Here is a 72089-nt window from a genome sequence, read left to right on the forward strand (position 1 = left end):
CATTCCATGATGTAGCTGTTTTCCTACCTCTAGATGTGCTGTTTGTTCTCTCAGACTTCAGATCAATTTCTTGGCCATTCAATATGGTTTGATATTTATCTGGCTGTATTCACAGGATGAAGCATGCATAGGGTTCCACTACTCCTCTACCATATTAACTCCTCTAATCTAAAAATTTTTGCAAAGTATACATACAGATGGATACAGACACATGAAAAGATGCTCAATGTCACTGATTATCAGGGAAATACAAATGAAAATCACAGTGAGATAACCACCTCATACCTCTCAGATTGGTTACAATTAATAACACAGAAAACAGCACATGTTGGCAAGGGTGTGGAAAAAGGGTAACCATCTTCCATTGTTGGTGTGAATACAAACTAGTGCAGCAACTTTGGAACACAGTATGGAGGTTCCTCAAAAACTTAAAAATAGAAGTACCTTACAACCCACTGATTGCACTACCAGGTATTTTCCCAAAGGATGCAAAAACACAGATTCAAAGGGGCACATGCACCCCAATGTTTATAGCAGCACTAACAATAACCAAAGTATGGAAAACGCGCAAATGTCCATTGACTGATGAATGGATGAAGATGTGTGTGTGTGTGTGTGTGTGTATTTATAATGCTAAATGAAGTAATTCAGTCAGAGAAGGGCAAATGCCATATGATTTCAGTCATGTGGAATTTAAGAAATGAAACAGATGAACTTAAGGAAAGAGAAAACAAGATGGAGACAAACAATAAGAGACTCTTTGTTTATTTGAAAGAGAGAGAGAGAGAGTGGGGGAGAAGGAGAGAGAGACAATCCTAAGCAGATTCCATGCCCAGCGTGAAGCCTGATGTGGGGCTTGATCCCAAGACTCTGGGGTCATGACCTGAGATGAAATCAAGAGTCAATGCTCAATCAAATGAGCCATCCAGGTGTCCTGACTCAATTATGTAGAATAAACTGAGGGTTGCTGGAAGGGAGGTGGGTGGGGGATGGTCTAAATGGGTGATAAGTACTAAAGAGGGCTTTTGTTGAGATGAGCAGTGCGTATTATATGTAAGGGATGAAACACTAAATTCGATTCCTGAAACCAATATTACACTATATGCTCACTAACTACAACTTAAATAAAAACTTTTAAAAAAGAAAAAAAATGAAAAATAAATAAAGCTACGTTTCATTGTCACTAAAAAAATAAGAAAGAAAAATAAAAAAAATCAAACTAGAGTCATCACAATTCCAGACTTCAAGTCTTTTTTAGAAAGCTGCAGTGATCAAAACAGTATGGTACTGGCCTAAAAATATACGTGTAGATCAATGGAACAGAATAGAAAACGTAGAAATAAATCCATAAATATATTGTCAATTAATCTTTGACAAAGCTGTAAAGAATATCCAATGGGAAAAAGGCAGTCTCTTCAACAAATTGTATTGGGAAACTGGGACAGCTACATGTGAAAGAATAAAACTGGACCACTTTTTTGTATCATACACAAAAATAAATTCATAATTGATGAACAATCAAAATGTGAGATCTGAAACTAGAAAAATCCTAGAAGAGAACACAGACATTAACTTCTTTGACATCAGCCCTAGCAACTTGTTTCTAGATACATCTTCTGAGGTACAGGAAACAAAGGGGAAAATGAACTATTTGGATTTCATTCAAGATAAAAATCTTCTGCATAACAAAGGGAAGGCTCAACAAAACCAAAAGCCAACAATCAGAATGAGAGAAGTTATTTGTAAATAATATATCTGATAAAAGGTTAGTATCCAAAATATATAAAGAACTTATGAAACTCACTCAAAAAGCAAATGACCCAATTAACAAATGGATCAAAAGACATGAACAGACGTTTTTCCAAAGAAGACATCCAGATGGCCAATGGACACGTGGAAAGATGCTCCACATCACTCATCATCAGGGAAATACAAATCAAAACCACAATGAAATACCACCTCACAACCTGTTAGTATGGCTAAAATTACAACATAAGGAACAACAGGTGTTGGTGAGGATGTGGAGAGAGGGGAACCCTCTTTCACTTTTGTAGGGAATGCAAACTGGTTTGGCCACTACTGAAAATAGTATGCAGGTTCTTCAATAAGTTAAAAACAGAAGTGTATGACAGATCATAGAAGCTCTATGATCCAGCATGTACACCACTATGTATTTACTCAAAGAATACAAAAATACTATTTCAAAGGGATACATGCACACAGAAATTTATAGCAGCATTATCTACAATAGTCAAATTATGGAAACAGCCCATATGCCCATTGACTTTTGAATGGAGAAAGAGGATATGTTATACTTATTTATATTTATATATAATGGAATATTACTCAGTTGTAGAAGGAATGAAGTCTTGCCATTTGCAATGACATGAATGGAGCTAGAGATCATTATACTAGGTGAAATAATTCAGTCAGAGAAAGTCACATACCATATGATTTTACTCCTATGTGGAATTTAAGAAACAAAACAAATTAACAAAGTGAATAAAGAAAGGGAGAAGCAAGCCAAGAAAAAAGACTCTTAACTAAAGATAACAAACTTTTGGTTACCAGAAGGGAGGCAAGTGGGGAGTGGGTTAAATAGGTTATTGGGATAAAGGAGAGCACTTGTGATGAGCACTGGATATTGTATGGTAGTGTTAAATTGCTATATTGTAAACCTGAAACAAATACTATACTGTATGTTAACTAGCTGGAATTTAACCAAAACTTAAAAAAAAACTTATGTGTAGAAAAAAAGAAACATATATAAGTGTTGGTAAATGTTATCATAGTCATTGTTGTCACATGATTAACTTAGTAAAATATGGCACAAAACTTGTTTAAGAGAAGAAAGGAATAGAGTAAAATTTTAACCAAGGCTATAAAAATCTCCATTTGAAGTAAAAATAAGCTACAAAACTGACTTAAACCATTATAAAACAGGATAACTAAAACCCCAATATGCTATGCCCTAAACTAAAATGATAGAACCATTTACTTTTATTTATTTATTTTTGGCCAGAATAGTAGGAGCAATACTTTAAAACTCAGAGGGAGAGTAACAGTGTATGTTTTTATAATAGAAAAGGAGAGAACATACAAAGAAACAGTCAGAAAGCCATGTGAAGACAAAGGTATAGATTGGCATAATGTACCAGAAGCCAAGGAAGGTAAGGACATCCATTACTGGTTAGGCCCCATCCTAATCTAGGATGATCTCATCTCAAGATCTTTTTTAAATAACATCTGTGAAGACACTCCAAATAATGTCAAATGTTGAGGTTCTGAGTGGATGTATGTTTTGAGGGAGCACCATGAATCACACTAAGTGATGATTAAGACATTCAATACTGTGAGCAAAGCAAGAGTCTTTATATTAAAAAGAAAATTTCTCAATGCACTCTAAGGAGACATCTCAGAAAAGGAGATAAGACCTGATCTACTAAATGGGTTAACCATCTGGAACCCACCACTCTATCATTCCCCTCTTCCCTCTCTTTACCTCAGTCCATCTTTCCATGACTATTTTTTCTCTCTCATTTTGATTTAAACCCATTTCTCCCTTTATCCTAGGATACCCCTACTCCATATCTCTATAATCCTTAGTAGACAACAGTAGGGATATGATGTTTCTGGTGGTTGGTAAGCTGATTTATTCTGGAAAAGTATTAGCCTGTCATTTTTTTCTTCTTCCATTCCCCATTTGAGCTCATTCATAAATGGAGTCACAGTCTCTAGGACATGTATTGCCATATGAATAATAAAGTTCTTCCTTATGCCCTTTCTATTATCTGAGGAGAGAGGTAGGAAACCAGGGTGAAGGGAGAGGTCTTTGTGTAATACCTCCCCAGGTTAAATTCTGACTTAGCTAGAGGTTATGAATATTTCCATTTCCTGATTCTGAGTAGAACAATCTTGTCAACCAAGGAGGGTCTCAGATTTTCAACTGAACACTTACACAGGAGAAAATGGCTTAGCTAGAGATCCTACCTGTTAATTTGGAGAAAGGTTGGTTATGAACTAGATAGGTATTTATCTCTTAGAAAAGATAAGTCAGTCACCTACACTAACTTGCTAAGCAAGATATCTAATATGTCTAACACCAAAGTCCTGACCTCACATGAAACCCGTTCTTCTGTCATCCCTCCTTTCTCAGTTTATGTCAACACTGTTGTCCCGTGAAAGCCAACACTTTGAGTCTTCCTTGACTCCTTTCTCTTATCTTCTACATTGAATCTAGAAGGAAATCCTTTTGTCTCTACTTTGAAAGAATGTCCAGAGTAACCCTAATTCTCTCCCTCTTTATCATAAGCACCCTAGTCCATTGGCCTGTCCATTATGACTGATATGAACAAGTGTAGTAGCATCCCATCTGGCTTCTTGCTCTGCTTCACCTCATAGGGCACTTCTAAAATCTACATTAGACTGCATTCTTCCTCCACTTTAACATTGAGTGAACACTGAAGCTGGCAATGGCCTATAAGACCCCACACATCAGGCACATTATTTATTACCCCTCTGACTTCATTTCTTTTTTTTTAAATTTCCTTTTTTTCTCACTATAATTCTTAATTTTAATTTTTAAAAATTTGCATCCAAATTTCTTAGCATATAGTGAAACAATGATTTCAGGAGTAGATTTCTTAGTGCCCCTTACCCATTTAGCCCATCCCCCCTCCCACAACCCTTCCAGTAACCCTGTTTGTTCTCCATATTTATGAGTCTCTTATGTTTTGTCCCCTTCCCTGTTTTTATATTATTTTTGTTTCCCTTCCCTTATGTTCATCTGCTTTTTCTCTTAAAGTCCTCATATGAGTGAAGTCATATATTTGTCTTTCTCTGACTAATTTCACTCAACATAATACCCTCCAGTTCCATCCATATACTTGTAAATGACAAGATTTCATTCTTTTTGATTGCCGAGTAATACTCCATTGTATCTATATACCACATCTTCTCTAGCCATTCACACATCGATGGACATTTGGGCTCTTTCCATACTTTGACTATTGTTGATACTGCTGCTATAAACATTGGGGTGCGGACTTTCAGGGAAGATGGCGGTGTAGGAGGACGCTGGGCTCACTGTGCGTCCTGCTGATCACTTAGATTCCACCTACACCTGCCTAACTAACCCAGAAAACCACCAGAAGACTACCAGAACGGAGTATCTGGAGCCCAGCGCAGACAAGAGGCCCACGGAAGAGGGTAGGAAGGGTGGAGAGACGGTGCGCACTGCACGGACTGGCAGGAGGGAGCTGGGATGGAAGGGCAGCCTGCCAGCCAAGCAGAGCCCCCAAGTCTGGCTTGCAAAATCAGAGGGGACTGATGGAGTGTGTTCTGACAGCAAGCGCGACTTAGCATCTGGGAGATCATAAGTGAACAGCTCTGCTCAGAAATCCGGGAGGCTGGAGGACGAAGGGAGGGAGAGTTGCTGAGCTCCAAGACTACAGAGCTCAGTTTGGCGGGGAACAAAGGTGCTCGCCAGCGCCATCTCCCTCGCCCATCCCCCAGCCAAAATCCCAAAGGGAACCAGTTCCTGCCAGGGAACTTGCTCGCTCTGCAAAAACACCCAACGCTGTGCTTCTGAGGAGCCACCCCTGGGGCAGCAGGTCTGACTCCATCCCGCTGCCACAGGGCCCCTCCTGAAGTGAATCACCTAAGGAGAAGTGAGCTAAGCCTGCCCCTCCTGCCCCCGTGGACCTTGCCGACACACCCCAGTTAATACACCAGATCCCCAGCACCACAAGCCTGGCAGTGTGCAAGTAGCCCAGACGGGCCACGCCACCCCACAGTGAATCCCGCCCCTAGGAGAGGGGAAGAGAAGGCACACACCAGTCTGACTATGGCCCCAGCGGTGGGCTGGGGGCAGACATCAGGTCTGACTGCGGCTCCGCCCACCAGCTCCAGTTATACACCACAGCATAGGGGAAGTGCCCTGCAGGTCCGCACCACTCCAGGGACTATCCAAAATGACCAAACGGAAGAATTCCCCTCAGAAGAATCTCCAGGAAATAACAACAGCTAATGAATTGATCAAAAAGGATTTAAATATTATAACAGAAAGTGAATTTAGAATAATAGTCATAAAATTAATCGCTGGGCTTGAAAACAGTATAGAGGACAGCAGAGAATCTCTTGCTAAAGAGATCAAGGGACTAAGGAGCAGTCACGAGGAGCTGAAAAACGCTTTAACGAAATGCAAAACAAAATGGAAACCACGACGGCTCGGATTGAAGAGGCAGAGGAGAGAATAGGTGAAATAGAAGATAAGGTTATGGAAAAAGAGGAAGCTGAGAAAAAGATAAAAAAATCCAGGAGTATGAGGGGAAAATTAGAGAACTAAGTGATACACTAAAAAGAAATAATATACGCATAATTGGTATCCCAGAGGAGGAAGAGAGAGGGAAAGGTGCTGAAGGGGTACTTGAAGAAATAATAGCTGAGAACTTCCCTGAACTGGGGAAGGAAAAAGGCATTGAAATCCAAGAAGCACAGAGAACTCCCTTCAGATGTAACTTGAATCGATCTTCTGCATGACATATCATAGTGAAACTGGCAAAATACAAGGATAAAGAGAAAATTCTGAAAGCAGCAAGGGGTAAACGTGCCCTCACATATAAAGGGAGACCTATAAGACTCGTGGCTGATCTCTCTTTTAAAACTTGGCAGGCCAGAAAGGATTGGCACGAGATCTTTAATTTGCAGAACAGGAAAAATATGCAGCTGACAATCCTTTATCCAGCAAGTCTGTCACTTAGAATAGAAGGAGAGATAAAGGTCTTCCCAAACAAACAAAAACTGAAGGAATTTGTCACCACTAAACCAGCCCTACAAGAGATCCTAAGGGGGATCCTGTGAGACAAAGTACCAGAGACATCACTACAAGCATAAATCATACAGACATCCCAATGACTCTAAACCCGTATCTTTCTATAATAACACTGGATGTAAATGGATTAAATGCACCAACCAAAACACATAGGGTATCAGAATGGATAAAAAAAACAAGACCCATCTATTTGCTGTCCACAAGAGACATGTTTTAGATCTGAAGACACCTTTAGATTGAGAACTATTTATCATGCTACTGGAAGCCAAAAGAAAGCTGGAGTAGCCCTACTTATATCAGACAAACTAGACTTTAAATTAAAGGCTGTAACAAGAGATGAAGAAGGGCATTATATAATAATTACAGAGTCTATCCACCAGGAAGAGCTAACAATTATAAATGTCTATGCACCGAATACCGGAGCCCCCAAATATATAAAACAATTACTCATAAACATAAGCAACCTTATTGATAAGAATGTGGTAATTGCAGGGGACTTTAACACTCCACTTACAGAAATGGATAGATCATCTAGACACATGGTCAATAAAGAAACAAGGGCCCTGAATGACACATTGGATCAGATGGACTTGACAGATATATTTAGAACTCTGCATCCCAAAGCAACAGAATATACTTTCTTCTCGAGTGCACATGGAACATTCTCCAAGATAGATCATATACTGGGTCACAAAACAGCCCTTCATAAGTATACAAGAATTGAAATTATATCATGCATACTTTCAGACCACAATGCTATGAAGCTTGAAATCAACCACAGGAAAAAGTCTGGAAAACCTCCAAAAGCGTGGAGGTTAAAGAACACCCTACTAAAGAATGAGTCCATCAACCAGGCAATTAGAGAAGAAATTTAAAAATATATGGAAACAAACGAAAATGAAAATACAACAATCCAAATGCTTTGGGATGCAGCGAAGGCAGTCCTGAGAGGAAAATACATCGCAATCCAGGCCTATCTCAAGAAACAAGAAAAATCCCAAATACAAAATCTAACAGGACACCTAAAGGAAATAGAAGCAGAACAGCAAAGACAGCCTAAACCCAGCAGAAGAAGAGAAATAATAAAGATCAGAGCAGAAATAAACAATATAGAATCTAAAAAAACTGTAGAGCAGATCAACGAAACCAAGAGTTGGTTTTTTGAAAAAAATAAACAAAATTGACAAACCTCTAGCCAGGCTTCTCAAAAAGAAAAGGGAGATGACCCAAATAGATAAAATCATGAATGAAAATGGAATGATTACAACCAATCCCTCAGAGATACAAACAATTATCAGGGAATACTATGAAAAATTATATGCCAACAAAATGGACAACCTGGAAGAAATGGACAAATTCCTAAACACCCATACTCTTCCAAAACTCAATCAGGAGGAAATAGGAAGCTTGAACAGACCCATAACCAGAGAAGAAATTGAATCAGTTATCAAAAATCTCCCAACAAATAAGAGTCCAGGACCAGATGGCTTCCCAGGGGAGTTCTACCAGACGTTTAAAGCAGAGATAATACCTATCTTTCTCAAGCTATTCCAAGAAATAGAAAGGGAAGGAAAACTTCCAGACTCATTCTATGAAGCCAGTATTACTTTGATTCCTAAACCAGACAGACCCAGTAAAAAAAGAGAACTACAGGCCAATATCCCTGATGAATATGGATGCAAAAATTCTCAATAAGATACTAGCAAAGCGAATTCAACAGCATATAAAAAGAATTATTCACCATGATCAAGTGGGATTCATTCCTGGGATGCAGGGCTGGTTCAACATTCGCAAATCAATCAATGTGATACATCACATTAATAAAAGAAAAGATAAGAACCATATGATCCTGTCAATCGATGCAGAAAAGGCCTTTGACAAAATCCAGCACGCTTTCTTAATAAAAACCCTTGAGAAAGTCGGGATAGAAGGAAGATTCTTAAAGATCATAAAAGCCATTTATGAATAGCCCACAGCTAACATCATCATCAATGGGGAAAACCTGAGAGCTTTTTCCCTGAGATCAGGAACACGACAGGGATGTCCACTCTCACCGCTGTTGTTTAACATAGTGTTGGAAGTTCTAGCATCAGCAATCAGACAACAAAAGGAAATCAAAGGCATCAAAATTGGCAAAGATGAAGTCAAGCTTTCGCTTTTTGCAGATGACATGATATTATACATGGAAAATCTGATAGACTCCACCAAAAGTCTGCTAGAACGGATGCATGAATTCAGCAAAGTTGAAGGTTACAAAATCAATGTTCAGAAACAGTTGCAGTCTTATACACTAACAATGAAGCAACAGAAATACAAATAAAGAAACTGATCCCATTCACAATTGCACCAAGAACCATAAAATACCTAGGAATAAATCTAATCAAAGATGTAAAATATCTGTATGCTGAAAACTATAGAAAGCTTTTGAAGGAAATTGAAGAAGATATAAAGAAATGGAAAGACATTCCTTGCTCATGGATTGGAAGAATAAATATTGTCAAAATGTCAATAGTACCCAAAGCTATCTACACATTCAATGCAATCCCAATCAAAATTGCACCAGCATTCTTCTCGAAACTAGAACAAGCAATTCTAAAATTCATATGGAACCACAAAAGGCCCCAAATAGCCAAAGTAATTTTGAAGAAGAAGACCAAAGCAGGAGGCATCACAATCCCAGACTTTAGCCTCTACTACAAAGCTGTAATCATCAAGACAGCATGGTATTGGCACAAAAACAGACACATAGACCAATGGAATAGAATAGAAACCCCAGAACTGGACCCACAAACATATGGCCAAGTATCTTTGACAAAGCAGGAAAGAACATCCAATGGAAAAAAGACAGTCTCTTTAACAAATGGTGCTGGGAGAACTGGACAGCAACATGCAGAAGGTTGAAACTAGACCCCTTTCTCACACCATTCACAAAAATAAACTCAAAATGGATAAAGGACCTGAATGTGAGACAGGAAACCATCAAAACCCTAGAGGAGAAATCAGGAAAAAACCTCTCTGACCTCAGCCATAGCAATCTCCTACTCGACACATCCCCAAAGGCAAGGGAATTAAAAGCAAAAATGAATTACTGGGACCTTATGAAGATAAAAAGCTTCTGCACAGCAAAGGAAACAACCAACAAAACTAAAAGGCAATCAATGGAATGGGAAAAGATATTTGCAAATGACATATCGAACAAAGGGCTAGTATCCAAAATCTATAAAGAGCTCACCAAACTCCACACCCGAAAAACAAATAACCCAGTGAAGAAATGGGCAGAAAACATGAATAGACACTTCTCTAAAGAAGACATCCGGATGGCCAACAGGCACATGAAAAGATGTTCAGCGTCGCTCCTTATCAGGGAAATACAAACCAAAACCACACTCAGATATCACCTCACGCCAATCAGAGTGGCCAAAATGAACAAATCAGGAGACTATAGATGCTGGCGAGGATGTGGAGAAATGGGAACCCTCTTGCACTGTTGGTGGGAATGCAAATTGGTGCAGCCACTCTGGAAAACAGTGTGGAGGTTCCTCAGAAAATTAAAAATAGACCTACCCTATGACCCAGCAATAGCACTGCTAGGAATTTACCCAAGGGATACAGGAGTACTGATGCATAGGGGCACTTGTACCCCAATGTTTATAGCAGCACTCTCAACAACAGCCAAATTATGGAAAGAGCCTAAATGTCCATCAACTGATGAATGGATAAAGAAATTGTGGTTTATATACACAATGGAGTACTACATGGCAATGAGAAAGAACGAAATATAGCCCTTTGTAGCAACGTGGATGGAACTGGAGAGTGTGATGCTAAGTGAAATAAGCCATACAGAGAAAGACAGATACCATATGTTTTCACTCTTATGTGGATCCTGAGAAACTTAAAAGAAACCCATGGAGGAGGGGAAGGAAAAAAAAAAGTGGTTAGAGAGGGAGAGAGCCAAAGCATAAGAGACTGTTAAAAACTGAGAACAAACTGAGGGTTGATGGGGGGTGGGAGGGAGGGGAGGGTGGGTGATGGGTATTGAGGAGGGCACCTTTTGGGATGAGCACTGGGTGTTGTATGGAAACCAATTTGACAATAAATTTCATATATTGAAAAAAAATAAAATGAAAATAAAGAAATAAATAAACATTGGGGTGCATGTGTCCCTTCGAAATAGCACACCTGTATCCCTTGCATAAATGTCTAGTAGTGAAATTTCTGGGTCATAGAGTAGTTCTATTTTTAGTTTTGTGAGGAATCTCCATACTATTGTCCAGAGTGGCTGCACCAGCTTGCATTCCCACCAACAATGCAAGAGATGCTCTTTCTCTGCATCCTCTCCAACATCTGTTGTTGCCTGAGTTGTTAACATTAGCCATTCTGACAGGGGCAAGGTGGTATCTCATTGTGGTTTTGATTTTTATTTCCCTGATGATGAGTGAGGTTCAGCATTTTTTCATGTGTTGGTTGGCCATCTGGATGTCTTCTTTGGAGAAGTGTCTATTCATGTCTTTTTCCCATTTCTTCACTGGTTTATTTGTTTTTAGGGTGTTGAGGTTGATAAGTTCTTTATAGATTTTTGATACCAACCCTTTATCTGATATGTCATTTACAAATATCTTCTCCCATTCTGTCGGTTGCCTTTTAGTTTTGCTGATTGTTTCCTTTGCTGTGCAGAAGCTTTTTATTTTGATGAGGTCCCAGTAGTTGATTTTTGCTTTTGTTTCCCTTGCCTCCATAGACGTGCTGAGTAAGAAGTTGCTGCGGCCAAGATCAAAGAGGTTTTTGCCTGCTTTCTCCTTGAGGATTTTGATGGCTTTCTGTCTTACACTGAGGTCTTTCATCCATTTTGAGTTTATTTTTGTGTATGGTATAAGAAAGTGGTTCAGGTTCATTCTTGTGCATGTCACTGTCCAGTTTTCCCAGCACCACTTGCTGAAGAGAATGTCTTTATTCCATTGGATATTCCTTCCTGCTTTGTCAAAGATTAGTTGGCCATACGTTTGTGGGTCCATTTATGTGTTCTCTATTCTGTTCTACTGATCTGAGTGTCTGTTTTTGTGCCAGTACCATACTGTCTTGATGATTACAGTCTGTCGTATAGCTTGAAGTCCAGGATTGTGATGCGTCCTGCTTTGGTTTTCTTTTTAAAGATTGCTTTGGCTATTCAGGGTCTTTTCTGTTTCCATAAAAATTTTAGGATTGTTTGTTCTAGCGCTGTGAAGAATGCTCATGTTATTTTGATAGGTATTACACTCAATATGTAGATTGCTTTTGGTAGTATTGACATTTTAAAAATATTTGTTCTTCCAATCCAGGAGCATGGAATATTTTTCCATTTTTTGGTGTCTTCTTCAATTTCTTTCTTAAGGTTTCTATAGTTTTCAGTGTATAGATTTTTCACCTTTTTGGTTAGATTTATTCCTAGGTGTTTTATGGTTTTTGGTGTAATTGTCAATGGGATCGATTCCATGATTTCTTTTTGCATAGGAATGCAACCGATTTCTGTGTGTTGAGTTTATATCCTGCAACTTTGCCGAATTCATGAATCAGTTGTAGCAGTTTTTTTGTGTGGAATATTTTGGGTTTTACATATAGAGTATCCTGTCGTCTTCAAAGAGTGAACTTTGACCTCCTTCTGGCTGACTTCATTTCTTTGACTCTCCTTATTCACTCAGCTCATCATGCTGTTCCTCAAACTTGCTAAGCATGCTTTCACTCCAGGGCTTTTGAACATGCCATTATTTTTGCCTAAATTATTTTTCCTATTGAATTCTGAATGGTTTGTTCTTCATATCTCTTGGCTTTTCACTCAGATATAGTTTTCACAGTGAGGTCTTCCCTGACCACACTATGTAAAACTGGATTTGCTATTCCCTTTCCCACTTTATTTTTTTCCATAGCAGTCTCTAACATATATTTTACTTGTTTGTTTATTGTTTTTCTCACTGGAATGTAAGTACCATGAAGAAAAGGTGTGGGGTTTTTTTTTCCTCACTGTTTTAACTACAGTGCTTAGAGGAGAAGAATGAGTGTCACAGAGTGCTATTCATTAGACATTTGTTGAATGAAGGAACAAATGAGACACAGGTTCTGGGGAGTAAAGTAATCTGAGAAACACTACCTTTACATTACCTAAAATAGCACCCCACCCTTATAGCGATCATTCCTTATCCTCTTGCTAAATAAAGCAATACCACAAAAATGTGTTAAATAAACCACATTTTGACACATTACATACTACTTGTTTCTTGAGTGCCTCCTCTATTAGAAAGTGAGTCCATGAGAACAAGCACATTTTGTTCTCTGTTGTATCTGGTGTCCATGGCCTCACTGCATATAAGTGAAATGAACAATGACAAACCTGAGTGTAACATTGGCTGAGAATGTCACAAATTGTCATAACTTATATTTCTTATGTATATATTTCTTATATATAACTTATATTTTGTAACACACTTTACAATGTTAAATAACAAGAATTCAACCAAGTAAATTTTAGAGACCTGTTTAGCTTTATAAGTTTATTCATGGATCAGGCAGCTCCACATATAGCAAGTAGATGTGATGTCCAAAAAGCTATAGAAAAGGTTTTTAAAAGTAGAAAAAAGAAAATTATTAGCAAAGAATTTATTGTTGTAGGCAAGGTTGCCCTCCTGAGGGGAACAGAGAGTGTCTATCATTAAATTTCCTAAAACTGACTAACAAATCTCCCTGGTGACTGGTTAAAGGCTACATATCTGAGGGAGTTGAAACTGTATTCAAGTCCTCCAAGCATGCATTGTATATTTGCTTTGTAAATGAGTATTCTAAAGGAAAACTATCTTGTCCTTAAAGACAATGCTTCTTATCCCTGCATTCCTTGATGTTACTACTTGTGATTCATGCCTATATGTTAGTCTATAATATTTGAGTTCTTACAAGATGTAAAAAGTATATAACCCTGTAAAAACATCATTTTCCAGAGCACTCCCTTCTTTGGGAAGATGGTGTTTCTTGGGCAGCTGTCTCAACTCTGGTTCAAATGAAACTTTCTTTCAGAGATTCTAAAAGGTTTGTTCATTTTGCAACTCACTTTTCTCTTCTGCCCTATTTGGGGGCCCCCAATCTGATGGTTACCAAGCCAAATTCCTCAGGACACAAGACATGCTTAGTAAGATTTTGTTGTTTTTGCTAAATATCTGCAACTTTCAGGACTATAGTTCTTGGACATAAAATAAATTGGTATGCTGGAAGGTGTCATGCTTGAATCTAGAACTTAAGTATCCATTAGCTAAGCCTTTGGGTTTCTCAGACTTGAACTACTACCTAAAAGGGATGTCCCACTGGATGGAGGATTGTGCATGTTTTACAATATATCTTGTTGCATGGAGATTTTCTTGCAGTTGGTGGGCAAACTAGTGTGAACCTAACCCATTCCATGACCAACTTATCCTAACATAAGAGTCTTCTTGAAGTAGCAAATGATCTAATAGACTTTCAGTCCTAAACTCACACCCCCCAATTTTGCAGCTTTTTGGTCTCGGAAATGCCCGTTAGCAATAGCCCTTATCTACATAAAACAAGACGAACATCTGCACCTTTTTAATCTTTTTTTTAACCTTTATTTATTTTTGAGACAGAGAGAGACAGAGCATGAACAGGGGAGGGTCAGAGAGAGAGGGAGACATAGAATCTGAAACAGGCTCCAGGCTCTGAGCTGTCAGCACAGAGCCCAACGCGGGGCTCGAACCCACAGACCGCAAGACCATGACCTGAGCTGAAGGCAGACTGAGCCACCCAGGCACCCCACGTGTGCACCTTAATGTATTGACAGTAACCAAAAAATGTTAGTGCCTCCTGGTCACAAGAATGCCTTGTGTGCACACTATCACCAATTCCCATGGAAACTGTTGAGGTTTTCTACCCAAGCAATTGTGGTCTGAAAGGTCAGAGTTTGGCCCTGGGAGCATCCTCTGCCAGCTCAGTTGGGCACCAGGCAAACATGGCAGATCAACTGGGTTCCATATTTATGGAAGCTCAGTTGCCTCTGGGAATATCTCCTGGCAGCTCAAGTTGATGTGCCTCGTAAAAGAATGCCAATTAGATTTGAAAGTTTGAATGCAGAAAGTGTGGAAGTCAGAACTGAGAAGAACTTACCTATAGCCCTTGGAAATGTGAGAAGGACAGGGACTTCAAAGGATTCATGGAGAGCATGCTTATTTATTTATTTATTTATTTATTTGCATTGTCCCTGAATGTTGCCAAAAGTTTGCTTCGAATGACACTGCTGATACCAAATCTGTTAAATAACAAGAACTCAACAGAATAAATTTAAAAATCTAATTGGCTTTATATATTGATTCATGAATCACACAGCATCCTGTCTGGAAAGTAGAAGGGAGTTCCAAAGGTCTACAGAAAAGGGAAAAAAAATTAAACGTTTTTTAATTTATTTTTGAGAGAGAGAGAGAGAAAGCATGCATGAGTGGGGTAGGGGTGGGGGGTGGGGGCAGAAGATCCAAGGTGGGCTCTGTGCTGATGTGGGCTTGAGGTCAGGAACTGAACCAAACCATGAGATCATAACCTGAGCTGAAGTCAGATGCTAACCAACTGAGCCACCCAGGCACCCTGGGAAAGGTTTTTAAAGATAGAAAGGAATTGACAAAAAGGAAATTATTGTCCATGAACCCATTGTTTTAGACAAGGTTGTCCTCCTAAGGGGTACTGACGGGGTCTCTCAGTAAATTTCCTAGTGCTGACCAGGAAATCCCCATGTTGACTGATTAAAGTTTACATTTCTGCAGAGTTGAAACTGCAGTTAGGTTAGGTAATAATTGTTGGTTTACTGACTTCAGGCCTTAACTTAAGTGACACCATTTTGATTTTATTTTTACAAACAGTGACAAAACCAACCAAACAAAAAATATCTTCTGGAGAATTGCCAGGGTAGACAAGCAAATGCAAAACCTTTGCTACTTGACTCTCTTGGATGTTTAACATAGGTTGTTCCCAAGAATATTTGTGTTTAGACAGAGCCTTTGAGGCCAAGTCACCCTTTTCTGTGAAGTACGCTGTCCCATGTATCTCATAAAGCAGTAATTCTCAAGCTGTGATGGTACAGGTGGGTTGGAGTAGAGGAGGAATTTTGCCTCCTTGGTGTTAAAAAGGAAACCACAGGCTCAAAATGTGTCACTTACATTGAGTTCCTACATTGGGGATTAATACCAATCTAATTGCAGATTTGGGGTGCCTGGATGACTTCGTCAGTAGAGCATGCAACTCTTGATCTCAGGGTTATGAGTTTGAGCCCCACATTGGGTGCGGAGATTTCTTAAAGAAAGAAAACAGGGGCACCTGGGTGGCTCAGTTAGTTGAGCGTCCAACTTCAGCTCGGGTCATGCATGGTCTTGCAGTTCTGAGTTCGAGCCCTGCATCGAGCACAGCATCAGGCTCTGGGCTAACAAACAGCTCAGAACCTGGAGCCTGCTTCAGATTCTGTATCTCTCTCTCTCTCTCTCTCTCTCTCTCTCTCCCCTTCCCCTGGTCATGCTCTGCCTCTGTCTCTCAAAAATAAATAAATGTTAAAAAAATTTAAAAAAGAAAAAAGAAAATAAATTGTAAACAAAAAAAATTTAAAAATTGCAATTTCAACCTCCCCCAGAAATGTAGTGTTTGTTTACTGGTAAGTCAGGAATTTTTTTGATCAGTGCCAGTTTTCCATAATAGGCCCTCTCCATCCCCCAAAGGCAGATGAGGTCAATTCCACAATAAAATCCCTTGCCTTTACCCACAAGGAAAGTGGTCTTTCTAGGAACAATCCTTTTCCTTTGCTAGTAATTTTCTTGCCCCACCTTTATTCTATAAAAAACTTCAATTTTGTAATAACTCCTCAGAACTTTCCTCCATTTGCTAGAGGGAATGCTCCCCAATTTGTGAATGATTTAATAAAACAACTTAGATCTTTAAATTTAGTCAAATGAATTTTTTATTTAACAATGAGAATACTGGAGACATTTTTAGTGGTCATAACTGGAGGGGCAAGGGTGTGGTGTGCTACTGGCACCTAACAGGTAGAGGCCAGGGATGTTCAAATATCCTATAATCAGAATTTTCAGATTTAGCAAATAAAAATACATGTAGGGTAGTGTCTCCAAATAAAATACAGGACTCTCAGTTAAATTTGAATCTTAAATTAACACTGTTGTTTAGTTGAAAATCAAATTTAACTGGTCACCTTGTATTTTATGGTGACTCTACCCATAAAGCACAGGACAGAAGAATTATACAGGCCAAAATGTCCAGAGTATGGAGGTTGAGAAAACTTGTCACAGACCAGTGGTTTTCAAAACCTACTTTGTATCAGGATCACCTCAAGGGATGTTGGGCCTGCCCTCAGTTTCTGATTCAGTAGGTTTGGGGTGGAACTCCAGGATTTGCTTTTTTACCAAGTTCCCAGGTGAAGCAGCTATTGGTCTGGAAAACTGTTACCCAAAACTAAGTTCACCTCTTGGTGGATGTGGAGCCAAAATACACAACGAACCCAAAGAATAGGAAGAGTAAGAGTTTTACTTGCAACAGGTAAAGGGTGGTCTTTCCCAAGAGAGTCTCCTTGAACAACAAAATTGGGTAGATTTTAAGCTAAGGGAGCATGCATACTCCTGAAAGGCTTGCACAATGGGGAAGACAACAAGGAATTAGGGTAAAAGTCATCTTAAGTTGACTGTCTCCAGGTTGAACTCACAAGGTCCAACCAGGTGAGCATTATTAGTTCAATGGCTCCAGTAGGTCTTGTACCTGAGTGCTCAAAGTGGTTTAGATTCTGTAAAGTTAACTCAAGTATGTGTGTCAGGTCAGTCTTCACTTTTGAGTCAGCACTGGGAGTTTTAGCACTGATTATATTGTCTCTTACGTGACTAGGGTATCTTCTGGCTTGATAGCGGCTATTTGCTTTTAAATTCTTTCACAAGATGGTCAGGGTCTTAAAATGACTTTTCTTATGTAGAGAAAGAGAAGTTTGTACTTTTCCAGAGGCCCCCCCCTAACTCATTCTGTTTACAGAACCACCATCCTAGATAGAAAAAAGCCTCCTGCTTTTGTGACCAGGGGCGAGAAAAGTGCCTAGACTAGCACGGGAGGGAGCAGTGCGAGCGGAGCAAACAGGAGATTCTTCGGACACTTCTGCAGCTCAGACCGGCTCGCGGAGGTACTTCCAAGGTCCCTCTAGGCTCTGCGGAGGCCCTGGCCTCTCTGTGGTTGCTCGGGTCGGGGCGTGGTCGGGGGCGTGGTCGGGGGCGTGACTGGGGCGGGACACAGAAGGCAAGCCCAGGCGCTCAGAGAGCTCTGGTGCCGGACGTTGCGCGGCCGCGACGCCCGAGGCGGGCGCGGCCCGGCGCTTTGGGGTTCCCTGCCTCGCGCTGTGTCCAGCGCAGCCCAGCGAGACTTCAGCCCGCACGGCGCGCAGGTAGGCGTCGGCCCGCTCGCGTTGCGGACCGCCCTGGTTTGGGTTCGGGAGCGGTGGGGCCTGGCGTTGCGTTTTCTCAACGGCATCCCAGGCTTTGGCCCTCAGCGCCGCGCGCGGATAGTGGTTACGAGGGACTGGTATGGGGACAATGGGCTTCTGGGCTCCTAAGGCCGAACAGCGGCACTCCCGCTGTAGGGCGGGAGGCGGGCAGAGGGCGGTGCGGACTCAGCCGAGAGAACCTAGAACCTTTGGGCTGGGCGGTAATGCGCTGAAGCAGGATGTACGGGAGTTGAGTGGTCGCCACCTGTGGGCGGAGTCCCGGCTGCGGAGAGACCTGGTAGGGGCTAGTCTCGGGCCGCGCTCCCTCAGGGGAGGGAGCATCCTCAGGGAGGGGTGACCCTGAGCGGGGACTTGCTGGGTGCTTCTGCCTGCCTCTGCGATCGAGGAGTGCCTTTTGTTTTCCTATTCTCCGTTTGATTTTGTAATGGGGAAGAGGAGGGGAGGGGGCTGGTGTCTCACAAAGGCTTTTCCCTAGCCGTTTTGCACGTGGCTCAACTTTGAGGCATTTCCATTTGTAAAATGTCTTATTAAAGAAATATTTTCGAAATAATTTCAGAATTAAGAAAAAGTTTAGAAACTAGTACAAAGAATTCTCATTCTATTCACTTGGACTCCCCAAATGTTAACATCTAATTTAACAGAACCGCAAAACTAGGACACTAACATCTACAGGTTCTATTCAGATCAGTCTGTTTGTCTAGCCCATTTCTTTTCTGTGGTATAGGATCCAAGTCAGTATTTAGTTGCATTTAGTTGTCTTATTGGACAAATTTACATTTTAACCAGTAGAGGCTCTCTCCCCTTCAGAGTGGCATTGGAAGCACCAGATCTCAAATCAGAGGGTCTTTTCTTCCTCCCTGCCAGGCCCAATAGAGAGTGGCAGCTTTGGTCATCCTCTGTATCTTGACCCATCCTGGTCCTAGCCAGCCTCTCTTGATTCTCCTTCTACTTATCAGGGCTATCTCCTTTTGTCCTCAAATCTCTGAAGATGCCCTCCTTGGCCATCTTCTCTTTCAGTCTGGGCATCTTCCCTGGGTGATCTCTTGTGGCTTTAAGGATTGTTGTGGTTTTGAGCAAACCCAGGTCCAGCCCAGGTCATTTCTCTGTCCCAGACTTGCTTAGCCTGTGGCCTACATGATACGTTTCTGGGTTATCTCAAAAGCGTTTCTGTCTCAATATGAGCATAAGGCACCTTGAGCTCACTCACATCTGGTCCTCTTCTAGTGCCCCCAATTTCTGTGAATGACATCACCTTACCCTAGCCACCCAGACACTCCTGGGGAAGGCATCCCTTGTCAGCTCTTCCCCCAGCTCTAGCCTGCAGTCAATACAGATTTGGTTACCTTTTTGAATTCTCCCTGGGCTGGCCCACTTTTCTCTATGGGAACCACCATCCTGCCTTTTGTCTACCTGTACTTGCTTTGGTGCCCTCAGTTGGCTGCACCACAGTCAGAATAAGCTTGTTAAAATGTCCAAGTGATTGTGTCGTATTCTGCCTATAATCTTTAAAGATATTCCTTTGCTAAAAAAAAAAAAAAAATAGAGGGCTTATTTCTCACAGTTTCAGAGAATCTTTACAAGTATATTTTGGCAAGGGTCAATCATATATCAAGAGTTCCTAGTTCTGTTCTGAATAAGTGACTGAAAGTCAAAAGGTGAAGATGAAAATGAAGGCCTGATAAGGTGGATTAGGTTCCCTGAACTATGGCCATTTGCTCATTTGTTCAGTTCGGCAAGTATTTATTGGGTGCATACTGCATGCCAGGAGTTGTGTTGGCTTCTGGGGATATGAAGGTGAATAAATTTACCAGGCAACTGCCTGGCCATGGGGGCACTTGGTGAGGTCAACATGCAGTAACACTTGACTTAGATAAGAACATTGCAGGACATAGGGTGGCCTGAGCCTAGGCAGGGGCTCGGTTGGGGAAGGCTCAGGACCAGGCTGTTTAGTGGCCTTGATCTAATACCAAGGCCTGTGCAGTTGTGATCTGGGAAGGTTCTTGGCAGATTGTGAGGATGGGCCAGTGTCAGAATGACTGATTGGGGGCTGTCACTGAATGTCAGTGAGTGGAAGAGGACCGCCTAGGGCACAACAGAGAAAAAGGTAATGAGCTGAGCTGCTGAGGGTTAGCACGACTGTGAAATGGTAACCAGGTCACATTATCTGACCCCAAACTGGCCAGACGTGTTTGGATTTTATCAAAGTCATACTAAAGCACCCCTAATCAAACACAGGATTTCTGCAGCAAAATGTATGGATACCTACAGTTAGAAATAGAGATTGCAGAGAGCCTCACATCATTTTAGATTTTGCTGCCAGAGTTTGTTGGTACATTTTGAAGATTTGTTCAGTTTTCACAGCATTTTTGACTTCTGAGAATTGTGGGGGAGGGATTGTGGATCTCAAATGATAGCTAACACTTTTAGAGCCAGGCCCCTTGTATGTGCTTCACATGCCTTGACTCTTGTCTTCACAGTGACCCCACTAGGATTGGTACCATGAAGATATCATTTTATAGGTGAGGAGATGTGGGCACAGACAAGGTTAGCGACTTACCCATTGTTACAGAGCTTGCCACTGGTGGCTCCATGGTCTACATTCTTACCAGGCTGCAGATTTGTGAATGGGAGGTGGGGAGAGGGGTTGAAGGACCAAGGTCTTTCTCCTACTGTTTAGACACCTAGCATCTATAGCCAGCCTGCCTGAGTGCTGAGGAAGGTCAGAGGAGAAGGGAGGTGGGAGGCCCATAGAGGTTATAGTCACATGCTCAGATACACTAAGGGCTTGTGGGACTTGTTTCCGTGACGCCTGCATCTTGTGTGGTTAGGCTGTAGGGGAATTTATATGCAGTGTCAAGTAGACCAGAGGAAGAGGTGAGGTGGTCAGAGACGCTGTGTGGACAAGCTGGGATGTGGGCTGGCTGGGCTTTGAGAAATAAGGATTCTGTAAAGAGACTCTTCATGAGACTATAGAGTGGGGAGATAACTGTTTTCTAATTTTCTTCCTCTAGTTGTGCAAGATACATGTGTTCTGGAACACCACAGAATACCTTCTGCCTGCCACTCCTTCATCACCGCAGACAGCAGTCTTCCTGAGGGGCACAGAGTGGATCAACTCGCTAGTATTTGCTCACGGGTGTGCAAATATCCTTGTGCCTTTGTGTGTATCTGTGTGAGTGTGCAAAAAATATATAAAATGCATGTGAACAAAAATAATGAAACAATGTTCAATATCCTGCTCAGTTTAAGAAATGGAACCTTATCCAAACCTTAGAAGTCATTTATCTGTCTGCTCCAGTTCATCTTTTCTCTTCAGAGGTAACCACTGTCCTGAAGTATCTTTTAATCATTTCCTTGCATTTCTTTATGGTTTTACCATGTGTATGTGTGTATTTCCAGATAATACATACTTTAGTTTTGTTTACCTTTTTGGCCCTTATAAAATGAATGCATGTAATGAAGTATGTGGGTTTTTTTTGCTAATGAATTGTTTTGCAATTCATTCAGTGGTGTGTGTGGCTGAAGTTCTTCATTCACTTTTTTTGTTGTATTTTATTATACAACAAAAAAAGGGAGATCCTTTTTTGTTGTCCTAACTGGAAAGTGAGGTGCTACTGTCTCTAATGGATAGAGGTCATGCATGCTGCTAAACATTCTGTAATGCACAGGACAGCCTCCCCATCTCCAGCCCTCCCACACACTGAAGAATTGTTTAGTCCCCAGTGTCATTGCTGAGGCTGAGAACTCTTGCCCTAGGGTAAATACTTGGGGTGGATTGCTGGGTGTGGGTTTGGGCATAGATACTAATGCACCTTTTACACTCCTTCCAGCACTGAGGCCTCTTGTATGACTCATGGTCCTCTCCAATACTTGCTAATGTCTGCCTGTAAAATTTTTGCCAACCTAGTGAAGTGATGTGTGAAATGATACCTCAATCGTGATTGAAATTTTTATTTCCCTAATAGTAATGAGATTGACTGTCTTTTCATGTTTGCATGCTGTTTGTATTTCCTTTGAGAAGTACCTGCTGATATCCTTTTACCCATTTTCCTGTTGTGTTATTTGTGTTTTTCTTAATTGTTCCTCTGATTTCTTTGTATATCTTAGATTCTTTGGGTCTCCTAGATACTAATCCCTTATATTTATTACAGATAACTTTTTCTATTTATGAGTTTCTTCTGATGAACTAAGAAGTTCTTAATTTAAATGTGGTGTAATTTATCATTTTCTTTATGGTTAATACTTTCTGCGGAAAGATGTGGTTCTTGCTGGTCCCCAGGTGGATGTGACTGCCTTTGGGACCACATTCAGTCAAGGCTGCAGCTGAACCACAGGACTGCTTCAGGGACCACAGCTGGGGCTAAGATTAGCTGGTCTGCCACTGGGGGATTGGATCGGTGTGTCTCCCACTGGTTCCCTGGACCTACCCTAGACTGTGGCAGAGAGAGGCTGAAACCATGTCTCAGGGCTGCTTCTGGGTCCACAGCTGACACTGAGGTCAGCAGGCCTCATACTAGAAGAATGGATGGGTGCTGCTGGGTCCCTGGGTGAGAAGGACTAAGGGCAGACTAGAGCCTGGACACAGGGGTGCTTTGGGATCCATAGTCTGGTCCAAGGCTGGGGGACCTATTATTGGTGTGTGGACACTGTGGCTCTTCCTGAGTTCCTTGGCACATGGGATTGGTTGCAGGACTATGGCCAGGCAGGCCTGGAGCTCAGTCCCTAGGGTGTTGAGGCTGCCTTTGGTTTGTAGGCCACGCTGCATTTGGTGAACTTGCCACCAGAGTGCTGGCCTTTTTTTCAAAGAAGCTTTCCTTAGTCTTGGTTCACCCCAGTTTAGAAGCCTCCTACCTGGATCCCAAAGCACCTACAAAGGCACTTTTCTGTGGTTGGCTGCCAAATCATTGTGTAGGGAGACACAAGATAGGGACTTTCTGTTCTTCCATCTTGCTGACATCACTGCTGTTTAGGATAGACCAAACGTCAGTTTTGCTGTTCAGGTCTCAGTAATTTTGTCTGCTTGATCATTAATCACTGAAAGAGGTGTATTGAATCTCTCACTACTGTGATGGATTTGTCAGCTTCTGCAGTTAATTTTTACTTTATTTTGAGGTTGTTATTAAGTGCATAAAATTTAAAATTATTATATCCTTCTAGCAAGTAGGAGATTTTTTTCTCTAGAAGTTACCTTCTTTTTCTCTGATAATTGTAAAAATTAACATAAAATAAAATTTGCCATATTAACTGCTTTTCACTAGTGTTAATATACTCAAATTGTTGTACAGCCAATCTTGAGAACACTTTTATCTTGCAGCATTGAAACTCTATACCCATTAAGCATCATCTCCCCATTTCCCCCTCCACCCTCCACTGGTGTTAGCAACCACCCTTCTACTTTCTGTTTCTATGAATTGGAGTAATTTAGATACCTCATATAAATGGAATCCTACAGTGTTTGTCTTTTTGTGATTGGTTTATTTAGCATAATATCCTTAAGTTTCATCCATGCTATAACATGTAACAAGATTTTGTTCCTTTTTGAGACTGAATAATACTCCATTGTAAGTATATACCACATTTTCTTTATCTAGCCATATATATATTTAATTTTTTTAAAGTACAAGTTAACATACAGTGCAATATTGGTTTCAGGAGTAGAATAAAATGATCCATCACTTACATACAACATCCAGTGCTCATCATCACAAGTGCCCTCCTTATTACCCAACACCCATTTAGCCCATCCCCACCCACCACTCCATCAACCTTGTTTGTTCTCCATCATTAAGAGTCTCTTGGGGCGCCTGGGTGGCGCAGTCGGTTAAGCGTCCGACTTCAGCCAGGTCACGATCTCACGGTCCGTGAGTTCGAGCCCCGCGTCGGGCTCTGGCCTGATGGCTCAGAGCCTGGAGCCTGTTTCTGATTCTGTGTCTCCCTCTCTCTCTGCCCCTCCCCCGTTCATGCTCTGTCTCTCTCTGTCCCAAAAATAAATAAACGTTGAAAAAAAAAATTAAAAAAAAAAAAAAAGAGTCTCTTATGGTTTTCTTCCCTCTCTTTTTTTTTCCTCTTCCGTATGTTCATCTGTTTTGTTTCTTAAGTTGCATATTTAAGTAAAATTATGTGGTTATTTGTTTTTTCCTGAATGAATTATTTCACTTAGCATAAAATACTGTAGCTCCATCCACCTCTTTGCAAATGGCAAGATTTCATTCTTTTTGAAGGCTGAGTGATAATGTCCGTGTGTGTGTGTGTGTGTGTGTGTGTGTGTGTTTCCATGTGTCCATTCTTTATCCATTCATCAGTTGATGGACGTTTGGGCTCTTTCTATAGTTTGGCTATTGTTAATAAGTCTGTGATAAACGTTGGGGTGCGTTGACCCCTTTGAATCTGTATTTTTGTATCCTTTGGGTAAATATCTAATAGCACAATTGCTGGATGATAACGTAGTTCTATTTTTAACTTTTTGAGGAACCTCCGTACTATTCTCCAGAGTGGCTGTACCAGTTTGCATTCCCACCAGCAGGGCCAAAGGGTTTTCCTTTCTCCACAATCGCGCCAATGCCTGTTGTTTCTTGTGTTGTTAATTTTAGCCATTCTGACAGGTGTGAGGTGGTATGTCATTGTGATTTTGATTCATATTTCCCTGATGATGAGTGATGGTGAGCATCTTTTCATGTGTCCATTAGCCATCTGGGTGTCTTCTTTGGAAAAGTTTCTATTCATGTCCTCTCCCATTTCTTTACTGGATTATTTGTTTTTGGGTGCTGAGTTTGGTAAGTTCTTTATAGATTTTGGATACTAACCCTTTATCAGTCAGATATATCATTTGGAAATATCTTCTCCTGTTCCCTAGGTTGTTTTTCAGTTTTGTTGATAGTTACTTCACTGTGCAGGATCTTTTTATATTCATCAAGGTCCAATAGCCCATTTTTGCTTTTGTTTCTGTGCCTCCGGTGATGTATCTAGTAAGAAGTTGCTGTGGCCAAGGTCAAAGAGGTTGCTGCCTATAATACAGCAAAATTCCTCTAGAATTTTGATGGTTCTCTGTCTCACATTTAGGTCTTTCATCCATTTTGAATTTATTTTTGTGTATGTTATAAGAAAGTGGTCTAGTTTCATTCTTCTGCATGTTGCTGTCCAGTTTTCCCAGCACCATTTTTTAAAGAGACTTTTTTCTATTTGATACTCTTTCTTGCTTTGTTGAAGATTAATGGACCATATAATTGTGGTTCCATTCCTGCATTTTCTATCTGTTTCATTGATCTGTGTGTCTGTTTTTGTGCCAGTACCATAGTGTCTTGATGATTACAGCTTTGTAATAGAGCTTGATATCTGGAATCGTGATGCCTCCAGCTTTTCTTTTCTTTTTCAGGATTGCTTGGCTATCTGGGGTCTTTTCTGGTTCCATACAAATTGTAGGATTCTTTGTTGTAGCTCTGTGAAAAATGCTGGTGGTATGGGGGCAGGGTATTGACAGGGATTACATTAAATGTGTAGATTGCATTGTGTAAAATGTAGACATTTTAACAATGTTCTTCCAATCCATGAACATGGAATGGTTTTCCATTTCTTTGTGTCCTCTTCAATTTCTTTTATAAGTGTTCTGTGGTTTTCAGAGTACAGATCTCTTACCTCTTTGGTTAGGTTTATTCCTAGGTATCTTACGGTTTTTGGTGCAATTGTAAATGGGATTGATTCCTTGATTTCTGCTGTGTCGTTGTTGTTGTTTAATGCAATACATTTCTGTACATTGAAATTGTATGCTCCAAATTTGCTGGATTCATGTATCAGTTCTAGCAATTTTTGGGTGAAGTCTTTTGGGATTTCTAAATAGAGTAACATGTCTTCTGCAAATAGTGAAAGTTTGACTTCTTCCTTGGTGATTTGAATACTTTTTGTTTCTTTTTGCTGTCTGATTGCTGAGGCTAAGACTTACAATACTATGTTAAATAGTATGGTGAGAGTGGACAACCCTGTCTTCTTCCTGACCATAGAGGAAAGGCTCTCAGTTTTTCCGCATTGAGGATTGTATGAGCTGTGGAGTCTTTCAGATACGGACTTTATTATGTTGAGGTATGTTTCATCTATCCCTATTTTGCTGAGGGCTTTTTTTTCAAGAATGTATGCTATACTTTGTCAAATACGTTTTCTGCATTTATTGAGAGGATCGTATGGTTCATGGCTTTTTTTTTTTTAATGTGTATCATATTGATTGATTTGTGAACACTGAACTACCCCTGAATCCAAGGAATAAATACCGCTGATCGTGGGCAATAAATCTTTTAAGTCCTGTTGGATACAATTTGCTAGTGTCTTGTTGAGGATTTTAGTATCCATGATCATTGGGAATATTGGCCTGTTCTCTATTTTAGTGGGTTCTTTTTCTCATTTTTGGATTAAGGTAATGCTGGCCTTGTAGAATGAGACTGGAAGTTTTCCTTCTATTTCTGTTTTTTGGAACAATTTGAGCAGGGTATATATTAACTTTTCTTTAAATGTCTGGTAGAATTCCCCTGGCAAGTTGTCTGGCCTTGGACTTTTGTTTGTTGGGAGATTTTTGATAACATTCAATTTCTTGGCTAGTTACGGGTCTATTCAAATTTTCTATTTTTTCATATTTTAGTTTTGGTAGTTTGTATTTTTCTAGAAATTTGTCCATTTCTTCTAGATTGCCCAGTTTGTTGGCATATAATTTTTCTTAATATTCTCTTAGAGTTGTTTGTATTTCTAAAGTGTTGGTTGTGATGTCTCCTCTTTCATTTGTGATTTTATTTATTTGGGTCCTTTGTCTTTTCTTTTTGATAAGTCTGGCTAGGGGTTTATCAATTTTATTAATTCTCTCAAATAACCAGCTCCTCATTTTGTTGATCTTTTTAAATTTGTATACCATTTATTTGTGCTCTAATCCTTATTATTTACCTTCTTCTGCTGGCTTCAGACTTTATTTGCTTTTCCTTTTCTAGCTTCATTAGGTGTAAGGTTATTGTGTAACCTTGTGTATTGAGACTTTTCTTCCTTTTTGAGGTAGGCCTATATTGTGATCTATTTCCCTCTTAGGTCCGCCTTTGCTACATCCCAAAGGGTTTGGACTGTTGTGTTTTCATTTTCATTTGCTTCCATGTACATTTTAAATTCTTTAATTTCCTGGTTAATCCTTTTCATTCTTCAGTAGGATGTTCTTTAACCTCCAAGGGCTTTCCATATTTTTTCTTGTGGTTGACTTCAAGTTTCATAGCATTGTGATAGGACAGTATGAAGGGCATGATCTCGATATTTCTGTACCTGTTGAGGACTGATATGTGACCTAATGTGATCTGTTCTGGGGAATGTTCCATGTACACTTGAGATGAATATGTATTCTGTTGCTTTAGGATGAAATGTTCTGAATATGTCTGTTAAGTCTCTCTGCTCCAGTGTGTCATTCAAAGCCATTATTTCCTTGTGGATTTTCTGCTTAGGTGATCTGTCCATTACTGTCAGTTGGGTGTTAAAGTTCTCTATCAATGAGTTTCTTTATGTTTGTTATTAATTGATTCTTATATTTGGGAACTCTCAATTGGACCCTAAGTATTTAAAATTGTTAGATCTTTTGTTTTTAATTTTTTAAATGTTTATTCATTTTTGAGAGAAAGAGAGACAGAGAGAGAGAGAGAGAGAAAGAGCATGAGCAGGGGAGGGTCAGAGAGAGAGAGGGAGACATGGAATCTGAAGGAGGCTCCAGGCTCTGAGCTGTCAACACAGACTGCAACACGGGGCTCAAACCCACCAACCATGAGATCATGACCTGAGCTGAAGTCGGACACTTAACCTCCCCAAATTCTTAGATCTTCTTGATGGATAGACCGCTTAACTGTGATGTAATGCACTTTTTCATCTCCTGTTACAGTCTTTGGTTTATTTTTTATTTATTTTTTTTGCTTTATGTTTTTTAAATTTTTTTTAATTTATTTTTTATTTAAATTCAAGTTAGTTAAAATATATTGTAAAAATGATTTCAGGAGTAGAATTTAGTGATTACTTACATATAACACCCAGTACTCATCCCAACCAGTGCTCTCCTTAATGCCCATCACCCATTTAGCGCATCCCCCCATGCAGTATCCCTTCAGCAACCATCAGTTCCCTGTATATAAGAGTCTCTTATGGTTTGCCTCCCTCTCTGGTTTTGTCTTATTTTTCCTTCCCTTCCTCTATGTTCATCTGTTGAGTTTCTCAAATTCCACATATGAGTGAAATCATGATTGTCTTTCTCTGACTATTTTGCTTCACATATACACTCTAATTCCATCCATGTTGTTGCAAATGGCAAGATTTTATTCTTTTTGATCACCAATTAGTATTCCATTGTACATATACACCACATATTTTTTTTTAATATTTAAAAAAAATTTTTTATTTATTTTTGAGAGAGAGAGAGACAGAGTATGAGTGGGGGATGGGCAGAGAGAGAGGGAGACACAGAATCCGAAGCAGGCTCCAGCACAGAGCCTGACGCGGGGCTTGAACTAATGACCTGAGCCGAAGATCCGATGCGAGATCATGACCTGAGCTGAAGTCGGACGCTTAACCAACTGAGCCACCCAGGCGCCCTGATATATACCACATCTTCTTTATCCATTCATCAGTTGATGGACATTTGGGCTCTTTCCGTAATTTGGCTGTTGTCGATAGTGCTGCTATCAACATTGTGGAGCATGTGCTCCTTTGAATCAGCATTTTTGTATACTTGGATAAATACCTAGTGCAATTGCTGGGTCATAGGATAGTTCTGTTTTTAATTGTTTGAGGCACCTCCATACTGTTTTCCAGAGTTTGCATTTCCACCAAGAGTGCAAAAGGGTTCCCTTTCACAGCATCCTCACCAACATCTTGTTACTGTCTTTGATTTAAAATGTAATTTGTATGATCTAAGTATGGGTACTGTGGCTTTCTTTTGACAGCCATTAGCATGATAGATGATTCTCCATCCCCTCACTTTGAATCTGCAGTTGTCTTTAGGTTAAAATGACTCTCTTATAGGCAGCATATTGATGGGGTCTTGGTTTTTTCTTGTTGTTGTTGTTTTTAATCTGTTCTGACATCCTGTGTCTTTTGATTAGAATATTTAGTCCATTTACATTCAGAATGGTTATTGAAAGATATGAATTTAGTGCCATTTTGTTACATGTAAAGTTGGTGTTTCTGGTGATGTTCTCTTTTCCCTTCTATCCTTGTTGATTTTGGTTTTTTTTTCCCCCACTCAAAGAGTCCCTGTTACTATTTCTTGCAGGGCTGGTTTAGTGGTCATGAACTCCTTTAGTTTTTGCTGGTCTGAGAAACTCTTTATCTCTCCTTCTATTCTGAATAACATCCTTTCTGAATAAAGTATTCTTGGTTGCATATGATTCCTATTCAGCACGTTGAATATATCATGCTATTCCCTTCTCTCCTGTCAAGTTTCTGTGGACAGATCTGTTGTGAACCTGATATGTTTTCCCTTATAGGTGAAGGACTTTTTTGCTCTGTGCTTTCAGGATTTTTTCCTTGTGTGTATTATTTTGTGTATTTGACTATGATGTGTCTTCATGGTGGCTAACTTTTGTTGAATTTAATGGGAGTTCTCTGTGCTTCTTGGGATTGTGATGTCAGTTTTATTCCCCAGATTAGGGAAGTTTTCAGCTATAATTTACTCAGATAACCCTCTACCTTTTTCTCTGCATCTTCTGGGACTCTTATGTTTTGAATGTTATAACAGTTTAAGGAGTCACTGAGTTCCTAAAGTCTACATTCATGATCTGAAACCTTTCTTTTCCTCTTCTTTTCAGCTTCATTGCTTTCCATAATTTTAGATTCTGTATCACTGATTCTTACCTCTGCATCCTCTCTGTCATGGCATCCATTCAGGTTTGTATCTCGGTTATAGCATTTTTAATTTTGGCCTGACTAGTTTTTAGTTCTTTTGTCTTTGTAGTAATGGATTCCTTAGTGTCTTCTATGCTTTTTTCAATATCAGCTAGTACCCTTAAAATTGTTGTTTCAAATTCTAGTTCAGACATCTTATATCTGTGTTGATTAAATCTCTGGCCATGAATTTTTCCATTTTTTTCTTTTGGGATGGGATGAATTTCTACTTGTCACTTTGGAGGTCAAAAAAAAAATGAGGGAGAAAGAGAGATAGAGAAGAAAGCAGGCTATATCTTCAGTGTGTTTTGGTTTCCTTGTTAAGAGACACTTGATCCAAAATAAAAAAGAAAAATAAAACAAATAGAATAAAATAATAATTTAAAAAATAAAATAGCGTGTGGGTGGCTTAGCCAGTTAAGTGTCTGACTTTTGATTTTGGCTCAGGTCATGATCTCACAGTTTGTGAGATCGAACCTCACATTGGGCTCTGTGTTAACGTTGCAGAGCCTGCTTGGGATTCTCTCCCTCTCTGTCAGTCCCTCCCCTACTCACTCGTGCACATTTTGTCTCTTATAATAAATAAATAAACAATAAAAATAAATAGAAAAAGAATAAACAAAAATTCCTTTCTCTGTATTTATATATACATATGTATATATATGTATGTATATATACACACACATATATACACATACATATATATAAATCCAAAGGAGGCTAGATCCTGTTTCCCCTAGAGCTGAAGCTTTGTAGCACTTTATTATCAGTAGACTTGGTGCATGTGAGGGATTTGTGCTGATATTCTGGGGTAGGAGCTGATTGCTCTGATTCTCAGGAGGACTTGCCCTAGTCAAGTTGTACTTGCAGAGCACAGTGAGGTGAGGCTTGCAGTAAGCGGCTCCAGCTTCCACTTGGTGATGCTATTTTGTTCCCTGAAGTTGGTCAGAGTTGAAGGGTGAGGGAAGAATGGTTTTTCCCTGCTTTCTTTTCTCTGGATCAGGGACCTCATGCATACTGCTCCTCAGGAAGCCCTCACAGATGATCAAAGAGTCACCCCTCCTTTGTTCCAAGCTTCTGTCAGATACCCGTCATCATCCTTTGTATGAACTGTCTGCCTACCAGGAGGCACAGCACTTCTGTGTTTTATCTGTGGCATGACTGAGTTTCAAAACTCACCCTGAGGTGCAGACTTCTGCTGATCCTCTGGGGGAGGGTCTTGCTGTGTGCTGTGGCCAGTGCTGGCAGTCCCAGAAAACAGTCATGTGGCTGCACAGCAGTTTGGAGTTTATGGTAAATCACAGCACAAAGCCAGCACCAAGGTTTGCTGTCCTCAGCCATTATCTTTGTTCCTTTGCTGATGAACAGGGCAGTTCAATGGCTCCTGCAGGATCTTTTGCCCCCAGAGAGGCCATATCACCTCTACCAATGCACCCCAGACAGGGGAACTCTTTCTTCCTGTCTGATCCAGGGGATCTGCCTGCTCCTGGGTGTCTGCCGTCCTTCCCCACCAGAACACTGCTAATGCTGCCAGGCATGACCACGGTGATGGCACTGATCTCTGAAACTTTAGACTCTGCACTCTGCTGTTTATAAAACCTCCAATATTAAAACCCTTTCCTTTTGCCACTCAGTGGTTTTGGGGAAGAGCTTTCTTGTGCAATCCCCTGCACATTTTCACTCTTTTTCTCACTCTTTCTCTCATTCTCTTTAACTCTTCTTTGTCCACATTCAGGGCTCCATGTCCTTTGCAGCACCTGCAGCACTTTTCTTTCTTAAATCAGTTCTTTGAACCTCATACCTTCCTCAAGGTGGTCTTTTTTCTGCTTGTAGATGTGCAACTTTGTTCTCTCAGTCCTCAGATTGGTTTCCTGGGTGTTCATAATGATTTGATATTTATCTAGTTGTGGTCGAGGAAGGAGACAAACTTAGGGTCACCCTACTCCTCTGCATTTGTAACCTGGGGCCCAAGATTTTGTTCTTTTTATGGGTGAATAATATTCTATTGTATCACATATTTTTAATCCATTCATCTATTCTTTTTATAGTTCCTAAGATATGAAGTTTTTTTTTTTTTGGATCTTTCTATTTATTTAATGTATGTGTTTATAATTATAAACTTCTCTCCTAGAAATCATTTGCTGCATCCTATATGTTTTGATATATTGTGTTTCTTCTTTATTTGTTTCAAGATACTTTTTATTTTTTTTAATATTTTGTTTATTTTTGAGAGAGTGCAAGTGGGGAGGGGTGGAAGGAGAGAGGGACAGAGGATCTGAAGCGGGCTCTGCACCGACAGTAGCGAGCCTGATGTGGGGCTTGAACTCACGAACTGCGAGATCATGGCCTGAGCTGAAGTTGGATGCTCAACCCACTGAGGCACCCAGGTGCCCCTTAATTTTTTTTAACGTTTATTTACTTATTTTTGAGAGAGAGAGCACATGTGCAAGAGTGCAAGCATGAGCAGGGGAGGGGTAGAGAGAGAGGGAGAGAAAGAATCCCAAGCAGGCTCTGTGTTGACAGCGCAGACTCCCAGACCCCGATGCAGGGTTTGATCTCATGAACCATAAGGTCATGACCTGAGCTGAAACCACTTAACCAACTTAGCCACCCATGCACTCCAACAAGATATATTTAAATTTTCTTTTTAATTTTTTCTTTAATTCATTGGTTGTTAAGGAGAATTTTGTTTCATAGTCAGTTCTTTACATATCTAGGACTTCACTGTCAAATGCACTGGCCGCTGGCTAGGCATATATGACTATCTACATTAAAATTAATTGAAATCACATAAAATTAAAAATTCACTTTCTCAGTCACAAGCCATATATCAGATGTTTAATAATCACAGGTGGCTCATGGCTACTATATTAGGTACCAATGATACAAAACATTTCCACTATTATAATAACTTTCATTGGCAATCCTGATATAGAATAATAGTTGTTCACCAGGAGCAATTTTTACCCTATGGGACACTTGACAATATCTGGAAACATTTTTGATTTCTACAAATAAGGGATGGGTATTCTGGTTTCTATTGGATAGAGGGCTGGGGAGCTATTAAACATCCCATAATACACAGGACAGCCCCCCCCCCCACCCCCAGCAAAGACTCATTCAGCCAACATGACAATAATTCTGACGGTGGGAAACTCTGCCCTACGATGTATTTTGATGTGAAGTGTGAGGTGGAGATCTTGTTGTTTTTCCCTCTGCTTAACCAGTTGGCTAGACACCATCCCTGTCCCTGTATACTCAGTCCATTTACTCTGCTGGTGAACCTTAAGCTAGAGATGCTTTTTGTTTTTGTTTTTGTTTTCCTTAAATGGTCTAGAAAGTCCTGTTGCCTTTCTACTTAAGATACGATTTTTAAAAATCAATTTTTGTTGCCTTACAGATTCTTTGACTTTGCACATAAAGACCACTCTGTGTTCCCAGTATATCATGGCTTCAACTTCAAGGTAAGTCCTGTTTGATGAAAGACTTTATGCAAGTGATTAATTCTCTTTGAAATGCCCAAGCCCATGACATTTTTAGCCCTTAGTCTTACTGACCTCACTAAGCATTTGGTCTCTAGAAGGAAAAAGTAGGAAGAGAGAGGAGACTGGGAGGATGGAGAAAAGGTGAGGCAGACAAGGTCGGGTGTGTGGGATAGGTGTGGCCCTGTAGTTCCAGTGTCTATACTTGATCTAAAAATGTGATTTACTTTCTGGGGTGCCTGGGTGTCTCAGTCGATTAAGTGTCTGACTTCAGCTCAGCTCATAATCTCATGGTTTGTTGGTTTGAGCCCTGCGTCAGGTTCTGTGCTGACAGCTCAGAGCCTGGAGCCTGCTTCAGATCCTGTGTTTCCTTCTCTCTCTGCCCTTCCCCCACTCACTCACACACACACTCTCTCTCTCTCTCTCTCTCTCTCTCTCTCTGTCTCTCAAAAATGAATAAGCATTAAAAAAAATTTAAAAATGCGATTTACTTTCCTCATCTTTTAATGCACAAGATGGTAGCTACTGGGGCTGCTTCAGTCCCTGCAAGCCTTCCCACTCCAGGAGTCTTTTTGTTTGTTTGTTTCAAGTTTTATTTAAATTCTAGTTAGTTAACATATAGTGCAATATTGGTTTCAGTAGTAGGATTTAGTAATTCATCACTCACAGATAACACTTAGTGCTCATCACAAGTGTCCTCCTTAATGCCCATCACCCAGTTAGCCCATCTCCCATCCACCTCCAACCCTCCAGGAACCCTCAGTTTGTTCTTTATAGTTAAGAGTCTCTTATGGATTGCATCTCTCCTTTTGTTTTATTCCTTCTTCTATGTGCATCTCTTTTTTTTTTTTCTAATTCCACATATGAGTGAAATCATAAGGTATTTATCCACCTGAATTATTTCACTTAACACACTCTACCTCCATCTACGAATTTGCAAATGACAAGATTTCATTCTTTTTAATAACTAATATTCCATTGTGTGTGTGTGTGTGTGTGTGTATACACGACATCTTTATCCATTTATCAATTGGTGGACATTTGGTCTCCTTCTATAATTTGGCTATTATTGATAATGTTGCTATAAATATGAGGTGCACATGCCCCTTAGAATCTGTGTTTTTGTATTCTTTGCATAAATACCTCGTAGTACAACTGCTGGATCATAGGGTAATTCTATTTTTAACTTTTGAGGAACCTCCATCTCTTTTAGAGTGGCTGCACCAATTTGCATTCCAACCATCAGTGAAAGAGAGCTCCCCTTTCTCTGCATCTTCTCCTATATCCGTTGTTTTCTTGTGTTAATTTTAGCCATTCTGACAGGTGTGAGGTGGTATCTCATTGTAGTTTTGATTTGTATTTCCTTGATGAGTGGTTTTGAACATCTTTTCATGTTTCTGTTAGCCATTGGGATGTCTTCATTGGAGAAGATTCTATTCATGTCCTTTGCCAGTTTTTTAACTGGATTTTTTTTTGGGAGTATTGCAGTTTATAAGTTCTTTATAGATTTGGATACTAACCCTTTATCAATCAGATATGTCATTTGGAAATATCTTCTCCCGTACCCTAGGTTGCCTTTTAGTTTTGTTGATAGTTAGCTTTGCTGTGCAGGACCTATTTATCTTCTTCAAGTCCCAGTAGTTCATTTTCACTTTTGTTTCTGTGCTTCCAGTGATGTATCTAGTAAGAAGTGGCTATGGCCAGCGTCAAAGAGGTTGCTGCCTGTATTCTCCTCTAGGATTTTGATGGTTTCCTATCTCACATTTAGGTCTTTCATCCATTTTTAATTTATTTTTGTGTATGGTACAAGAAAGTGGTCCAGGTGTGTTCTTCTGCATGTTGCTGTCCAGTTTTCCTAACACCATTTGCTGAAGAGTCTGTCTCTTCATTGGATATTCTTTCCTGCTTTATCAAAGATTAGTTTTACATACATCTGTGGGTCTCTTTCTGGGTTCTCTGTTTCACTGATCTTTTTGTCTGTTTTTATGCTAGTACCATACTGTATTGATGACTACAGCTTTGTAATACAGCTTCATGAAATCAGAAATTGTGATGCCTCCGGCTTTGGTTTTCATTTTCAATATTACTTTGGCTATCTGGGGTCTTTTTTGGTTCCATACAAATTTTGAAATTGTTCTAGGCCTGTGAAATATGCTAGAGTTATTTTGATACAGATTGCATTCAATGTAAAGATTGCTTTGGATAGTATAGACATTTTTACAGTATTTGTTCTTCCAGTTCATGAGCATGGAATGTTTCTCCATTTCTTCAGTTTTCTTCAATTTCTTGCATAAACATTCTGTAGTTTTCAGTGGACAGATCTTTTGCTTCTTTGGTTGGGTTTATTCCTACGTATTTTATGGTTTTGCTATAATTGTAAATGGGATTGAGCCCTTCATTTTCTTCTGCTTCGTTATCGGTGTATAGAAATTCAATCGATTTCTTTATGTTAATTTTATTTTACTAAAAAAAAATTTTTAATGCTTATTATTTTTGAGAGAGAGAGAGAGAGAGACAGAGCAAGCAGGGAAGGGGCAGAGAGAGAGACACAGAATTGGAAGCAGGCTTCAGGCTCTGAGTTGTCAGCACAGAGCTGAATGTGGGGCTCGAACTCACAGACCATGAGATCATGACCTGAGCTGTAGTCGGCCGCCCAACTGACCGAGTCACCCAAGCGCCTCTACATTGATTTTATATTCTGTGACTTTGCCAAATTCATGTATCAGTTCTAGCAGTATTTTGGTGGAGTTTTTTGAGTTTTCCACATAGAGAGCGTATCATGTCATCTGCAAAGAGTGAAAGTTTGACTTCTTTCTTGCCATTTTGGATGCCTTTCATTTGTGTTGTCTGATTGCTGAGGCTAGGACTTCCATTACTATGTTGAACAACAGTGGTGAGAGTGTACATCCCTCTCATGTTCCTGACCTTAGGGGAAAAGCTGTCAGTTTTTCCCCATTGAGATTGATACTAGCTGTGGGTCTTTCATATGTGGCCTTTATTATGTTGCATTATGTTCCTTCTACCCCTACTCTCTGGAGGATTTTTATCAAGAAAGGATGCTGTATTTTGTCAAATGCTTTTTCTGCATCAATTGAGAGGATCTTATGGTTCTTATCCTTTATTAATGTGGTATTATGATGTTGATTTGCGAATATTGAACCAGCCCTGCAGCCCAGGAATATATCCCACTTGATAATGGTGAATAATTCTTTCAATGCATTGTTGGATTCAACTTGCTAGTATCTTGTTCAGAATTTTTGCATCCATGTTCATCAAGGAGATTGGTCTTTAACTTTTACAGACACCTTTTTGCGGGAACTTTGTCTGGTTTTGGAATCAAAGTAATACTGGCTTCATAGAATGAGTTTGGAAGTTTTCCTTCCATTTGTATTTTTTGGAACAGGTCCAGAATAATAGGTATTATCTCTTCTTTAAATGTTTAGTAGAATTCCCTTGGGAATCCATCCACCCTTAGACCCTTGTTTGTTGGGAGATTTTTGATTACTGATTGAATGTCTTTGCTGTTTGAATTTTCTATTTCTTCCTGTTTCATTTTTGGTAGTTTGTGAGTTCCTAGGAAATTGGTCTATCTTCCAGATTGCCCTGTTTGTTGGCATATAATTTCCATAGTATTCTTTTATTATAGTTTTCATTTCTGTGAGTCAGTTGTGATCTCTCCTCTTTCATTCGTGATTTTATTTACTTGGTCCTATTCCTTTTTCTTTTTAATAAATATGGCAAGGAGTTTATCAATTTTGTTAATTCTTTCAAAGAACCGGCTCCTGGTTTCATTGATCTGTTCTGTTTTTGTTTTGTTTTGTTTTTTTGATATCATTGATTTCTGCCCTAATCTTTATTATTTTCCTCTTCTTCTGGTTTTGGACTTTATTTGCTGTTGTTTTTCCAATTTCTTTAGGTATAAGGTTAGGTTATGTATCTAAGAATTTACTTCCTTATTTAGGAATGTCTGGATTGCTATATACTTTCCTCTTATGACTGCCTTTGTTGAATTCCCAAAGGTTTTGGACAATAGTGTTTTCCCATGTGTTTTCCCACATGGCTCCCATGTGTTTTTAAATTTCTTTTTTACTTTCTTCGTTAACCCATTCATTCTTTAGTAGGATTTATTTTTTTTTAATGTCCAAATATTTGTGGTCTTTCCAAACATTTTTTCTTGTGGTTGATTTCAAGTTTCATAGTGTTTTTGTCTAAAAATATGCATGGTATGATGTAAATCTTTTTGTACTTGCTGAGTGCTGATTTGTGACCCAATATGTGATCTTTTCTGGAGAATGTTACATGTGCACTGGAAAAGAATGTGTGTTCTGCTACTTTAGGATGAACTGTTCTGAATATAACTGTTAAGTCCATCTGGTGCATTGTATCAGTCAAAGCGATTATTTTCTTTCTTGTTGATTTTCTGTTTACATGATCTGTCCATTGTTGTAATTTGGGTGTTAAAGTCCCCTACTACTATGGTATTTTTATCAATGAGTTTCTTTCTGTTTGTGATTGATTTATAATTTGGTTGTTCCCAACTTGGCAGCATAGATATTTACAACTGTTAGATCTTTTTTGTAGATAGACCCTTAATTATTATATAATGCCCTTCCTCATCTCTTGTTACAGTCTTTGTTTTAACATCTAGTTTGTCTGATATAGGTATGTCTATTCTGGCTTTCTTTTAATGTCTATTGCCATGATAGATGGTTTTCCATCGCTTTACATTCAATCTGCATATGTCTTTAGGTTTAAAATGAGTCTCTTGTAATTAGGATAGAAATGGGTGGGTTTTTTTTTTTTTTTTATCAATTCTGATACCCTATGTCTTTTGATTGGAGCATTCAGTCCTTTTACATTTAGAGTGATTATTGGAAGATATTAATTTAGTGCCATTGTGTGTCCTGTAGAGTTGGTGTTTCTGTTGATGTTCTCTCTGGCCCATTCTAATCTTTGTTGCCTTTGGTCTGATTTTTGTTTGTTTTGTTTTTTCTCCACTCAAAAGTCCTCCTTATGATTTCTTGCAGGGCTGGTTTTGTTTGGGGAACTATTTATCTCTTTTTCTATTCTGAATGACAGCCTTTCTAGATAAAGAATTCTTGGCTGCATATTTTTCCTATAAGCACGTTGAATATATACTGCCGCTCCTTTCTGGTCTGCCATGTATCTGTGGAATATCCACTGCAAGCTTGATCTGTCTTCCCTTGTGGGTTAAGGACTTTTTTCCTTGCTGCTTTCAGGGTTCTTTCCTTGTCTGTGTTTTGTGAATTTGACTATGATATGCCGTAGTGATGTTGGTTTTTGTTAAATCTAATGGGAATTCTCTGTGCTTCTTGAATTTTGATGTCTGTATCTTTACCCAGATTAGGAAAGTTTCAGCTATAATTTGCTAACATAAACCTTCTGCCCCCTTTTCTCTTTCCTTATTTTCTGTGATTCCTATGATACAAATGGTATTCCTCTTTAATAATTTATATTCTCTCAGTCTTGTATCATAGTCTTTTGCCTTTGTTTCCTTCCTTTTTCTGTTTCCTTATTTTCCATAATTTTATCTTCTGTATTATTGATTCTCTTCTCTGCTTTGTCTATCTTTGCCAACAAGGTGTCCATTCAAGAGTACATCTTGGTTATAGCATTTTTAATTTTGGCCTGACTATATTTTAATTCTTTTATCTCTGCAGAAAGGGATTCTCTGGCATCTTCTGTGCTTTTTTCAACTCCAACTAATATTATTATACTTGTGGTTTGAAATTCTAATTCACTCATGATTCTTATATCTGTGTTGATTAAATCCCTGGCCATCATTTTTTCATGTTCTTTCTTTTGGGGTGAATTCCTCTGTCTTGTCATTTTGGAGGCAAAAAAAAAAATAAAATAAAAAATTAAAATTAAAAAATTACAAACAAGATAATACAATACAAATCAAATAATGGAAGCTAGATACTAGGTGTGTTTCTTTTTTTTTTTTTAATTTTTTTTAATGTTTATTTATTTTTGGAGAGACAGAGCACGAGCAGGGGAGGGGCAGAAGAGGGAGTCACAGAACTTGAAGCAGGCTCCAGGCTCTCAGCTGTCAGCACAGAGCCTGATTCAGGGCTCGAACTCACGAGCTGTGAGATCATGACCTCAGAAGTCAGACACTTAACCAAATGAGCCACCCAGGTGCCCCTAGGTGTGTTTCTTTCTGCTTGTTGAGAGGTTGATAGAAAAGAGAGAAAAAAAAGGAAAACAAAAAACTATAAACAAAATTAAAAAAAAATTTTTAATGTTTATTTATTTTTGAGAGAGAGACAGAGCATGACTGGGGGAGGAGCAGAGAGAGAGGGAGACACAGAATCGGAAGCAGGCTCCAGGCTCTGACCTGTCAGCATGGAGCCTGACATGGGGCTCGAACTCACAAACCGTGAGATCATGACCTGAGCCAAAGCCGGATGCTCAACTGACTGAGCCACCCAGGCGCCCCTGTAAACAAAATTTTAAATTGAAAAATACAGTTCTTAAGTAATAGAATAAAATAAGGAAAATAAAAAAAAAAATTAAAAATTGCTTTTTCTGTATCCAAGAAAGAGAAAAGAATGAAGGAAAAAAAAAAGATAAGCAAAACCAGAAGGAAAGAAAACGAACAAACAAATGAAGAAGCAAACAGAATGAAACCTGAATGAAGTACATTCATTTTCCCCTAGAATGAAATCTTCGTAAGACACTATAATTCATAGACTAAGTAGGTGGAAGGATTTGTCCTGGTCTTCTGGGGCATGTGCCTAGAGGGCACAGCTGGGTGGGGCGTGGGGTAACTGTTTCTGTTCTCCATTTGGTGGCACTGCTTAGCTTTGGGTGTCGATCAAGGAGTGCATCCATGCATGTATGCTTGTTAGTGGTGAGAATGACTTCACAGAGCTCTCTAGTGTCTGATGTGGGAATTTTTGCCCTTGTGGACGTGCATTTAAGTGCCTCTCCTTGGTCTCAGGCCTCTATCTGCTCCTTGCCTTCACCCTGTCTGTGTCCAAGCTGTGTCCCTTCCAGGTGGCACCTCCCTCCCGAGTTTTATCTCACACAGAGCTGTGTTTCAAAACCCCTCACTTCAGAGATCCCTGTGGCTTGGACCCATGCTAATGCTTTGGGGAAGGGTGTCCACAGAAAACATTTGCACGATCCCACAGCAGCAGAGTTTATGGTGAATCACAGCACATATCCTGTACAGGTCATGGTGCACTCTGGCATCTTTGTTTCAGTACTACAGCTACATGGTAGCTCTCTGGGATATGCCAGGAATTTTGCCCATGGGCAAGCCTATGGCCTCTACCAAGTACACTCCAATCAGGAGAACCACTTTTCCCCAGGTGGCACATGGACCCCTCAAACCATGCTTCCTGCTCCTGGGGTTTCACCTGACTTACTCACCAGAGCACTGCCAAGCACTGAGCTCCAAAACTTCAGATTCTGTCCTATTATAGAATATAGCTATATATAGAATCCTGGTGGTATTGAAATCCCCTCCTTTCTTCCATCAGTGGTTTTTGTGAACAGATTTCTTGTCTAGTCCCATGCGAGTGTTTTCACTCTTTCTTTCTCTCCAGCTACTTTTGGGGGGAGTGCTTTTGTTGCATGATCCTGATGTGCTGCCTTCTCCCCAGTCCTCTCTCTGCAAAAATGGCTTCCTACCCTCTACGGCTCCTCAGCTTTTCTCCCCCCAGTCCACCTCTCCACACCATGTACCTGCTAAGTTCTCTGATTCAAATTATACAGATTGTTGCAATAATTCTCAGATCAATTTCCTAAGTGTTCAAAATGGTTTGATGCTGATCTAGCTGTGTTTCAGGGACAAGACAAGCTCAGAGTCCCCTTACTGCTCTGCCATCTTAACTCCTACCTGTCTGGGAAACTCTTTATCTCTCCTTCTATTCTAAATGGCAGCATTGCTGGATAAAGTATTCTTGGCTGCGTATTTTTCCCATTTACTTTGAATATATCATGCCACTCCCTGCTAGTCTGCCAAGTTTCTGCTGATAAGTATGCTAACCTTATTTGTCTTCCCTTATGACTTAAGGATTTCTTTTTCCTTGCTGCTCTCAGGATTTTTTCCTTAACTCTGTATTTTGCAAATTTTTCTACAATATGTCTTGGTGTTGCCCTGCTTTTGTTGACTATGGTGGGAGTTCTCTGTGTGTCCTTGACTTGAATGTTTGTTTCCTTCCCCAGATTAGGGACATTTTCCACAATAATTTGCTCAAATAAGTTTCTGCCCCTGTTTTCCTCTCTTCTTCTGGCACTCCTGTGATACAAATGTTATTACGTCTTATGGAGTTGCTGAGTTCCCTGTGTCTACATTCTGATTTAATGTTTTCTTTCCCTATTCTTCTCAGCTTTATTATCTTCCATAATTTTATCTTACATTATCACTTACTCATTCCTCTGCTTCTTCCATTCTCATGGTCATTTCTTAGAGTCGGTTTCACATCTCAGTTATAGCATTTTTTATTACTGTCTGACTAGTTTTTAGATCTTTTATCTCTGTGTTAAGAGACTCCTTGGTGTCTTCTATGCTTTTCTCAAGCCCAGCTATATCCTTATGATTGTTGTTTTAAATCCTGGTACAGGCATATTACTTATATCTATTTTGATTAGATCTCTGGCTATGACCTTTTCTTATTTTTTGTTTTGTGATCCATTTCTCCATCTTGGCACTTTGCTTTAGTCTCTGTTTTCTCTGTGTTAGGAAAGCCTGTTACATTTCCTGCTTCTGAGAGTAAAGGCTATATTAAGAAGATGCTATATACTGACCCCGGCTTGGCGCTCCAGGAAGTGTTTCTGGTGTGCAGTTTGTATACTCTGCTTTTGTGTTTTAACTGCTCTTTCCCTCACGTCAGTCCTCTGCAGTTTCACCTTGTCTGTACTGGGTTGTGTTTGGGCCTTGCCCAGTGTGTGGTGAGTTTTAACTCGGTGTGTTTTGGTCTGCTTGTTCAAAAGGCCAGATCCATTTCCACTAGAGCTGAAGTTTTGCATCACTCCGTTGTCAGTAGACTTGGTAGGTGCAAGGGGTTTGTGCTCGTCTTCTAGCAGAGGGACCTGCTTCTGCTCTGGCTCTCAGGCACAATTGCACTCATGAAAAAGCACCTGCAGAGCCTACAGGGGCGAGTCTTGGAGTAAGTGGCTCAGGCCTCTAATGTGTGTGCTGTGTTGCTCACTTAAGTCTGTCTGTGCTGATAGGTGAGGAATTAATATAGTTTCAGCCCACTGTCTTCCTGCAGAGGCGTTTGCGCCCACTGATGTTCAGGAAACCCTCACTGAAGATCGAACAATCTCCCCTCCTGTGTCCCAGGAATCCCTCAGATCTCTCTGCCTTCACCCATTCTGTGTCTGAGCCTTTTGCCCACCCAGCATCATGGTCCTGTGCTGGACACAACCTGTGCTGAGTTTCAGAACTCCAAAGGGACCTGGCATGGTTGGCCCTGCACTAATCATCTGGGGTGGGGTCTCACTACACTGTGGCTGGTGCCTGCTTGTCTCAAAAGGGCAGTCACAGAATGTGCGGCCACTTGGAGTATGGTAAAGCACAGCGAAAGGCTGATTTTCAGGTTACCTGGTCTCAGCAGGTGTCTCTGCTCCTATTGGAATGAATAGGGTAGCTCAGTGGCACCCGCTGCCAGTGCCACCTCTCTCAAATGCACTGTAAGGAGGAGATCTGTCTGTTCCAGTGTGGCCCAGGGTATCTGCAGACCATCTGTCTTCTCCCAGGCCGCTGCCCTCCCTCTCAACAGAAGCACATCTGTGCTGGTCAGGTTCTGTCTCTGGTCATGGCATGGACTTCTAAAACTTCTGACTTTGAGTTCCACTGCTTGGAAAAACTTGGCAATAGTCAGCCCCAATTGTTTTGCTTCTCAGTGGTTTTGGGGAAGTGTTTTTCTTGTGCAGTGCCCTGCATGCACATGCTTTCTCACATGTGCTCGCTGTCTCTGAATCTCTTTCCTGTGTGATCAGGGCTCCTTACCCCCCACAGCACCCACGATTCTTTTCTCGGTAATCACTTCTCTGCACCTCCTCCCTTCCACAGTGTGGCCTCTTTTATCCCTGTAGTTGTGCAGTTTGTTCTCTCAGTCCTCAGATTCATTTCTTGGGTGTTGGAATGGATTTGATATTAGACTAGCTATGTTTGATGGACAAAGTAAGTATAGGGTCCCCCTACTACTCTGACATCTAAATCCTGTCCTACTCCAGGAGTCTTAACAACTATGTACAGAAAGTTTTTGGAGGCATGGGGGCACACAGGAGCTTAGATAGTGAGAGTGGTGGAAACCCTGACTCTATAGGCCTGGATCTGCTGCTCGAAAATAGGAGAGGCTGAGAAGATGGCAAGTTGTCTACTGACCCCTGAGAACCTCTCAGTCTGAGGTCCATGGGAAGTGCTTCAGATTTCCTATCCCTGAAAGCTGGGTTCCCTTTCTGGCATAGCATGAGAAATACCTTGCCTTCCCTGAGGTCAGATCTCCTGTGCCCTAGTAGACTCTAGCACAGAGGCTGATGGAGTCCATGTTCACCAAATGAGGTTGTAGTGAATCTCTAATGCAGTGAACTCCCAAGTCCAAGGGTAGGTCTGTAGAGAAATAACCATTGCGGTAAAGCTTGTGTCTTCCCTCTGGTTTGAGATTCTTCTCATGTGGAGGTTGGGCCAGAGTGACACAGGGCAGCAGTAGAGCCCACCTTCCTTGCCCGTCCATTCTCATAGCCAGTGATGTGCGTCACTGCCCCTTCTGCATCCTACTAGAGGGCTTCCTGTGACAGCTGAACACTACTGAAAGTCCTCATTATGGCCGATAGAGCCCTGTGGGTCCTGGTCCTGGCAGCCTGTGCTCTGCTCTCCTCCCTTTACTACATCTGAAGTCTCACTGACCTCCTTGCTGTTCACAGTTATCAAGTCCCTTCAGGCTCAGGGCCTTATGCCTACAATTATTTTTCTCTGCCTGGGACACCCTGTTTCTAGCTGTCTGTAAGGCTCCCTCCCTCTTTTTTCAGGCCACCTGTCTGGGAGCCTTCACTTATCATCCATCTAAAATAGTAACCCCAGTCCTACTCCTTTGCTAGATTCTCTGCCCATTGTCCAGGATGGCCCCCATCTTGCATAGCTACTTGTGTGCTGAACTGTCATCTTTCACCTCCAGGTAGACAAGTGCTGTGCAGGTCAGGAGCGGAGTGTGTCCATTGCCAGTTACTGGGAAGTGCCTGCTCGTGGTTGGTGCTCATTAAATATAGGTATCTCTTGTCATCCATTTAGATCCTAGTGCACAGGGAGAGTTAGGATAGACGGGGTTTCCATGTTTTCTAAATCTGTTTGGCTTCTGAATTGCAACTAGTGTATAGTAAGATGTCTGATACTGAGGAAACCATCTGAAAATTTGTCTGAATCTGTTCAGGTCCTGATATTGGGTAGTAAGAGGTCAAGTAGGGAGAGCTTGGGAATTTGGGAGGGAGGAACCTTATATTTGCCAAATTAATAAGGGAAAGGGAAGACAAAGGTAAGACTGAAGCATGAAAGTAGAGCTGCTGGGGCCAATGAATCAGAAGACATCAGTGGATGTCACTTCAGCAGCCTAGGCTTCCTTTTTGGTGGTTACTGTCATTTGGGTAATGACAGTGGCACCTGTCATTTATCAGTAAAGGGAATTCTGTATTCAAGACACATTAAGAAGGAAGGAGGTATGTAACATTTCTTTGTTGTTGTTACCTACTTTTTATTTAAATATAGTTAGTTAATATACAGTGCAATATTGGTTTCAGAACTAGAATTCAGTGATTTACAAAGTTGGCATTTTTTTCCCTAAGATTTTATTTAAATTTAAGTTAGTTAACATATAGGTGTATCAGAAGTAGAATTTAGTGATTTATCACTGACATATAACACCCAGTGCTCATCACAAGTGCCCTCCTTAATACCCAACACCAATTTAGCCTATCTCCCACCATCAGCCCTGTTTGTTCTCTGTTGTTAAGTCTCGTGTGGTTTCTTTTCTTCTCCTTCTTCCCTCCATTCCCATATGTTCATCTGTTTTGTTTCATACATTCCACATATAAGTGGAATCATATAATGTTTGTTTTCTCTGATTGACTTATTTCTTTTAGCAAAATATATTCTAGCTCCATCCACGTCATTGGAAATGGCAAGATTTCATTCCTTTTGATGATAATATTCCATTGTATGTATGTATGTATATATATGTATACATATACACCACATCTTTTTTTAATTTATTTTTTTAATTTACATTCAAATTAGTTAGCATATAGTGCAACAATAATTTCAGGAGTAGATTCCTTAATGCCCCTTGCCCATTTAGCCCATCCCCCCTCCCAACCCCTCCAATAACCCTCAGTTTGTTCTCCACATTTAAGAGTCTTTCATGTTTTGTCCCCCTCCCTGTTTTTATATGATATTTGCTTCCTTCCCTTGTGTCCATCTGTTCTGTATCTTAAAGTCCTCATATGAGTGAAGACATATGATATTTGTCTTTCTCTGACTAATTTTGCTTAGCATAATACCCTCTAGTTCCATCCATGTAGATGCAAATGGCAAGATTTCATTCCTTTTGATTGCCTAGTAATATTCCATTGTGTATATATACGTATACCACATCTTCTTTATCCATTCATCCGTGTGTGGACATTTGGGCTCTTTCCATTCTTTGGCTATTGTTGATAGTACTGCTATAAACATGGGGTGCATGTGTCTCTTTGAAACAGCATACTTGTATCCCTTGCATAAATACCTAGTAGTGTAATTGCTGGGTCATAGGGTAGTTCTATTTTTAATTTTTTGAGGAATCTCCACACTTTTCCAGAGTGGCTGCACCAGCTTGCATTCCTACCAGCAGTGGAAAGAGATCCTCTTTTTCCACATCTTTGCCAACATCTGTTGTTGCCTGAGTTGTTAATGTCAGCCATTCTGACAGGGGTGAGGTAGTATCTCATGGTGGTTTTGATTTCTATTTCCCTGATGATGAGTGACGTTAAGCATTTTTTCATGTGTTGGTTGGCCATCTGGATGTCTTCTTTGGAGAAATATCTATTCATATCTTTTTCCCATTTCTTCACTGAATTATTTGGTTTTTTGGGTGTTGTTGATAAGTTCTTTAGAGATTTTGACAACTAACCCTTTATCTGATATGTCATTTGCAAATATCTTCTTTCGGTTGCCTTTTAGTTTTGCTGATTGTTTCCTTCCCTATGCAGAAGATTGTTATTTTGATGAGGTCCCAGTAGTTGATTTTTGCTTTTGTTTCCCTTACCTCCAGAGACGTGTTGAGTAAGAAGTTGCTGCCCCCAAGATCAAAGAGGTTTTTGCCTGCTTTCTCCTCGAGAACTTTGATGGCTTCCTGTCTTACATTGAGGTCTTTCATCTATTTTGAATTTATTTCTGTGTATGGTGTAAGACAATGGTCCAGGTTCATTCTTCTGTATGTCGCTGTCCAGTTTTTCCAGCACCACTTGCTGAAGAGACTGTCTTTATTCCATTGGATAGTCTTTCCTGCTTTGTCCAACATTAGTTGGCCATACGTTTGTGGGTCCATTTCTGGATTCTCTATTCTGTTGCATTGATCTGAGTGTCTGTTCTTGTGCCAGTACCATACTGTCTTGATGATTACAGCTTTATAGTATAGCTTGAAGTCTGGGATTGTGATGCATCCTGCTTTGGTTTTCTTTTTCAAGATTGCTTTGGCTATTCAGGGTCTTTCCTGGTTCCATACAAATTTTAGGATGATTTGTTCTAGCTCTGTGAAGAATGCTGGTGTTATTTTGATAGGGATTGCATTGACTGTGTAGATTACTTTGGGTAATACAGACATTTTAACAATATTTGTTCTTACTATCCAGGAGCATGAAATCCTTTTCCCTTTTTTTTTTGTGTCATCTTCAATTTCTTTCATAAGCTTTCTATAGTTTTCAGTGTATAGATTTCTCACCTCTTTGGTTAGATTTATTCCTAGGTATTTTATGTTTTTTGGTGCAACTGTAAATGAGATCGATTCCTTGATTACTCTTTCTGTTGCTTCATTGTTGGTGTATAGGAATGCACCGATTTCTGTGCATTGATTTTATATCCTGCAACTTTGCTGAATTCATGAATTAATTCTAGCATTTTTTTGGTGGAATCTTTTGGGTTTTTCATATAGAGTATCATGTCATCTGCAAAGAGTGAAAGTTTGACCTCCTCCTGGCTGATTTAGATGCGTTTTATTTCTTTGTGTTGTCTGATTGCAGAGGCTAAGATTTCCAATAGTATGTTGAATAACAGTGTCAAGAGTGGACATCCCTGTCTTGTTCCTGACCTTAGGGGGAAAGCTCTCAGTTTTTCCCCATTGAGAATATTACCATTATCATTCATATATGACTTTTATGATCTCGAGATAAGCTCCTTCTATCCCTAATTTCTTGAGGGTTTTTATAAAGAAAGGATGCTGTATTTTGTCAAATGCCTTCTCTGCATCTATTGAAAGGATCATATGGTTCTTTCCTTTCTTTAATTGATGTTATGAATCACATTAATTGTTTTGTGGATATTGAACCAGCCCTGCATCCCAGGTATAAATCCCACTTGGTCATGGTGAATAATTTGTTTAATGTATTGTTTGATCTGGTTGGCTAATATCTTGTTGAGGATTTTTGCATCCATGTTCATCAGGGAAATTGGTCTATAGTTAGTTCTCCTTTTTAGTGGGACCTCTGTCTCATTTTGGAATCAAGGTAATGCTGGCTTCATAGAAAGAATTTGGAAGTTTTCCTTCCATTCCTATTTTTTGGAACAGCTTCGAAAGAATAGGTGTTAACTCTTCCTTAAATGTTTGGTAGAATTCCCCTGGAAGCCATCTGGCCCTGGACTCTTGTTTTTTAGGAGATTTTTGATTACTCATTCGATTTCCTTATTGGTTATGGGTCTGTTCAAATTTTCTGTTTCTTCCTGTTTCAGTTTTGGTCGTGTATATGTTTCTAGGAATTTGTCCATTTCTTCCAGATTGCCCATTATATTGGCATATAATTTCTCATAATATTCTCTTAGTATTGTTTTTATTTCTGCTGTGTTTGTTGTGATCACTCCTCTTTCATTCTTGATTGTATTTCTTTGGGTCCTTTCCTTTTTCTTTTTGATCAAACTGGCTAGTGGTTTATCAATTTTGTTAATTCTTTCAAAGAACCAGCTTCTGGTTTCATTGTTCTGTTTTACTGTTTTTTTGGTTTCCATAGCATTGATTTCTGCTCTAATCTTTGTTATTTCCTGTCTTCAGCTCGTTTTGGGTTTTATTTGCTGTTGTTTTTCCAGCTCTTTAAGGCGTAAAGTTAGGTTTTGTATCTGAGACCTTTCTTCCTTCTTTAGGAAGGCCTGGATTGCTATATACTTTCCTCTTATGACCACCTTTGCTGAGTCCCAGAGGTTCTGGGTTGTGGTGTTATCATTTTCATTGGCTTCCGTGAACTTTTTAATTTTCTCTTTAACTTCTTAGTTAGCCCATTCATTCTTTAGTAGGATGTTATTTAGTCTCCAAGTATTTGTTACCTTTCCAAATTTTTTCTTGTGGTTGATTTCAAGTTTCATAGCATTGTGGTCTGAAAATATGCATGGTATGATCTCAATACTTTTGTATTTGTTGAGGGCTGATTTGTGTCCCAGTATGTGGTCTATTCTGGAGAAACGTTCCATGTGCACTGGAGAAGAATGTATATTCTGCTGCTTTAGGATGAAATGTTCTGAATATATCTATTAAGTCCATCTGGTCCAGTGTGTGATTCAAAGCCATTGTTTCCTTGTTGATGTTTTGATTAGATGATCTGTCCATTGCTGTGAGTGGGGTGTTGAAGTCCCCTACTATTATGGTATTACTATCAATGAGTTTCTTTATATTTGTAATCAATTGATTTATATATGTGGGTGCTTTCACATTTGGAGCAGAAATGTTTACAATGGTTAGGTCTTCTTGGTGGATAGACCCCTTAATTATGATATAATGCCCTTCTTCATCTCTTGATACAGCCTTTAGTTTAAAGTCTAGATTGTCTGATATAAGTATGGCTATTCCGGCTTTCTTTTGTGGACCATTAACATGATAGATGGCTCTCCATCCCCTTACTTTCAATCTGAAGGTGTCTTTAAGTCTAAAGTAGGTCTCTTGTAAACAGAATATACATGGATCTTGTTTTCTTATACATTCTGTTACCCTGTGTCTTTTGATTGGAGCACTGAGTCCGTTGACATTTAGAGTGATAACTGAAAGGTATGAACTTATTGCCATTATGTTGGCTGCAGAGTTGGAGTTTCTGGTGGCGTTCTCTGGTCCTTTCTAGTCTCTGTTGTCTTGTTTGTTTGTTTGTTTATTATTTCATCTTTTCTCCCTTCAGAGAATCCCCCTTAAAATTTCTTCCAGGGCTGGTTTAGTGCTCACAAACTCCTTTAATTTTCTTTTGTCTGGGAAACTTTTTATCTCTCCTTCTATTTTGAATGACAGCCTTGCTGGGTAAAGAATTCTTGGCTGCATATTTTTCTGAATCAGCACATTGAACATATCCTGCCACTCCTTTTTGGCCTGCCAAGTTTCTTTGGATAGGTCTCCTGCAAACCTGATCTGTCTTCCCTTGTAATTTAGGGACTTTTTCTCCCTTGCTGCTTTCATAATTCTTTCCTTGCCTGAGTATTTTTTGAATTTGACTATGATATGCCTTATTGATGGTCAGTTTTTGTTGAATCTAATGGGGGCCCTCTGTGATTCCTGGATTTTGATGTCTGTGTCTTTCCCCAGGTTAGGAAAGTTTTCTGCTATGATTTGCTCAAAACCCCGTCTAGTTCCATCCATGTAGTTGCAAATGACAAGATTTCATTCTTTTTGATTGCCGAGTAATACTCCACATCTTCTTTATCCATTCATCCATAGAGCTCCTCCTTTCTTACAGTGGAGAGTGTTTGGACCTTTAGCTGGGTTTGCTTTGATTTGTTCATTAAAATAAGCCTGGAAAAACAAACAAACAAACAAACAAAACAATAAAAAACCTGATCCTATAAAAGAAGAAAGGGAAAAGGAACAAAAAACACCAATCAAAAAACTATAAGCTGAATTCAAAGAGAAAGAAAGCTAAAAAAATAAAAGACAAATAAAAGAAAAAAGAAGCTTGACCCTCCCAAAAAGGAGAAAGGAAATGAAAATAGCAAACTAACAAACATATAAAACAGTATGAGCCTGATTCTAGAAGAAAAAAAAAAGAAAGAAAAACAAATAAACAAATGTGGGGGGGGGGGCTGTGGTAGAAAAAAAGTAAACCTGGTCCTGTTTCCACCAGAACCACATGTGTCATTTTGAAGCATTCAATTTTCAGTACAGTTGGTACATGCAGGGTGCTGCCTATGGTGGTCTTCTGCGTGAGAAACTGAAATGGCTCAGAGTCAGTCTTACTCCAGTAAATAAGCAGTTACCAGGCACTTTGAGGCAGGTTGTGGTGTAACTGGGTCCCACCTCTGCTGGGGGCTGCTGTGTTGGTCTCAGAAGTCCCAGTGTGTTGGTATTGGGGGAAAATGACGCCACCCCAATCTTTGTCCCCAGAAAGAATCTCACATCCCCCACCATTCAGGCAGTCCTCACAGATAGTAAGGGCAGTCAACTTGCCCTGCACCACAGCTTTCTTGAGTTTTTCCTTGGTGTGCAGCTGGAATACAAAACTTGAAAACTTAATGGGCACAGCACTACATGGACCTGCTTCCCTCCTCTGGAGTAGAGCCTCTGCATGCTGTGTCAGATGGTTTTTGTCCCAGAAGAATAGTTCCTCGCCAGCATGTTGTGTGGAGTGTATAGTGTAGCACCACTGAAAGCAGCAGCAAGGTCATATGCTATCTGCTGTACCTCTGTCCCCTGCTGATGAAACACCATTAGCTGGCACCTATAGGTTCTTTTGTCCTTGGAGAGGCAATAAACCTCTTCCAAAAGTACTCCAGGAAGGGGAATGTTCTCTCCCAGTGTGCCTTGAAGGTCCCTACACCAGGCTATGCACTCTGAGGCCAGCTCCTTCCTTCCCCCCATGACCACACACTACAGCTCTCTGCTAGAGAGTCACACACTTCCAAAACTTCAGGGTTGAGCTGCACATGCTGTTTGCAAACCACAAAGCATAACAAAAACCTGTAACGCTCAGTACTTCTTGCACCCCAGTCTGTGGTCTAGAGAGATTTTCCTCTTGTGTGAACCCAGTGCTATATATACTCTCTCAACACCTCTCTCTTTCCCTCCCTTCTTTTCTCTTACAAGAAAGGGTTTCCTCCCCCTCTGCAGCACTGCCATTTTTCTATCCACCAATTCATATCCATGTACCTCACACCTGCCACCCTGTCTCCCTCCAACCATGCAGGTCCTTCTGCCACTCTGCAGATCGATTTCCTGGGTGTTCCAAGTGATATGACCTCAGTAGAGCTGTGTTTGGGGGGTGAGAAAGCTCAGGGTTCCCCTATTTCTCCTCTATCTTACCTCCTCCCCCTGGAACTTCTCTTTAGAATGCCTCCTATCATTAAAATACTTTTGCACTTGAAAGAGTAACCTATGTTTGGAAAATTCCCTTAACTGGTACTGTGCCTGGTGGTACTGGTTCCAAAATGCGGTTCAAGCTCAGCTGGTCTGCAGTGGGAGCACCCTCCTCTCAGGTGATGCTTTAACAGAGTTTTCTGCTGAAACACTGTCTCCTGTGTGACCTCGCTTTATTTCGTTTCCTGTCATTGCAGCAGTCCCACTGTTGGGAGAGATGCCAGTTCAAAGCTCAAGTCCATGAAGCTACTTGAGGTTCTGAATGCATTGGAGGAGGAGGGTCCTAGCCACCGCAGGGAAGAGATCTTCATTGCGCCACCTGACAATGCCTCAGGGGATTTCACTGATGAGGACTCAGGTGATGAAGATGGCCAGCGAGGCTCCCATGTGCCCGGTAGTGTGCTGCATGCCTCTGTTGTACCTGAGGACTCTGGCACTGAGGAGGAGGATGACGACCTGCAGCCACCACCAGCCATGAAGAGGCAGAAGGCAGCAGTGGAACCTCAGCGTGTTTGGATCAAAAGAGATATCCAACCCAACTTCCGCAGCTGGACTCCATCAGATCCCCATATAGAGGATCTCAAAAGCCAGGAACTGAGTCCTGTAGGCCTATTTGAGTTGTTTTTTGATGAAGGAACTATTAATTTTATTGTTAATGAAACCAATCGTTATGCTTGGCAAAAAAATGTCAACCTTGGGCTCACAGCCCAGGAATTAAAGTGTGTTTTGGGAATTTTGATTTTAAGTGGGTATATATCCTATCCAAGGAGAAGGATGTTTTGGGAAACATCTCCTGATTCACATCATCATCTTGTGGCTGATGCAATTAGAAGGGACAGATTTGAACTGATCTTTTCATACCTGCATTTTGCAGATAATAATGAGCTGGATGAAAGTGATAGGTTTGCCAAGGTCAGGCCTCTCATTGTCCGAATGAATTGCAATTTCCAGAAGCACGCACCCTTGGAAGAGTTCTACAGCTTTGGTGAGTCCATGTGTGAATACTTTGGACACCGGGGATCCAAGCAGCTGCCAGCAGGGAAACCCATGCGTCTGGGCTACAAGATCTGGTGTGGGACAACCAGCAGGGGCTATCTGGTGTGGTTTGAGCCCTCACAGGGCACACTGTTCACCAAGTCAGACAGGGGCTTAGACTTAGGAGGTAGTATGGTGGTAAAATTTGTGGATGCTCTTCAGGAGCGTGGCTGTTTGCCATACCACATATTTTTTGACAAGGTTTTTACAAGTGTCAAACTCATGTCCATTTTGAGGAAAAAGGGGGTGAAGGCCACAGGAACTGTTCGTGAATACAGGACTGAGCGATGTCCCCTCAAAGATCCCAAAGAACTTAAGAAAATGAAGAGGGGTTCATTTGATTATAAAGTTGATGAGAGTGAGGAGATTATCGTGTGCCGCTGGCATGATAGCAGTGTGGTTAACATCTGCTCTAATGCTGTGGGCATAGAGCCAGTGGAGCTGACCAGCCATCATTCAGGAATAGCCAAAACACGGACCCAAGTCCATCAACCATCTCTGGTGAAGCTGTACCAGGAGAAAGTGGGGGGTGTCAGCCGGATGGACCAGAATATTGCCAAATACAAGGTAAAGATCCGGGGCATGAAGTGGTACTCAAGCTTCATTGGCTATGTCATTGATGCTGCCCTCAATAATGCTTGGCAACTACACAGGATCTGCAGCCATGATGCCCAGGTAGACCTCCTGGCCTTCCGGAGATATGTGGCCTGTGTGTACCTAGAGAGCAATGCTGACATGTCCTCCCAAGGGAGGCGAAGCAGACGGCTGGAAACTGAGAGCCGCTTTGACATGATTGGTCACTGGATCGTCCACCAGGACAAGAGGACTCGGTGTGCCCTTTGCCACTCGCAGACCAACACCCGCTGCGAGAAATGCCAGAAGGGTGTCCATGCCAAGTGTTTCAGGGAGTACCACATTCGGTGATGCAGAATGGACAGAGGGAGCCCTGTGGATGTTTGGTTTATAATGAAATGTTTACAGCTAATTTCATAAAGCAGAGCACTTGTGTTTTATTTGTGTTGGAAAAACAACACCTGAATCGCTAATGATTTGGTCTTGTATTTTCTACCCACCTCCATTAGTTATCTTTTTATTGTCTTCTGTGATACCTACATGTAACATAAATTAATATTTATATTGGTAATTATAGATGTTTGTAAATCTATAGATTATACTGTTACTTATTTCAAATAATGGGCCCCTGTGGGTGATCCCTGTGGGTGATAGATGAGTCCTAGTTAGGAAAATCAAATAGAACCAAAAACTTTAGAGAAACTTTCATGAATAGTAAAAAGATTTTATAATTGTATACTATTGGTTTTAACATAAGATGAGACAATAGTATGTAAGTATGGTATCAATATGATGAAGGAGATTTTAATCATAGTTATTTCACTTTAACACTAGCAAGCTGTTTAGGAATAGATAATCAGCTTTGTGTTTATCCAGAGGGCTAGATTTGTAGACTTTGTATTTCCTTGATAAAAATATTTTCCTAATACAAGTATATCCTTATGGAATTCATTTTTATAACTAGTGTAAGATAGGTATCTGGTTTTTCCCCCTTAAGCAATGGTTTGCATCATTTATTAAAATATTTATATTTTCCCATTGATTTAAATTCTAATTTTATAAGGGGGGAGTAGTTAAGATGGTGGTGTAGTAAGGGGAACCTGGGCTAGTCTCAGTCCCTCAAACACAGCTCAATCAACATCAAATCATTTTAAACACCTAGGAAATTGACCTGAGGATTAAAAGAACAGTCTGCATAATTTGAGGGAGAGAACATGGCAGGTGTGGAGAGGAGATTTGGGGGAGAGAAAAGCCATGGTGCTGCAGAAGGGATGGGAGTCCTACTTGCAGAGAGGAGAAAGGGAAGTGGGGAGAGAGTAGTGTGTCAGATTCGCATAAGGAAAGCAATCCCCCAAAACCATTGATGGGGGAATTGTGAGGAACTGAATATCCCAAGGTTTTGCAAACAGTGGAGGTGAAATTCTGAGTTTCTGGAAGTCTGTGCTGTTTGCTGTAATAGATCTGGATGGGCAGCAGTGCTCCTGGGGAGAAGGAGGGGAAGCCCAAGAGCAGACAGTGGACAGTGTGGTGCAAAGATTCCTTTGGTCTCACTGGGAGAGAAAGTTCTCCTTCCCCAAGTGTATTTGGAAGAGACTATAATGCCTTTCCAAGGACAAAAGACCCAGCTGGCACCTTTGAACATGTATTCAACAGCAAGGGACAGGGGCACATGCAGAGGGTGGATGAAGTGGTCGTAGCTTTTCGTTGTGCTTCACCATAAACTCTAGGCACCAGGATGGCCATAGGACTGCTTTTCTGGGACAGAATAGTACCAGATGCAGTGCTGTGAAGCTCTCCTCTGCATTGGGGAGCGGGTCTGTGCCTTGCCTGGTCCTTTAAAATTTGAGAGTTGGGAATCCCAGTTGTATGCCATAGATAAAACACTGGAGAGCTGTGGCACGAGGCAAGTTGATGGCCCAGGCACAAAAGGGTAAAGGGAAGAATCTGATGAACCATGGGTCACAGGAGAGGAGATTTGTTGCTTGTCTGAGGGCTACCTGAACAGCTGCAGGTTCCATCTTTTCTGCCTGGGGAAAAGAGAGTGGTATGGTACCGTCTACCCCCACCCACCAGCCCATCACACCAGCCCATCATACACAGCACTCCTAATTGAGGCTACAGCTACTTATAGCAAAGCCTGGACCCCTGGCCCCTACAATGGTTATCTTACAAGGGCAGGTCTGATTGTGAGCCAGTGCACTGGGCTTTTCCCCCAGAGGAACAACATAGGCTCCCCCACATGCACTAAGTCTAATGATCATAGAGTGCTCCAAAGCATCAGCATCAGTTATGCTGGAAACAAGAGGCCTTTTTTTTTTTTTTTTAAATCAGGCCTATAGTTTTTTTGTTTCCTTTTCTCATGTTTTGAAACTGACTTCTTTTTCTTTTTTTTATTCTTGAATTCAGCTTATAGTATTTTGTGTATTTCGGTTTTTTGTTTTTGTTTTTGTTTTTTGGTTTTTTTTATTGCTATACCTTTTTTTTTTGGATAAGGCCTTTTTGTTTTCGTTAATTTGTATTGTTTTTTAAATTGGGCTTATTTTAATAAGTCAAAAGCACACCTGGTTAAAGGTCGAAACACTCCCCGTTACAGGTAAGGAGGAACTCTACAGAGGACTGACCTGGGGGAAAGAGCAGCCAAATCACAACAGGAGATGTATAGTGCACACACCATACACCAGAAACACTTCCTGAAGTACAAGGCCCTGGAGAGTGTATAACGCTTCTTAATATAGTATTATATCCAGGAACAGGAAGCCTAACAAACTTTCATAACACACCAAAAACAGAAACCTAGACAGAATGACAAGATGATTCTTCCACAAAGAAAGATCAAGAAGAAACCACAGGCATGGATTTGTTCAAAACAGATATAAGTAATATATCTGAAGGAGAATTTGGAACGGCAGTCATAACTAGCTGGACTTAAAACAAAACAAAACAAAACAAAACAAAACAAAACAAAACAAAACAAAACAAAACAAAACATAGAAGGCTCCAGAGAAACCATGGCTGTAGAGGTAAAAGAGCTAAAAACTAGTCAGTCTGAAATGAATAATGCTGTAACTGAGATCAAAACTGACTGGGTGGAATTACAACGAGGATGAAAGAAGAGGAGGATTGAATAGGTGATACAGAAGGTAAAATTATAGAAAATAATGAGCCAGAAAAGGAGAGGGGAATAAAACTATTAGATCACAAATATAAACTTAGGGAACTCAGTGATTCTACAAAGTGCAGTAATATCCATCTCATAAGAGTCAAAGAATAGCAGGGAAAAGTGAAAGAAGATTTATTTGAATAAGTTATAGCTGAGAAATTCCTTGATATTCGGAAAGGAACAGGCATTCAAATCCAAGAGTCACAGAGAACTCCCCTCAAAATCAACAAAAACAGGTCAAAACCACGACATATAATGAAACTTGCAAAATGCAAAGATAAAGAGAATTCTGAAAGCAGCTAAAGACAAAAGGTCCTTAACCTACAAGGGTAGACACATGAGGTTAGAAGCAGACAAGTCAACAGTATCTTGGAAGGCCAGAAGGGAGTGATATGATATATTTAATGTGCTAAATGTGAAAAATATGCAACCAACAATACTTCCTCCGGCAAGACTATCATTCAGAACAGAAGGATATCTGAAGAGATTCTAAGAATCTGTAGATTCTTAGCAAAACTCCTTAGCAAAAGCTATAGGAGTTTGTGAACAATAAAACAGTTCTGGAAGAATTACTTTAAACTTTATTTAAATTCAAGTTAGTTAACCTACAGTGTAGTGTTGGTTTCAGGAGAGCCCGGTGATTGATCACTTACATATAGCATCCAGTGCTCCTCCTAATAGGTGTCCTCCTTAATGCCTATCACACATTTTTTTTAAGTTTATTTATTTTGAGAGAGAGAAAGAGGGCAACATTGGCAGGGGAAGGACAGAGAGGGTGGGGGGAGGAATCCCAAGCAGTTTCCATACTGTCAGTACCCAGAGCCCAACATGGGGCTTGATCTCATGAATCATGAGATCATGACCTGAGCCAAAATCAAGTGTTGGACACTTAACCAATTGAGCCACCCAGGCACCCCTGTCTGTAAGCCATTTAACCCATCCCCACCAACCTCCCCTCAAGCAACCCTCAGTTTGTTCTCTGTATTTGAGTCTTTTATGTTTTATCTCTCTTTGTATTTTTATCTTCCCCCCCCCCTTCTCCCTTATCTGTTGTGTTTCTTAAATTCCACATGAGTGAAATCATATGATATTTGTCTTTCTCTACTGACTTATCTCATTTAACATAATACCTTCTAGTTCCATCCTTGCCTTATTGCAAATGGCAAGATTTCATTCCTTTTCATTGCCAAGTAGTATTCCATTGCATATATATACTGCATCTTCTTTGCCATTGGTCAATTGATAGGCATTTAGGCTCTTTCTGTAATTTGGCAATTGTTGATACTAGTACTATAAACAATAGGGTGCCTGTGCCCCTGAAAATCAGCATATTTCTATCGTTTGGATGAATACCTAATAATGAAATTGCTGGGTTGTAGGGTAGTTCTTTTTTTAGTTTTTTGAGGAACCTCCACACTGTTTTCCAGAATGGCCACATCAGTTTGCATTCCCACTGAGAATGCAAAAAGGTCGCCCTTTTTCCTCATCCTCGCCAATATCTATTGTTTCCTGAGTTGTTAATTTTAGCCATTCTGACTGGTGTCTCACTGTGGTTTTGCTTTGTATTTTCCTGATGCTGAGTGATGTTGAGTATCTTTTCATGTGTCTGTTAGCCATCTGGGTGTCTTGTTTGGAAAGTGGCTATTCATGTCTTCTGCCCATTTCACTGGATTATTTGATTTTGGGCGTTGTTTGGTAAGTTTTTTATACATTTTGGATACTGACCCATTATCCGATATTTCATTTCCAAATATCTTCTTCCATTCCATTAGTTACCTTTTAGTTTTGTTGTTTCCTTCACTGTGCAGAAGCTTATTTTGATGAGGTCCCAATACTTCATTTTTATTTTAATTTTGTTGAGGAACCTCCATACTATTTTCCAGAAAGGCTGCACCAGATTGTGACTTTTCATGTGTCTATTAGCCATCTGGATGACTTCTTTGAAAAAGTGTCTGTTCATGTCTTTTGCCCATTTCTTCACTGGATTATTTGTTTCTTGGGTGTTGAGTTTGATAAGTTCTTTATAGATTTTAGATACAACCTTTCACCCGATTACACATTTGCAAATATCTGCTCCAGTTCCGTCAGGTTACTTTTAGTTATCTTGATTGTTCCCTTTTCTGTGCAGAAGCTTTTTATCTTGATGAGGTCCCAATAATTCACTTTTGGGTTTGTTTCCCTTGCCTCCAGAGACATAAGAAGTTGCTGCGACTGAGGTTGAAAGAGTAGACCTAGACCAGCCGACTCCATTTTGTTCTGTGTCCTCCATCACTGGCCGACTCCATTTTGTTCTGTGTCCTCCATCTTGAGTGACTATGTCCCCAACATGGCCCCCTTTCTGGAAAAACCACGGAAAGAAATTCCTGCTCAAACCTCAGACCATGCCTCCTCCCCTTGAGTAACTTCCTGCTCACCCGTTCAAACTTCCCATTCAAACCACACCCAGCAACCTGTGCAACGGGACTCTGACCCTTCCCCAGCCAATTAGCTAAGGCCACGACCATCACCCCCCCAACTGCCCCTAGATCCCTATAAAACCTTTGTGCTTTTGAAACACACTCTCTCTCTCTCCGGCATCTCACCGCTGCGTCGATGCATTTAGGGGATTGAGCTCAAGCTAGCTCGAATAAAGGCTCTTTGCTTTTGCATCGGACTTGGCTCCCTGGTGGTCTTCGGGGATCATGAATTCTGGGCATAACAAGGTCAAAGAGGATTGCTGCCTGTTTTCTCCTCTAGGATTTTGATGGTTTCCTGTCACATTTAGGTCTTTCATCCATTTTGAATTTACTTTTGTGTATGATGTAAGAAAGTGGTCCAGCTTCAGTCTTCTGCATGTCCCTGTTCAGTTTTCCCAAAACAATTTGCCGAAGAGACTTCTTTTTTTCCTTTGGATATCCTTTCCTACTTTTTGAAGGTTAATTGGGCATACATTTGTGGAACCATTTCTTTGTTCCCTATTCTGTTCCATTGATCTATGTGTCTATTTTTGCGCGAGTACCATACCATCCTGATGATTACAGCTTTGTAATACAGCTTGAAGTTCAGAAGTGTGATGCCTCCAACATTGGTTTTCTTTTTCAACATTACTTTGGTTATTTGGGGTCTTTTCTGGTTCAATACAAATTTTAAGATCATTTGTTCTAACTCTGTTGTTGCAGGGAGTATGGCCGGAGTCACAAAGATGAGTCCGCACACAAAGTGCAGTTAAGTGAAGGTCCTCATACTCCAGTCTAAATGAGGCCCTGACTCCAGAATGAAGCCTCTTTTTATTAGGATAATTCCTAAAGACTGTGTGCATAAAGTCAGCTAAGCAAGTGTGTTAATCAATCTAATAGTTTAGCTTTTCAAGGTTGAATTTCAAGTTAATTGGTTCCTATAACACAAGGAAGGGTGAGGTGTGAAGGAGGATCTGGCCCTGGGCAATGTTAATGACTCTAGGCATTCCTTAGGAGCCAAAGCCAAGCTGTAGCCACCTCGCATTCAGCTGTGTAAACATGTCCTAAGGCCTTGCACCTTCTCCAGCCCTTCCCTTTTGAAGTCTTTTCCTTTGATGCTTCTCTCCTGAATCTCCCACTCTGTGAAGAATGCTGTTATTTTGATAGGGATTGCATGAATGTGTGGGTTGCTATGGATAGTATCAACATTTTAACACTATTTGTTCTTCTAATCCATGAGCATGGAATGTTTTTCTATTTCCATTTCTTTGTATCTTCTTCAATTTCTTTCTGAGTTTTCTATAGTTTTCAGTGTACAGATCTTTAACTTCTTTGGATAAGTTTATTCCTGGGTATTTTATGGTTTTTGGTACAACTATCAATGAGATCAATTCCTTGATTTCTCTTTCTGCAGCTTTATTATTGGTGTATAGAAATGCAACTAATTATGTTGATTTTATATGCTGTGACTTAGCTGAATTCATGTATCAGTTCTAGCAATTAATTGGTGGAGTCTAGGTTTTCCACATAGAGTATCATGTCATCTGCCAAGAATGAAAGCTTAACTTCTTCATTGCCAGTTGGTATGCTTTTTATTTCCTTTTGTTGTCTGATGGTGAGGTTAGGACCTCCAAGTAGTATGTTGAACAACAGTGGTGAGAGTGGACATCCCTGTCCTGTTCCTGATCTCTCAGTTTTTCCCCATTGAAGATGATAATAGCCGTGGGTCATTCAAATGTGGCCATTATGATGTTGAGGTATGTTCCTTCTATCCCTACTTTCTTGAGGGTTTTTCTTATCAAGAAAGGATGCTGTATTTTGTCAAATACTTTTTCTGCATCTATTGAGACCATCATATGGTTTTTATCCTTTCTTTTACTAATGTGGTGTATCACGTTGATTGATTTGCAAACATTGAACCAGCTCTATAGCCCAAGAATAAATTCCACTTACTCATGGTGAATAATTATAATGTAGTGTTGAATTTGATTTTCTTTTTTCTTTTTTTTTTCTTTTTTTAACGTTTATTTATTTTTGAGACAGAGAGAGACAGAGCATGAGTGGGGGAGGGTCAGAGAGAGAGGGAGACACAGAATCTGAAACAGGCTCCTGGCTCTGAGCAGTCAGCACAGAGCCTGACACGGGGCTTGAACTTACGGACCATGAGATCATGACCTGAGCCAAAGTTGGACACTTAACCGACTGAGCCACCCAGGCGCCCCTTGAATTTGATTTTCTAGTATCTTGTTGAGAATTTTTGCATCCACTTTCATTAGGGATATTGGCCTGTAATTCTCCTTTTTAATGGGATCTTTGGTTTTGGAATCAAGGTAATGGTGGCTTCATAGCTGAGCTGGAAGCTTTTCTCCCATTTCTATTTTTTTGGAACAGTTTGAGGAGAATAAGCATTAACTCTTCTTTAAATATCCGGTAGAACTTCCCTGGGAAGCCATAAGGCTTATTGTTGGGATATTTTTAATTATTCAGTTTCTTTGCCAGTTATGAGTCTGTTCAAATTTTTCATTTCTTTCTGTTTCAGCTTTGGTAGTTTATGGATTTCTAGTAATTGATCCATTTCTTCCAAATTGCCCTGTTTGTTGGCATATAATTTTCATAGTATTCTCTTATAATTACTTGTACTTCTGTGTTGTTGGTTATAATCTCTTTTCTTTCATTCATGATTTTATCTATTTGGGTCCATTCTGTTTTCTTTGTGATAAGTTGGCTAGTGGTCTATCAATTTTGTTTATTCTTTCAAAGAGCCATCTCTTAGTTTTCACTGATGTGTTCTACTGTGGGTTTTCTTGTTTGTTTGTTTTTATATCATTTATTTCTGCTCTAATCTTCATTATTTTCTTCTGCTTCTGGCTTAGGCTTTCTTTGCTGCTCTTTTCTAGCTCTTTTAGTATAAGATTAGGTTGCATATTTGGGACCTTTATTGCTTCTTGAGACAGGTCTGAATTGCAATGTATTTTACCCTTAGAACTTCCTTTTCTGCACTTCAAAGGGTTTGGACTGAATTTTTATTTTCATTTGCTTCCATGTATTTTTTGTTTTTTCTTTAATTTCTTGGTTAACCAATTCATTTTTAGTAGGATATTTTTTAAACTTCATGTATTTTTGAGGGCATTGTCTTGTAGTTGATTTCAAGTTTCATAGTGTTGTGATCTGAAAATATGCACAGTATGATCTTGATCTTTTTGTCCATGTTGTAGGCTGATTTGTGACCCAGTATGTGATCTCTTCTAGAGAATGCTCCATGTGCACTCAAGAATAATGTGTATTAGTGTACTAATAATGTGTATTAGTCTGCTTTAGAATGAAAATTCTGAATATATCTGTTAAGTCCATCTCTTCCAGTGTATCTTTCTAAGCCATTGTTTTCTTGTTTTTCTGCTTAGTTGATCTGTCCATTGTTATAAGTGGGTTTTAAAGTCCCCTACTCCTATGGTGTTATTATCAGTGTGTTTCTTTATGTTCATTATTAATTGATTTGTATATTTCATTCTCTCAAGTTGGGGGCATAAATATTGGCATTTGTTACATTTTCTTGATGGATAGACCCCTTACTTATGATATAATGGCCTACTTCATCTCTTGTTATGGCCTTTCTTTTAAAATCTAGTTTGTCTGATATAAGAATGGCTATTCTGCCTTTCTTTTGACCTCCATTACCATGACATATGATTCTACATCTCCTCACTTTCAACCTGGTGTCCTTAGGTCTAAGATGAGTCTCTTGCAGGCAGAATATATATTGATCTTGTTTTTTGATCCACTTATATGCTATGTATTTTTTTTTTAGGTTATATATTTATTTTTAGAGAGAGAGCGAGATGGGGCAGAGAGAGAGAGGGATATGGAGAAACCTAGCAGGCTCTGCACCGAACTCACAAACTGCAAGATCATGACCTGAGCCAAAGTCGGATGCTTAACTGACTAAACTACCCAGGCGCACCTGCCCTATGTCTTTTGACTGGAGCATTCAGTCAATTTTCATTCAGAGTGATTGTGAAAAATATAAATTTAGTGCCATTGTGTTTCCTGTAGAGTTGGTGTTTCTGGTGATGTTATCTGGCCCTTTTTAGTGTTTGTTGCTTTGGCCTTCTGGGTTTTTTTCTCCACTCAGAGAGTCCCCCTTAAAATTTCTTCCAGGGCTGGATTAGTTCTCAGAAACTCCTTTCATTTTTGTTTGTCTGGGAAAGTCTGTATCTTTCTATTCAGAGTGACAACTTTGCTGGATAAGGATTCTTGGCTGCATATTTTTCCCACTCAGAATATTAAATATTTTCTACCACTCCCTTCTGGCCTGCTACATTTCAGTGGACAGGTCTGCTAACCTTAGGTGTCCACCCTTGTAGGGTAAGGTCATTTTATCCCTAGATGCTTTTAGAATTCTCTCTTTTTCTTTGTATTTTGCCTGTTTCATTATGATATGTCATGGTGTTTACCTGTTTTTGTTGATTTTGAAGGGAGTTGTCTGTGCCTTGTGGACATGAATGTCTGATTCCTCCCCAGACTAGGGATGTTGTAAGCTAAACTTTGTTCAAATAAACTTTCTGCCCTCTTTTCCTACTCTTCTTCTGGGACTCCTATAATATGATATTCCTTCATTTTATGGAGTCACAAAATTTTCTAGTTCTCCCCTGGCGATCTAATACTTTCCTTTCCCTCTTTTTTTCCAACTTTTTATTTTTATTTTTATTTTTGGGACAGAGAGAGACAGAGCATGAATGGGGGAGGGGCAGAGAGAGAGGGAGACACAGAATCGGAAACAGGCTCCAGGCTCTGAGCCATCAGCCCAGAGCCTGACGCGGGGCTCGAACTCACGGACCGCAAGATCGTGACCTGGCCGAAGTCGGACGCTTAACCGACTGCGCCACCCAGGCACCCCATCCTTTCCCTTTTAAAGAACATCCTACTAGAGAATGACTGGATTAACCAGGAAATTCAAGAACTATAAAAGAAACACAGGGAAACAAATGAAAGTGAAAGCATGCCATTCCTCAACCTTTGAGATGTAACAAATGCAGCCATAAGATTGAAGTGTATAGCATTACAGACCTTCCTCAAAAAGGAAGAAAATTTTTGGAGGAGTTAAGATGGCAGAGAGGTAGGGGATTCCTGGGCTTCCCATGTCCCTCAAACATAGCTTTATTGAGGTAAGGTTACTTGGCACAGCCAGGAAATCAGTCTGAAGTGCACCAGAAAGATCTCCACACTTGGAGGGAGACATCTTGGGATGTGCAAGTTGTGTGGATTGAGTTGGGGAAGACAAAATGTCAGAGCTACGGAGGGGAGGGAACCCTTTCTGTAGAGAGACAAAAGGGGGGTGGTAGTTGAGATAGTGCAGCATTAAATGAACACAAGAGGAAAACCTCTCTGGACCATTGACTGGGTGATAAGGTACTGAGTGTCCCAGTACTTTTTTGCAAACAGCTTTGAGAGCTCAAACTTGGAGGTTTTGGAAGTGCATGACTTTCTCCAATGCACTCCTGGTGAGGAGGGAGTTGGCTGCAGAATTCATAGCATAGTGTAGAGATTTCCATGGCCCACTGGGAGGGAATAGTCCCCTTTCTGGAGTGTATTTGGAAGAGGGTTTATTGCATCCCAGGGACAGAAGACCCAGGAGGTGCCAGCCAAAGGCCTTTAATCAGCAGGTGGAGAGGCTCTATTCAGGAGCAGGAGAGTGGAGCTGTGCCATGCCAGTTTTAAGACTTCTCGTTTATCTCAGCCAAGCGCCAAGGAGAAGGCACAGGAAAGATGAGGCATGGGATGAGCTGCCTGCTCTCACTATTCTATGAGAGCCACCAGAACAGCATGGGTTGAAATCTCAGCCTGTGGATGAGAATTGGGATGATGCCATTTTCCTGTCGAATACCACCATTGTAGGACTTCGGAGAACACAGCAGCCCCCAGTGGCAGTGGGACCCCCTTACCTGAAACCCCATATCAGACTGGATAAAAAAAAAAATCCATCCCTATGCTGCTTATAAGAGACTTATTTTATTTTATTTTATTTTATTTTATTTTTAATGCTTGTTTGTTTTTATAATTTATTTTCAAGTTAGCTAACATACAACGTATACAGTGTAGTCTTGGCTTCGGCAGTAGGTTCCTGTTGTTCACTATTTACATACAACACCCAGTGCTCATCCCAACAAGTGCCCTCCTCAAATCCAATCTCCCATTTGCCCATCCCCTCAACTCCCCACCCCCATCAAACCTCAGTTTGTTCTCTGTGCTTAAGGGTCTCTTATGGTTTGCCTCACTCTCTGTTTGTAACTTACTTTTCCTTCCCTTCCCCTGTGGTCTTCTGTTCAGTGTCTCATATTCCATATAAGAGTGAAAACATGATTATGTGTCTTTTTCTGACTGATTTCACTTAGCATAATACCCTCCAGTTTATCCACGTTGTTGCAAATGGCAAGATTTCATTCTTTTTCATCACCGAGTATTCCATTGTGTACATATACCACACCTTCTTTATCCATTCATCAGTTGATGGACATTAGGACTCTACATAATTTGGCTATTGTTAATAGTGCTGCTATAAACATTGGGGGTACATATGCCCCTACGAATCAGCACTCCTGTATCCTTTGGATAAATTCCTAGTAGTTCTATTCCTGAAAGAGACTCATTTTATACCTGAGGGCACCTGTAGATTGAAAGGGAGAACTTTTCAGGTCAAAAGAAACCTGGAGAACCTATACTTATATCAGACAAACTAGATTTTATTTTACTATCATTCAATACTATTTTATTTTATTTTATTTTATTTTATTTTATTTTATTTTATTTTTAAATATAATTTATTGCCAAAGTGGTTTCCACACAACATCCAGTGCTCATCCCAACAAGTGCCCTCATCAATGCCCAGAACCCACTTTCCCCTCTCCCTCACCCCCCATCAACCCTCAGTTTGTTCTCAGTATTCAAGAGTCTCTTATGGTTTGCCTCTCTCCTTCTTTGCAACTTTTTTTTCCCTTTCCCTTCCCCCATGGTTTTCTGTTAAGTTTCTCAAGATCCCCCTATGAGTGAAAATATATGGTATCTTTCTCTGACTTATTTCACTTAGCATATACCCTCCAGTTCCATCCACGTGGCTATAAATGGCCAGATTACGTTCTTTCTCATTGTCAAGTAGTATTCCATTGTATATATAAACCACATCTTTATCCATTCGTCAGTTGATGGACATTTAAGCTTTTCCCACAATTTGGCTATTGTTGAAAGTGCTACTACAAACATTGGGGTACGTGTGACCACATGAATCAGTGCTCCTGTGTCCCTTGGGTAAAACAAATTTTAATTTTTTGACAAACCTCCAGAGCGGCTGCACCAATTTGTATTCCCACCAACAGTGCAAGAGGGTTCACGTTTCTCCATATCCTCTCCAGGATCTATAGTCTCCTGATTTGTTCATTTTAGCTACTCTGACTGGCGTGGGGTGGTATCTCAGTGTGGTTTTGATTTGTATATACCTGATGAGTGATGTCGAGCATCTTTTCATGTGTCTGTTGGCCATCTGGATGTCTTCTTTGGAAAAGTGTCTCTTCATGTCTTCTGCCCGTTTCTTTACTGGATTATTTTTTTTTTTCGGGTGTGGAGTTTGGTGAGTTCTTTATAGGCTTTTGATACTAGCCCTTTATCTGATATGTCATTTACAAATATCTTTCCCATTCCATTTGTTGCCTTTTAGCTTTTTTTTTTTTATTGTTTCCTTTGCAGTGCAGAAGATTTTTTTATCTTGATGAGATCCCAATAGTTCATTTTTGCTTTTAATTCCCTTGCCTTTGGAGATGTTTTGAGTAAGAAATTGCTGTGGCTGAGGTCAAAGAGGTTGTTGCCTGCTTTCTCTTCTAGGGTTTATTGATGGCCCTTTCTCATTTTCAGATCCTTTATCCATTTTGAGTTTATTTTTGTGTATGGTGTAAGAAAGTGGTATAGTTTTATTCTTCTGCATGTTGCTGTCCAGTTCTTCAGGCACCATTTGTTAAAGAGACTGTCTTTTTTTCCCCCCCATTGGATACTCTTTACTGCTTTGTTACAGATTAGTTGGCCATACATTTGTGGGTCCAGTTCTGGGTTCTCTTCTATTACATTGGCCTATGTGTCTGTTTTTGTGCCAATACCATACTGTCTTGATGATTACAGCTTTGTAGTAGAGGCTAAAGTCTGGGATTGTGATGCCTCCCACTTTGGTTTTCTTCTTCAATATTACTTTGGCTATTCGGGGTCTTTTGTGGTTCCAAACAAATTTTAGGATTGTTTGTTCTATTTTTGAGAAGAATGCTGGTGCTATTTTGATTGGGATTGCAATGACTTTTTTGCTTTGGGTAGTATTGACATTTTAACAATATTTATTTTTCTAATCCATGGGCATGGAGTGTTTTTCCATTTCCTTTTGTCTTCTTCAATTTCCTTCATAAGCTTTCTATAGTTTTCAGCATACAGATCTTTTACATCTTTGGTTAGGTTTATTTCTAGGTATTTTATGATTCTTGGTGAAATCGTGAATGGGATCAGTTTCTTTCTTTCTGTTTCAGTTTCTTCATTACTGGTGTATAAAAATGCAATCAATTTCTGCAGTTTAATTTTCTGTCCTGCGACTTTGCTGAATTCATGCATCAGTTCTAGCAGACTTTTGGTGGAGTCTGTCGGGTTTTCCATGTAGAGTATCATGTCCTCTGTGAAAAGTGAAAGTTTGACTTCTTCTTTACCAATTTTGATGCCTTTGATTTCATTTCATTGTCTGATTTATGAGGATAGGACATCCAACCCTATGTCAAACAACAGTGGTGAGAGTGGACATCCCTGTTGTGTTCCTGATCTCAGGGGGAGAGCTCTGTTTTTCCTCATTGAGGATGATGTGAGCTGTGGGTTTTTTGTAAATGGCTTTTATGATGTTGAAGTATGTTCCTTCTATCCCGACTTTCTCGAGGATTTTTATTAAGAAATGCTGAATTTTGTCAAATGTTTTTCTGCATCGATTGACAGGACTGTAAGGTTCTTATATTTTCTTTTATTAATGTGATATATCACATTGATTGATTTGCAAATATTGAAGCAGACCTGCAGCCCATGAATGAATCCCACTTGATCGTGGTGAATAATTCTTTTTATATGCTGTTGAATTTGATATGCTAGTATCTTGTTGAGAATTTTTGCATCCATATTCATCAGGGATATTGCCCTATAGTTCTCTTTTTTTGCTGGGTCTCTGTTTTGGAATCAAAGTAATGCTGATTTCATGGAATGAATCCAGAAGTTTTCCTTCCATTTCTACTTTTTGGCACAACTTGAGGATAAGTATTATCTCTGCTTTAAATGTCTGTAAGAATTCCTAGGGAATCCCTCTGGTCCTGGAACCTTATTTGTTGGGAGATTTTTTGATAGGTGATTCAATATATTCAGTATATTCACTAGTTATGGGTCTGTTAAAATTTTCTATTTCTTCCCATTTGAGTTTCGGTAGGGTGTGGATGTTTAGGAATTTGTCCATTTCTTCCAGGTTGTCCAATTTGTTGGCATATAATTTTTCATAGTATTCCCTGATATTTGCTTGTATTTCTGAGGGATTGGTTGTAATAATTCAATTTTAATTTTTGATTTTGTCTATTTGGGTCCTGTCTCTTTTCTTTTTTAGAAGCCTGGCTGGAGGTTTAACAATTTTGCTTATTAAAAAAAAAAAAAAAGAAAGAAAACAACTCTTGGGTTCATTGATATGTTCAACTGTTTTTTGTGTTTTTTTAATTCTTTATTGTTTATGCTCTGATATTTATTATTTAATTTTTTCTGCTGGGTTTTGAGTGTCTTTGCTGTTGTGCTTCTAGTTTCTTAGGTGTGCTGTTAGATTTTGTATTTGGGATTTTTCTTTTTTCTTGTGATAGTCCTCGATTGAAGACCTCTTAGGACTGCCTTTGCTGCATCCCAAAGGTTTTGGATTGTTTTATTTTAATTTTCATTTTTTTCCATATATATTTTTTTAAATTTCTTCTCTAATTGCCTGGTTTACCCACTCTTTCTTTAGTATGATGTTCTTTAACCTCCATGCTTTTGGAGGTTTTCCAGATTTTTTCCTGAGGTTGATTTCAAGTTTCACAGCATTGTCATCTGAAAGTGTGTATGTTACCATACACAATTCTTTTATATTTAAATATCAATTCTTTTATATTTATTGAAGGCTGTTTTGTGACCCAGTATGTGATCTATCTTGGAAAATGTTCCATGTTCTCTTGAGAATAAAGTACATTCTGCTGCTTTGGGACGTAGAATTCTAAATATATCTGTCAAGTCCATCTAGGACCAATGTATCATCCAGGGCATCGTTTCTTTATTGATTCTCTGTCTAGATGATCTGTCCATTGTTGTAAGTGGAGTATTAAAGTCCCCTGAAATTACCACATTCTTTTCAATAAGATTCCTTATGTTTATGATTACTTGTTTTTTGTTATTTGGGGCCTCCCAAAATTGGTCAATAGACATTTATAATTGTTAGCTTTTCCTGATGGGTAGACCCTGTAATTATTATATAATGCCCTTCTTCATCTCTTTTTACAGCCTTTAATCGAAAGTCTAGTTTTCCTGAAAGAAGTATGGCTCCTCCAGCTTTTTGTTGTTTTGAACTTCCAGTAGCATGATAGATAATTCTCCATACCCTTACTTTCAATCTTAAGGTGTTCTCAGTTCTAAATGAGTCTCTTGTAGACAGCAAATAGATGCGTCTTTTTTTTTTTAAAATCTATTCTGATACCCTGTGTCTTTTGATTGGAACATTTAATCCATATACATTCAGTGTTATTAGTGAAAAATATGGGTTTAGAGCAGGAGCCAAGATGGCGGAACAGTATGGAAGTTTTTTTGTGTCTCACACCCATGAAGTACAACCAGATCAACACTAAACCATCCTGCATACCTAGAAAACTGATATGAGGATTAACACAACAATCTGTACAAGCTGAACCACAGAACTCAGCAGGTACACAGGGTGGAAAGGTGAACTGGGGGAGAGAGAAGCCACAGAGGGCAGGTAGCTCTTTTTGCATGCAGAGAGAGGACAGAGATGGGGGTGAGAGGAATAAGGGAAAAGCACCCCTCCCAAAAGCAGCTGGAAAGTGGAAAAGTGGAAAGAGCCACAGGGACTGAACTAAAAAGGGAGGAAGGAGAGGGATTAAATTCCATTAAGACTCCATAAACAGGAGAAGTGCAGAGTTTGAAATGCTGCAGCTCGATACCTGGTGGCTCTGGTGAGAAGGGTGAATTCCCAGGAGCACAGTGAAGTCCAGGGGTCTTCAGGTCACATGGGGAGAGATGGCTCCCATGCTGGGTGGACACCTGGTAGAGGCTGTGTGGTTCCCCCAAAGGCAAAGGCCCCAGGTTTACCCAGGAGAACAACCACATTCACTCGTGCTGGAACATGGTCGTTAAGGATGAAGCTTGTTGCCAGATGTGTCTTGTGATTTTCCACAATCCCTGAAACCTACTGCTACATGATCATGCAAACTTTTTATGGTGCAGGCTGGCACCCAGTCACAGTCTCTGGGGATTGGCCACAGAATGGTCCTGCAAACATTCCTTGGTGTGGCTGGCACCTGGCCATTGCTTGGTGAGACCCTCCCATAGAGTGTCAGAGCCACAGTCCATCAGAAGTAAGGGGTTGGGAAAACAGCCGCATCTGAGACAAAACTTAGGAGGGAGGTGCTTCCTGGGGTTTGGTCACAGACACTGTAAAAGTGGGAAGTGGGGAGTGTATGGAAGACACTTTGAATACAAAGGAGTTGTGTTCAATTGCTGATCAGGGAGACCAGAGTTCGGATACTAGATTGGGTTGCTAGGTAATGTCATTTCACCACTTTTGCACATGTGCATATGCACCTACAAGCGCCAAAACAATCACCCCAGGAAGCTAAGCAGCGCCATCTATTAGAGAATGGAGCCATTACACTAAGTCCCTCCCAACTGGGCTAACCTTGCTCTTCAGGAGCATAAGTCTTTCTGTCTGCTTAGTTTATGGACTATAAAGTGCTTCACAGTTTGACTTCTAGGGAAAAACGAAGTAATTTCAATCACATTTCAGTCTGTTCTCTGGTCTATGTATTAAATTTTCTGTTTTTTTCTTTTTTCTCCTTTTCATTTCTTTTCTTTCTCTTGAATACAGAAAAAAAAACTATTTTTGTTTTCAATTTTCATTAAAATATTTTCTTTAATTCTTTTTCTACTGTTTTTTTACTTTTGTCTAGGTTTTTTCAAATTCTAGTTTAATTCCATCATTTCATTTTATTCTACTACAGGGTATTCATTTTTTTCAAATTTTCAAATGATTTCATATTTTCCCTTTATTTCCCTTTTTATCTCTAATCTATGAAGTCCCTTTCAATACCCAGACCAAAACACACCTATGATCTAGCATCACTGATTTGATTTGTGTGTGTGTGTTGTGTTTAATTTTTTAACTTAAATTTTTTTAAAATAAAAAATTTAATATTAATATCTTTACCTCATCAATTCCTTTTCTTCTTTCAAAATGATGAAATGAAGGGATTCACCCCAAAAGAAAGAGCAGGAATAAATGACATCCAGGGACTTAACCAACACGGACAGAAGCAAGATGTCTGAACCAGAATTTAGAATCATGATAAGAATAC

At 40.0% G+C, this 72089-nt stretch overlaps 1 protein-coding gene across 1 annotated transcript; it reads left to right on the plus strand.

The window, feature by feature from the left end:
- The first annotated feature begins 18126 nt into the window (after nt 1-18126).
- Nucleotides 18127-54436, plus strand: PGBD2 (piggyBac transposable element derived 2). Its single transcript, XM_043583961.1, has 4 exons — nt 18127-18272; nt 21344-21468; nt 33613-33676; nt 52434-54436. Exons 3-4 carry the CDS (start codon nt 33660-33662, stop codon nt 54193-54195), a joined length of 1779 nt encoding a protein of 592 aa, XP_043439896.1. The 5' UTR covers nt 18127-18272; nt 21344-21468; nt 33613-33659; the 3' UTR covers nt 54196-54436.
- The last annotated feature ends 17653 nt before the right edge of the window (nt 54437-72089 follow it).

Source organism: Prionailurus bengalensis, chromosome A1 (genome assembly GCF_016509475.1).
Source record: "Prionailurus bengalensis isolate Pbe53 chromosome A1, Fcat_Pben_1.1_paternal_pri, whole genome shotgun sequence".
Classification (NCBI taxonomy): Eukaryota; Metazoa; Chordata; class Mammalia; order Carnivora; family Felidae; genus Prionailurus; species Prionailurus bengalensis.